This window comes from Prosopis cineraria, unplaced genomic scaffold (assembly GCF_029017545.1).
Source record: "Prosopis cineraria cultivar Desert tree isolate PC_DT_omini unplaced genomic scaffold, ASM2901754v1 PC4, whole genome shotgun sequence".
Classification (NCBI taxonomy): Eukaryota; Viridiplantae; Streptophyta; class Magnoliopsida; order Fabales; family Fabaceae; genus Prosopis; species Prosopis cineraria.
Genome location: NW_026555335.1, coordinates 7,276,082 through 7,348,170, shown reverse-complemented (window position 1 = coordinate 7,348,170; position 72,089 = coordinate 7,276,082). Strand labels below are relative to the sequence as shown.

The window sequence follows — 72,089 nt, the reverse complement described above, 5'->3', positions numbered from 1 at the left end:
GCGCAATTTTCTTTCATTTGAGTGATATTTTTCAAATAAAAAAAATCACGTTAGGTAACATAAGATTATCAATATAAAAAACGGCATCAACGGGAAGCAGCATTTTCTCTTCAAAAAAATCAATCAACATCTTAAGTTACATTAGACTCCGCTAAATCAAATCGAGTCGAATTGGACCCCAATCAAGAATAATTCTTTCAAAAATATTTTTATATTTTCACGAGAACTCAAATATAAGCCATCATATTTCAACGGAATATGACCTTTTTTGGCCAAAACCATGTTGGCAAGAAGCAATATATATATATATATATATATTATGGAAAGTGAGCAAACCTTGTTGTGAGAGACAAGGTACAATACTTTTGTAATCCCTGCGCCTTAGAAGAAATTACAAACAATGTTTAGTAGGTAAAAAAAATATATTTTCTATAAAGAATATGGAAAATACTAAAAAAATCTATCTCATTTTTTTAGATATATTCTCCATCTTCTTTCTAAAAAATATTTTTCCGTATATGGAAACATATACTAAAATTTTAACTACAAGTTGGTACAAAAAAAAAAAAAAGTGATGCTATCATCCCATTACCTACCCAGGAAAATGTACAAAAAAGACTCAGTGTTACATATAGCATCAACCCATCGTCTCAGTTATATTTTTGTCAAAATAAGATGTGTAGCTTCTATGGAAATTCAACGGATCTTCTTAATATTTCTCAGACTTTTACTTTTGACGACTTGGACTATTTGCATAACCCAACCGCACGCGGTTGACTTAAATGTAAATTTTGATATCGTTTTCAAAAAATTGTGATCTGATAATTCAATATTAATGATTGGATGCTAAGTAATGTTTAAACTGATCAGTTGACAGGTAATACTCCATCTGATTCTGAACTTAATAATTTTGAGACTTACTATTTTAGTTCAAATTTTGAAAAAAGAGCTTCTATCAAGTGCATCATTCTAACTATATTTGTTATTAAATTGGGAAAAGTGATTAAAAATAATCGAATACAAAAGTAAAAGTTGAAACGTTAAACTGAAGATAATTGTGAGAAAATTCAAATTATATATATATATATATATAGTCAAGGTAAGTCCAAGGTTAAAGTATGGCTTCAAACTTATACAAAGATACTCACATCAATAAGGATTTTGCTTTAATAATAAGATTTGAACTCATAATATTATGAAACAAGGCTAAAAATAAAGAAAGAGTGTGGAAGGTTATAATTGAAGTCAACAATTAGACATGAACAGGAGTTAGATTTAATAAAAAAAGCTAGTCTCTCACAATATAATAAATAAAGATTTGAATTCTCAATTGAAAAGATGCTCATATCTAATACTAAATCATATTTCAAATAGCATTATTTTCAATAAGATAATACTTCCAGAGTGGCTGGAAAAATCGTGAACAACTAGGACAAGCAATGAAAGTGATTAAACAGAGTCATTTTAGTCGAGTTGAGCATATGGTTATATATATTGCGTAAGCAATGATACAATCTATCACATCTATTCTCGACGTGGGGCTATATATATATATATGTATGTATGTATATATGTAACAGATGTTTGACCCATGTTTTGTGTGCGATAACACTTCAACTAAAGCTCCATTGTAATTTTTTAAATTTTTAAATCGTGGCATGTTTATAGTCAAAGCACTCAGCTGATACAATGTCGTCGATAATGACTCCATTGAACAAGCTATTTCAGTAACCCTAATAAATTATCTTGTCTTGCCACCTAAGAAAACGTGCTTCTTAACATTTTAAACCAAGTTTAAAATTTTTAGGCACAACTAGATCATATGCATCGAGACGAAGTCTAAACTAACTGTCTTGTTCACAATTTATAAATAATACAATTTATAGGCATCTTTTTTTTTTTTTTCATTTGTCTTGATATTTAAATTTACTGTTTTTTTAGTGACTAGCTTAATCTTAGAAAAAGACAACCAGCTCTTAATAGAATCACTCCAGAACTTAGAGTTGTTGAGAGAGGTTAAAATGGTACGGTTCATTCTTATGAGTTTTGAAACCATGTTTATTGAATTAATAACTGGATGTATATTATTTTAATAGTAATAAAAAATAAGTAATTGGCAAGTAATAAAGACAATTTAACAACTGTAAACAGTATAATAAAAGGTATTTCAATTAAAATTTTGCAAGCTATGCATAGATTAAATTTCAAGATTTTAAATTATGGAAGCTAAATTAGAAACCAAGTGAAACAGTAAACACTGAAAATATAACTTCCTGTATAAATTGTCATAACAACATAGTTGTACATTGTATGGAGTCTAAAACAAGTCTTATATTATTTGTAACTTATAAATAACGTGATTATTATACATGTGTATATATATATATATGATATTATATTGATGCTGATGATGCTGATATTTAGTTGGCCAAAAAAAATTGTTATAATATTTAATACTTTCTCGAATAATGAAACGCGTGGAATGCATTTGCAGCAGTAACCAAGACTACTTTATGACCAACCCGCAATTAATTAACAAGGCAAATCCCAATTATAAGCATGCTAATGTGTGGTTTGGTTTCGATTAGGATAACACAAAAGATAAAAACACTTCTAATTAAGGACGTCAAGCCCTAACCCGCTCTCGAATCACATCCTGAAAACCCCCAAATTAATTAAGCTAATTAAAACGGATTAGCATTGATATTAATATTAATTGTGATATCATATCATAGATATGTGCGTATAACCAGGAATGAGGAAAACGTAGCTAATTGGAAATCAAAATAAACTTGTATATAAATTTGCTTGAAGTGGAAATGGAACACAAGCATGCACGTTGTTTATTGCGGATCGGGATTATATAGTGTGCATTTTGAGGTAAATGACCGAAGCAACTTGAGTCTCTAAACGGACCACTCATGTTCAAACTCGTGGCTATCAAGGACTGCTTCTCTTCCAAGCTTTTTTTTCCGTTACAATTTTAACTTGTTTGGTTTATCTATTAATAATTTCTTTTTTATAAAAAAAATCATTATTACGGGTAGATATTTTTTTATTAAAAAAATATCTGGCTATCTTCTGCCATAATAATAATAATGATAATAATAATCTTCGGTCAGCGAATGGTTGCGTGGTTATAATTAACAAACTTTTAAGAAGGGAAATATTATATCCAGCGACCCAGATTTGATAGAATTTGTAATGAAGAACTGAGTCATGATCACTCACGCTATTTCCAAGCACTCTGAATTACCATCTAAAAAAAAAAAAGCATTGAGAAAAGAGTAATTATTATTTGATTTTTAGTTTCTCTAATTAGAAGAAACTTTAATTTAAGATGCAAGTTTAAGGGCATGTAATTGTTTTCTATCTGTAAAAGTTGTTTGCTTTTTTAAAAAAAAAAAATTTAAAATCATTTAGATAAGTGTTTTATATTTAATTATTTGCACAACTGTAGAACATCTTATAGTTATATTTGTTTTATTTTTCTTATTTTCAACATATATTACATTTAATTATTAAAAATTACAATTTGATTGACCATTACTAATAAACCACTATCATTTGTCATCAACAATTATTATTAGTCAATTTATAATTCTAAAATTATTTTTAAATTAAGACAACTAAATGGATTTTCTTTTTCTATTTTAAAAAAATTTTAAAATTAGTTTACAAAATATTTTTTTAAAAAAAAGTGATAACAAAACCAAACAACCTCTAAATTTCTTACCGCAATGCTTTCCAGCTGCATATAGTATTTTCAATGACTACATAATTAAGCTTCAGAACTCATAAGCCTTTTAAAATTTTACTATGAAGTTTTATGTCTCTTGTAGTCTTATTACAAATTGCTTCACAATTATCAGTATTAGAAAATTGCATCTAAACTACATTATTTAATCATCGATATAAAATTTACTGTATAAAATTTCAAGCAGATCATGCTTCTCGTTAGTCGTGAGCGGTGTAACTTTTTTTTCTTTCAAACTTTGCATAATGCACGAGACTCACATTTAGTCACCGGCACTAAAATTTAGACTTTTTTATTGTAAGAAATTTTTGCCCTCCCAAGACCCAAAAAAAAAAAGGTATGTAATTTGGTTTTATAGGGATGACTAGATATTTGAAAAGTGATTTGTGAGAAAATTTGTGAAATGTATGTATAGATGTTTGGATGTGATTTGGTGTGAGAAAAATAATTGTGATTAAGAAGAAGCCTTAACATGGGGGGAGACACTGCTACGTCGTTTTCGTGAGAAAGCCTCACGCAACTGCAAAGTGAAAATGAAATTAATAGACTCTCCATGCGTTCTAGCTAGCTAGCCAATTAATTAATTGTTCTTACTGCTTTTTTATATTTTTGGACCATTTTCATGAATATATATATTCATCACTGGTCCTCTCCAATTAATATACTCCTTTCTGTTGAGGTAGCCTGTAAAATTAACAATGCATACTCATCGTTTTCAAATCTCATAAATACACGACGCGAGCAAATATTTATGTGTAAGCTCCTAGTTGTGTTTTGGTTTTTTTTTTTTTCCCTTATGATTCAATGCACACGGTTTATATCAAATTATCAATATTTTAAAAATCAATCCTAATGATAAACTTAAAAGGTTAGCAGGTGACGATTATTGTGATTCAACCAACTAGAATGATGATTAGATGGGTGACATATAATTATAAAATATAGTATTTGTATGCACATACATAAATAAAACATTAAAATACTGATATATAATATCATTCCCAATTCATAGTTATTCAGTCATGACGGATTAAATTTTAACTCTCTCATTTTTGTTCACACGCACATCTTTTTATTTACCTTATTTGTTCTTTTAAAGAAAGTGAGTTTTCAATTTTACTTACACTTTCATTTATATAATGCCAATAAAAAAATTATGCACTTATATTTTATTATAATAATTTAGAAGTAACTTGACATTAATATTTTTAAATTAAATAAAAATATTCTTAAACTAATAGTAAAAAGTAAAAAATGGTTCTGCCATTATTCTTGGGAACACAGGCCAACTAATATAATGGGTTAAATTGGTTGAACAAAACTGTTTTCTTCATCAAGCAACCGTGCTATCATGAGGCTGGGTGGGGTGCTCATCATTGTGATGAAATTTGGACTATTTAGATTTTGATCTAGATGGTCCAAATTTAAAAAATTATTATATATTTTTATTTGTATATGTATTAAAATAGAAATTCATAAAAAAATATAAAATTATTTTAATAAATTTTGTATTTTTAATATGATCTAGATATAATTTAAAAAGTCTAATTTAATATTAAAATTTTTATAATTACTACATATTAACTATCCAAATGTATTTTGCACAGTTTAGATTTAATCTGATGTTAATCTGGCCTGTGTAGAGTATATCTGGATAGTCAATATATATCAATTATATAAATTTTAACATTAAATTGGATCTCCTAAATTAAATATAAATCATATTAAAAATAAAAAATTTATTAAAATTATTTTATAATTTTTATTTTAATAAATATAATATATAATAATGCTTTAAATTTAGACTATGCAGATCAAAATTTGGATGGTCCAAATCTCATCACTGTGATGAGCACTCAAATCCATTCCTTCCATCATCCGTCCAAGCTGGCCTGGGTCTCAAAACATTTGATTTATATAATAAATTTTAACGTATATAAATATATATATTCACATACAGAGAGATTACATGCTGAAAAAAGAAGATTGGATATCATGAACAAATGACAAATATTTAAATTGTATTGTTAACAAGTCATACAATATGACTTATCTCAGATTCTAAGTAATGCACGAGAATTGGTGTCTAATATAATTACCAAAAATATATAATATATCGATGATGGACAAAACCACCGTACACTTGCCATCCCATGTATACTTACTGGTTCCACCTTCTTCTTTTTTATGTGATAGTAATCATGAATAGAGTATTAAATATTTTTAGCTAAACTCTTCCACTAGATTTTACTTCACTAACAATAGATGATAATATTTGTGCATGGTTTGGATACATATACATGCCTGCGTGTGAGTGAGTGCGTCTATATAATATGGATTCCAATAATTTTCATGAATTATATTAGCTGATCAGCTTTAATGTTTCAGTCACCACTAACAAAATAGGAGATCTGTGACGTGGAAAATTCCTTGAATATTAATCTTTCTGTTAGTGAGTTTTGTTGATTCAATTTTGCTTATTATGAATTTTATTGTGACTGAGAGAACCGTCGGTATATTTATACGTTTTTTTTTATTTTCCTCCCTCTCTGCTGCAGCCCATCAGCTTTTTTCAACGATCAATTATCACGTAGAGTTAGTTAGTGCAATAATGTCAACTTTTTAATAATATTCAAGGAATTTTTTCCACCGACCTTTTGTGCTCCATCCAATGTGTATAACCAACTTTTACGTACTAATAAAATTTTATTATTTAATTAAATTTATATAAAAATACAATAATTTTTAATTTTATTTTTAATAATATTATAATGATAGTAGAAAAAATATACAATTAATGATCAATTTTATTTTTTGATACAAGGATAAAATTGTTTAATTACTAAAAAATATCATTATCACCTCTTGTATTTAGGGACAAAATAAGCGTTTAAAAAATACTTTATATATAAGGACAGAGAGAGTATATGTCTGTATTACAAACAACTGTATATAAGTATATCAGGTTATTTTATCCTTAACGTATTCTTCTTTCATGAAAAAATATAATATATTTTTTAAGATGTAATTAATCTGTTTTTCCTTCTAAAATGCCCTTATTAAATGAGTTATTTTATATTTATTTTTAAGTAAAAATATCCTGTTAAATAAACATAAATATAAAAATATAGTGTTAATTAATCAAAAAATAGCTAGCTAACTAATTTATTTAAAGTGAGATTTGATTAAAAATATTTTATATTTTTTAACATAATAAGCAAACAAGTAAATACAGATTTGTTATTTATATAAGATAATTACAAAAAGATGAGGAGGGGGGAAAAATCAAAGTAACCAAAGTTGCGAGTGATGACAAAGTGAGCGTCATCACTATGTTGTCTGTGAATGAGAAAGAAGTTCCGTCCAAGTTAGATGAGGAACTACCACATCACCACGTTTTACTATCTCCAATTAAAGTCATCAGTGCCTAGCATAGCATGGACCCCTCTTATTATTCCATCCGCGTTTCTTCACATTCAAGCCACTTTTTTTAATTATTGATTGGGTGTTTACTTACGCCCCCATAACCCCTACTTGCTCTCTTCCTAGCCTTTGGTTTTGAGATAGCTTGGATTGCTCTTTCTGTTTCTCCTTTGCTCCCTGCATTCCATTTGGCTGTTGTTCCCTTCTTTTTGGCTTGGTTTGTTCTTGTCTTGACTGATTTCATGCCTGTTTAATATTAGTTTCTTCCTTTGTCTTTCTATTTTTGAATTCAAATAATTATACTCCTCCTTTTAAAAATATAAGACATTTTTTAAGGAGTTGAATGTTAAAAAATGTAAAATATTTTTAGTCTTTTGATGTGTAATTATTGTCTTTTTGCCAAAAATACCCCTGTTGATAGTGAGTTTATATTTATTATGAGATGTTTAATAGAGGTAAATATGAAAAGATAAGATTAGTTTGAAAGTAGGTAACTACTTTATTAGAGGTAAGATTCGATTAAAAATGTTTATATTTTTGAACAGAGAGTATATGACACTCTTTTTATTAATCTAAATTATAAGATATTTTTGAGATAGATTGAACGTCTTAAAATATAAGATCATTTGATAAAAGTAAAATTTCATTAATGATACTTTTTTAATATTACCTTTTACATATATTTTATCTTTAATATTCTTTTATAAATGACGTGTTAAATGAAGAGCATTTTAAAAGTTTATAATATTTTTGTTTTCAAAAAGTCATATTATAAAATATATTTAATGAGTTTTATTAATATATGTTATTTTATTTAAAATTATTTCATAAATTCAAACGCAAGGAGTACTAGCTTCCTTGGTTTAATATTATGAGACATTTTTTTAAAGTATCATTTTAAAAAAAATATAAGGCATTGTAAGCTTTTTAATATATAATTAATAAGGTTTTTTAACTTGTCAGGCTGTCGTTGGTGATAAAAGTCTCACATAGCAGGAGTTTAGATTAATTTAGGCAAGAGGTAATAATACCTTTAGGTTTCCTAAGATATTGAGTGCTGGAATAAAAAATATCTTTAAAAATACCATTAATTAAAGCTGTGATTAAGAAGGTTTTTAAATTGAAAAGCCATATTAATTAAAGATAAACATGAAAAGAATGTGCAATTTTAATAATAGTTAACTAACTCATTGGAGTGTAATTAGGTTAAAATTGCTTTATAATCACCAACAAAAGTCGATTTAGTTAATAAGAATTTGACGTATAACTTATAAGTTTGTGAATCTAGATAATCTTATTGCCGATATGAGAACCTTGTTGAGTGATCTATAAGTACTTTGATAAGTACTCTTTATGCTTGAAGGCATACCCTAACCCTTAATCAGTCCCTGAGACCCAACTAATCACCTAAACTATTATATATATGTATACATATAAAGAAAAAGTTTTTTATAATCCTGAACGGAGGGAGCATCTGGTATCCTATCAGGTCACGATTGAGTATTGTTCATTAGACTTAAATAAGGACAATTCTTTTAATGTAATTTCTTTTTTATTCATTAGATTTGAACTCTTAACTTTTTCTTAAGAAGTATCAAATCTTTTCTACTTACTAGACTCAACTACTATTTACAGTGGATGTCAGTTAATTCAGGACTCACCCAAAAAGGAAAAACAACAGGTAAGCAAGATAACAAATTATATTTAATACCAGACTTATTTTTCTTTGTTATTTTTGTCTCTCATCATCTATCTTATATCTATCTATTTCTCTTATCTCTCTCTATATATAATTTCATACAAGACAGGAATTCTCAATAGTCATGTTTCTCAATATTACCTATTCAAAATTACATGGAGTTGGTTATAAATTTTAAAAACTATATACATTAAAATGAAATTTTATTGGAATTGTGAGAAAATATTGGTCTTTTTTTTTCTGAAGAAGATTTGGGAATAAATTTATTTGGTGTAAAAGTTTGTTTTGTATACGAACGCTGTTATGCTTAAAGGAAATATAAAGATTGTACCCAAAAAAAGAAAAGAAATATAAAGATGATGGTGGAAAACAAAAATTTAAGATTGAATTATGGAATTTCGTTAGCCTTAATTGAATTATAAAAAATTAAGTTAAAGTATACATTTATTCCTTTAAATTTATATAACATTTTATTTTAATTCTTTAACTTTATAAAGTATATTTTTCATCCTTTAACCTTAATACTATTAGTTTTATCCCAATAAATTTTATATTAAACTTTTAAATATTGATAAAACATTCTTAAATATTAACATATTAAGTTTAATTTTTTTTAAAATAACACTGATTGACACAATAATAATTATTTAAAACTAATGATGTTAAAATTAAAAGATTAAAAAAATAATTTACAAAATTAAAGAATAAATTAAAATTTTATATAAAATTAAAAATATACTTTAATCAAAAAATTATATATCTGGCAATGGCGTGGTGCCATTATGGAGATGGAGGGCCGCCTGGTTTATGCTTTATTGTTGTTTCAATATTTGCATTGCAGCTGTCAGTGCATAGTAACAATGCTTCTCATCGTGCTTTGTTTTTTCTTTTTCTTTAATTTGTAATATTTTTATATTCATTCACTTTCAAAGGAAAAAGACGGCATATCCTATGATACTTAAAAGATAATTAACATGTTTACATAGATAGATATATAATCACTTATTAATCGTCGTTGGCTTTAAATCAATTATTTTTTAAAATCTATAGTGTTGATTTTATATATTAGTAATAACAAATTAAATAACCAGCAATGGATAACTCGGGTGGAAGGAATATACTTAATTTGATGTCAGCCTCGTACGAGATATTTGCACCAACAAAAATTTGCATATGATTACCCAATTCCTTGGGGGAAAAAAAATCAACCCTTTGATCAGTAATTAATTTGTGGGGTTAAACATTGTGATGCCACTAACAACATGTGCAATATAACGTTCAAATCCTGGACGTGCATGTATATTTTAAAGTTGAGGTTCGTTATTATAATATTCTATCACAATAATATTCCCTCCTATTTTATTTATAAGTTATTTTTAACAAATTTTATTAGAATATCAATGAAAATCTTAAAATTTATTAATTTTGTTTCAAAAGAATTACAACAATGAAGTTTTAAATTTTACTCATAATTAAATAAAAACAATCAAATTTACATCACATCATCTCTTATAATTTATGAGATTAAAAATAGGTAATTCTAAAAAGAATATAATTAATACCTCATAGAGTATCTTGAGATTGTAAATTTCTTATGGATGACACCTTATTAGCAAGTATAGAAGGGAGCAGGATCTAAGTGGATAATTTAAAATTAAAGATTAGACAGAGCATGAGAGTCACGTTATTTATGTTGCATCCAATTAAAAATACTTCTTCCATATCAAATTATAAGATAATTTAAAATAAAATTATATATATCAATAAAATATAACGATAACACTTTACAAGTTCACTTTTTAAAATAAAATTATAAAATTTAAAAAATATTCCTACACACTGAATCATCATTACTATATTTTTCTTTGTTTTTATTTATAAGCAAAATTACAAGTTTTAGGAAGCATTTATCACTTTTTTTTAAATTGTCCCTCATAAAGTTAATATTTATTTTTTCTAGACAAATTTATTTATTTAATTACAAGAATAATTTAGTCTAATTTTTAAATTTTGAGACGTAATTATTACACTTAATCAATTTTTTTAAAATGTGTGAATTGATTATTTTCTTTTACATTTAAAAATAAATGGAATACATTGCTCCTTCATTTAGAGAAAAAAGCTTATCACGCAGTTTAAAAAAATTAATTAATTATAATAATTATGTTTGATAATAAAAATGAACTAAAATGCACTCTATGCATTAACATAAATATATATTAATTATTTATTATTAATATAAATTATGAGGGGTGATTTTAAAACAATGTAATAAATAGTCATTGAAATGTGTGATTTTATTTAAAAAAAATTCAAGTGAAAAATTATAATTTTTCTAACAATAAAAAAACTGAGGGAGTATAATATCATTTCAATTTTATTTACTTTGAGATAATATTAAAATAATATTATTAATAAAATTTTATTTTATAAAAATATCTTATATTTTAAAATAATAAAATATTTCTAAAATTATTTTATAAGTTGGGGATATTGGGCAAATTGAGATTACTTATCCAGATTAGAGTAAATGACAAGAGAGAGAAACAAGGGGAAGTATATCGCTTTGAAACATGCTCAATTAAGCGAGTGACGAGAACACGTGGCAGCAGCAGAACAGATCTCCGACCTGGACCACATAGGTGGGGTTAACTTAAAGGCACGCCTACAAAGATTCCGCGCCGCCATACAATTTCTCCGAAGCAATTCCTGTTCCATCACGATTCGTCTCGCCTTTCCCTTTTCCCCTGTATGCAATCCACCACCACCTGCAATTACGGAATTGCCCCCTCAATTATGGGCTCCATTGAAAGCTTTTAACCCTCCATTTTTTTTAACATAACTTCTGTACGGACTCCATCATGGCTCCTGACGCCAGTAGTGGTGGAAAATGCAAAGTTAAGGGACGAATATCCATGGAACCGTACAAGTTACAACGCCAAAGGGGCAAACAGCCCTTGGGTAATCAAAGACCAAAATTAGTATTTATATTTCGCCTTGTATGTGTGTGTGCGTGTGTTTTTTTCAGCCATTTATATATGATTATATGTTAAGAAAAATTAAATAAATTAGAGACATTTTCATACTGATTCTCAGTGGCACTCTCTTTTATGGCACCAATACTTTAACCTCATGAAATTATAATATTATTAATGAATTATATCGAAAATTAATATATCTTTTAAGTGTAACTTTTTCTGTTAACCGAGCATCTAGAAACACTTGGAAGGGGGATTTCTAATCCCATGGTCGAGGTCATATGATATGGGCAATGTTTCAAAAGTGGCATTATTGTTGCTCTTATTTTAACCGTTTCAATTGGGACTTGAAAATTCAGGCCAACAAGAATGGCATTGAAAACGACTTTTTTTTTTAAAAAAAAAGTGACGTCGCATCAATTATAACCCATCCTTTTTATTTTGTTCCCTTCGTTTTTCTTTTTTGCTTGTTCCATCATGCTTCATGCAATAAGGTACTCCCTAGCCACCTGGCTATGATATTGCTACATATTACTATAAGTCGGAAATTGGAACACAGAGAGAGAGAGAGAGAGAGAGAGAGAGAGAAGAATCATGGCTTCATTTAGTTGATAGTACTAGTAATTGTTACCCAAGTTTAAATGTCTTCGTCCAATAATTAATATTCCTTTCAAAACAGTATGCTGTAAATTGTAGGAAGAAAGTGACAATTGCTTAAACATTCGTGTAAAATAAGAGACTATTTAAATAGCGATGAAATTATTATTTAACATTAATTATCTAATCAGATATGAAGTGTCATTCTCCTTAGATTATATAATATGCGAAGGGCACTTCATTTGTTTCAAATTTAATTTAAAAGAATGAATCTTCTTAGAGAAAGTTCAAATTATAAAGATTCCCACACTCTCTAAAATAGAACAAAGGAAATAAAAGAAATGCCAATTTATGATTAATAAAACCCACAGATGATACTCCTGGTCCTGACAATCCACAGCTAGTTTAAACCTATATTCACCGCAGAACCTTTGTGTATGTGTCCAACAAATGAATCTATTATTACCTTTTCATCTCTCAAAAATTCCAAAGTAGCCCCTCTTTTTTTTTACATTGTATACTTTTCCCCTATACCCTCCCCTCCTTTATGATTTGCTCTAAAGTCTGAAAATGGGCGTAAACCGTAAACTGTAAAGTGGCAAAGTCAACAAGTCTTCCCTGCTCATCCTCTTCCCTCCCTATATGCATCCACGTGGCCTTTCTCTTTCAGCTAACCATTTTTTTTTGAAGAATTTAAAGACAAAAAAATCTTACACTTCGATCATAAATCTCAAATAATTAAAAATCTTTATTTTCAAAGATCTTAGAATTAACATTTTGAGTTGTACAGAAAAACCACATCACTTCAAAATCCAAGTTCTAATTAATTTTGTCTCCTAAGATATTTCAGAGAATTGTAAATTTTTTTTTTTTACTGAAAGAATAAGGCCAAGTCACGGAGGCATATGAGGCGTGAAGTGGATGAACCGTCAGGATTATTCGCCGTTGTTTTTTAGAGCCACGGTGAGAGGATCCCTTAGCACGTTTTACATATTGTCACTGAGCTGCTGCTGTAAAAAAAGCATGTTTTCAACATTCCAGAAATTGTCCGCCGAGTCCCCGCCACGACTCTGAACCCAATACTGGTGGTGCTGGTTGTTTGGCTCCACGGCTTGCATATCCAAGCTGGTGATGCTATCCGAGTAGCTCAAATCAACCGTTTGACAGTAATCCGGGTTAGGGTTACCCTTATTACCTACCGGAACTCCGCCGTAATAATAATCTGTCAGGTCCGAGATCGGCGACAGCTGAGTTGACCCGAACGACTCTGACGAAGCCGCCGTGCTGCTATTCTCTGTAGTGAAGTTACTTCCGGTGATCTGAGTGGCGCCCCCAAACTCGAAGTTGTTGTGATTGTATGCGGCGCTGGGAGTATTGGCGGCGGTGATGGTGGATATCGGCGGAGAAACGGAGGAGGCGGCGGCGGAAGCTTGAATACGCTCGACCAGCCTGGGCATCCAGAGGAAACGCATGGTGTCTTTGAATTGCTTGCTGTTCACGTCACATTTGAGCTGCTTCGCGTGCTTCTGGACTCTTGTCCTCCAGTAGTTCTTGATCTCGTTGTCAGTCCTTCCCGGCAAGTACTGGGCGATTTTCGACCATCTGATCAGAAAGCAAGCACCATCATGAACGGATCCAGATTGAAGCAAGTAAAGGAGAAGCAGAAATGATAAGATATTTTGAATTGTAACTTAATAAAACACATCACATGGATATTTAATCTGTGGATCACCTGTTTCCCCAGCGAGAATGAAGCTCGAGAATCAGGAGCTGTTCTTCGAGGGTTATGTTTCCACGTCGAACATCGGGTCGGAGATAGTTGAGCCATCTCAATCTGCAGCTCTTACCAGTTCGTTTGAGGCCTGAAAATCATAAAGCAAAAGCAGATCGATCACCTGATTTTCTCAGATTGGTAAAGTTAACAAAGAGAAACTATTAGTGGAAAAGGAAAGAGCATTGTTGGCTTTCCGACTCTTTTCTTTGCAGGAAACTTAAACACACACACTTTTATGTGATTGGGTAAAATTGAAAAGATAACACATAAGATCAGTATCATCCTCGAATTGATTGGAACAGATAGGGATTGAGAGAATGAATGCATAAGGTACCAGCAGAGCGAGCGAGGGAGTTCCAGCGACCTTCGCCATGAGTGGCAATGTAATTGATGAGGGTGAGGTCTTCGTCGACGGTCCAAGGGCCTCTCCGGAGGTCCAATTCGTCGTCGTTTTGGATGTTGCAGCTGCTTCCTCCTTTAATGCCGCCAGCTTCCGAAGTATCCATGTCCATATCCATCAGGCCTCACTGTTTGATTGGAATCGAGAGCCTCGATCCACCCAGAAAGGCAGCTTTATTCTGATCTTAGTTTGAGAGAGAGAGAGAGAGAGAGAGAGAGAGAGAGAGAGAGAGAGACGATGGATGATGGAGAGATTTGGATTGTTACAGGGGGAGGATACACGAAGCGCGGGCCTTTTTATAGATAGCGAGATATTGATTTTTGATGCGCGACACACGAAATAAGATATATAGATACTAGAGTGGTATTTCTATTTACTATTTAGTTTCACTTGGATCGGGGTTTAGGATCCCATCCTTTTAAGGCAAACTAAGTTTTTAACATTCTACTACTCCTCTAGTGAAAGAAACTTGTTTATGACTGATCAAGAGATGAGTTTTATTGCTAAACAAATTCAAATTAAAAGATTATCTTCAATTAGATCTAACCATATTTGAATTCGACTACATGAAATCATATATATATTATTTTGTAAAAGTTATAGTCATAATAAAATGAGAAACTAATTTAGATAATAAAATTAAAAAACGTATGTAAACAACAATAATTGGATTTATTAAAAAGAACTAGTTCTTTATAATATGATGAATTAAAATTTGAATCTTTATTAGGGATTGTAGGCACATACATTTTATATCTAATCTTGTCTTTGATGTCTTTGATTGGTTTAATTTCCTCAATTAGAAAAATACTAAGTGCACACAAAATTTAAAAAAAATTGGGGTGTGATGGGTAGTTAAACTATTTAAAGCTCAATCAATCAGAACAAATAAAAGAGTGAGAAGAAGAGGAATCTAGGCCCATTTGGTTTAACTGATTAATAAAGTTGAATTAACTTATTTTAAAGTCTTAAGTTCAAGTTTCATGATATATAACTGTGTTAAATAAAAATGTTAAATATATCCCTGTTCAAGTAGTGGTTAGTTGCCATGAGCAATAATGATCTTATAGAATGAGGAATTTGATTAGTTTGGATGGATAATGGTAATATTTCAAGATTCTTAGATACTGAATAAAAATAAAGAAGAAGAGGAAGAAGATCATGTTAAGAGGCCGACAAATGCTCGTCTAGTTGATAAAAAGTTAAACAATACAATAAATATCACCTGAAGAAACAAGGAGATTACCATATCCCATTGTTGATATGAGAATAGTGTTGATGATAATTTAAAAGTATATATTTGTAAATACTTTTTGTATTTAAGGGCACGTTTTGATTTTATAAGCCCAAGATTCAACTTACATAAACTTTATTATATAAAAAAGAAATCTTAGCATAAAAAAAAATCATGTTAAGACTCCCGTTTCAGGTTTGATAGTGTTTAAATATGATCTAAAATCTAAATATTGAACAGTTTTTTTAAAAACACATAATGAAGCTAACTATACTGCAAATAATGATTGATCTAAACTAATGAAAGAGTTTTGGCCATAAAACTAGACCGTTTTACTTTAAAAATTTGAGTGTCTTTTATAAATCGTTTTAATACATTTATGATTATAGTTTTAATTAGTGCAGATAAAAAAGTTATTTTCTGTTTCTATCAAGTGAAGCTGTTTCTTTATCGCCGGATATTGACACATTTAGCCCCAACTCTACTTTTGAGTAAGATATTTTGGGCAGCAGTAATAACAACAATAACAATAAATAAATAAAACAAAATAAAATGGGTTAATGATGAAGGGTTGGAAGAAAGAAAGAGGGAGTACGAAGTTTGACTTGAGGTCTGCTGGGTTGTGAGGTTGGATTGTGTGGGCGTGCCAAACAACGAATCTTATCGCTTCCTTGCATCAGGGCTCTACAGGTGGCATGAAACCCGGATAAGCCTTGGCCCGCCTCTGCCGGGTTAGTCAGGCTGTTTGGGGTAGCGCGTGAAAAGGAATAAAATCTTAGTGTCTGTTCAGTGTTCCAACTATTTCTTGGGAGGGACAACGTTACTTGAGAAAGAATAACTCTTTGAACAATGTTTAAATACCAGCTGTAGAGATATTTTAGATAATTAATAAAAAAAAAAACTACCTGTTGGAATTGGGCAAAACAATATTTATGTTATTAAAAATTATTCAAAAAAGCTTTTACTTTCTTTTGCCTTATCTTTATTAACAAATATCTATAATTATTTTACTGAAATTAAGTAGAGGTAATTAAATCATTAACTTTGTTTAAAAATAAAATAAACTTTTAATTTTATTTATATTTAAATAAAAAATTTATAATTTTACATTATATCAAATGAGTCTAAATAAGAATAATATAATTAATACTTCATCAAATATTTTGTATTTAGAGTCAAAAATTCAAGTTGGGTGGACTCAATTCAGGCAACGTATGAAAAAGTTCAGGTAATTAAATTTGACCTATATACCAAAATTATCATTTTCCATATTTTTTTAAAAAAGTTATTTTTTATTGTTATATAAAATATAAAATATGTTTTTTCAGAATACTTACAAAATGTAGAAGGCTTAACTTTTTAAAAAAACACTGTAGGTCTTAAAATTTAAAATAAATATCAGAGTATGTTTTAAATATTATTTTAAGTCATTTTATAGGTTGAGACTAATAAAAATATTCATATTTTAAATTTTTTAAGAAAGTATCTATCACCATGTACTCGTATATATAGTCTCTCGATATAAAGTAAGCTAGGAATGAAAGAATGAATTAATATTTAATTTATTTTTTTAAAAATTAAACTCTTATTTGGATATTTAGGTAAAGCCAAAACCCAACGAGGTTTGATCATAATTTTTTTATTATTATTTAGATTTGGCTCAAATTACTAATTCTATTTATAGTCATGACTAAAAAATTATTATAGAAGATGCCTTGTAACAGAAACATGTAAAGTACTTTACTTAGCTACAAATGTAATTTTTAAAATTTCATTTTGTAAAAAAATTATTTTATACTTTCATTTTACGTTACATTTTATATACCGTATTATTTTTATAATCTTTATATATAATTCTTATTATTTTAGATTTTTAATCTCTTTCAAAATGTTAAATTTATTTTTAACTTAATATTATTTAAAATAATTTATAATTGTTATATATTAAAATAATTACTTTTGACTCTAACATTAATTTATAAAAAATTTAGATGATAGTAGTTATTTCTTTTTTGAAAACTTGTGATAAAAAAATAATTTTTGAAAAATAAAATTATATTTCATATTTTTTAAAAAATATTTTAAAATTATTTTAGATTGGCCCAAACTCAGCTCAAACATTCAAGCATTAAGCTAGTTTGAAGTAACACACCGGGGTAAAACATCGACAAAGGTGATATCTGGCCTAACTCAACTCAGATGCACTCATACCCCGCATCACAAAACCTATTAAATTTTAGATAATATTCATTCATACAATGTTCTTACTATGATCTCTTTTAAAACATGATTTATTATTTTCTTTGTGCACTTGGTTATCTTGAGCAATTGTTTTCTTTTACACAGTTTTTGAAAGATGAGTTATTATTGATGATTGATGAGTAATATAACTATTATAAGTTATATATTTTGCATATATAAAAGTAGCAAAAGAAGAATATAAATCTTGTATGAGCTCAAAAAGCCTTTTCATTTTGTATTGGATTCACAACTAAGCTGAATCATCTTTTTCGTGTTTATTTTTTATCCATAAGATTCCAAAATTTTAAAGGAACATATTTTACCATTCATGTCAACCGGTATACAGATGTTGTGCCCGTGGCTAACTTTTAAATCTTCCTGATAAGAGCACATTGGATTTCAAATGTGGATTTTTAAAGAAACCGAAATTCCTTTTTGTTAGGTATTTAATTAATGACATGACTCAAAAGAGGAAGTTAATCTCTGTTGGAAACTTAGCATCTTATAATTCACACAAAGGGTTAATTAAGTTTCTAAATTTCAATAGTTGAATTTATATCTAGTTAATTGATCACGTCTAGATCTTACTACAAATTATCGTGATATTATCAAACTCATTCACTCACACTTAAAATTATTTTTGTTAATTATGCGTGAGTGTCATCACCCACAAGATTTCCAGTTCCACTGGAATTGGACCACCCTTATAAAATGACAGAAATTACAAAAGAAAGTGATTTCGTTTCACTCATATCTCTTCACTAACTAAATAGAAAAGAATATCATTTTTGGGCTGATTTGTTTTGTGCACTGTAGGGAGCTGAAATAAGCGAGAGAAGAATAATGGCGTCTTAAGAGACAACTTATGAAAATTAATTAATTAATTAATTAAAAGAGAATGATTCGCTCATGTGATCCACATGGAATGTATACCAATCTTCATTCTCTTTACATTTAATAAAAAACCGCTCTAATTCTATCTCTGCCCCTCAATCAAAATCTAACCGTTGCTGTCGTCTACTTAACGGAATATTTATTTGTTTTTCATGGAATGTTTTTCATTTAAAAATGATATTATTAGTTAGTGAACTCTAACTCTACTCTACGTCTTTATTAGTAACACAGGTCAATATTAAATTTTTGATTATATATATTATTCTATATAGTTAGGATAGTTATAATTATTATTATTATTATTATTATTATTATTATTATTATTATTATTATTATTATTCATTGATAGATCTTCTTTTAATACATATATCTCATATTGAAATTAATAAAACAAGTCATTATTTTCACAAATTATGATATGGTACCCTGTTAATGGAATTGCTCAATCCTCATCTTCTACTGCTTCTTTGCCATTCTGATCAATACAATGTGCTTCTTACTCTTGTGCAAACCCCTGCACTTGTTACTTCACAACCTCCTTTGGCACAAGTTAATCTTATGATTGCCTCTCCTTCCACTCATTCTCTTAATACATTTTTAACACTAGGTATATTTTACTTACTTTTTTCTAAATGCCTTTCGTCTACCTGGATCATTGATAGTAGTGTGACCAATCATATATGTTCTTTTATTGATCATTTCTTTGAATTAGTTTCTATTTCTCCTATTTCTGTTCAGTTACCTAATAATTTTGCTATTCAGGCTCATTATTCTGAAACCATTTATCTTTCCTTAGATTTTTATCTCAGCAATGTTTTGTTTATTTCTTAGATTGACTATCATTTAATTTTTTTTCAAAACTTACTTTTCACCTTCATTGTTTTTTAATCCTCAATGCCACTCATTGTTTTATTCAAGCACTAAGCTCTTAGAAGATGATTAGTATAGCTAAGGTGCATAGCAATCTCCATATTCGTTAAGATCATGTAAGTAGGTTTTTGTCTTCTTTAGTTTCTCTCGTTACTTCACATTCTAAGTCTGTACTTTCTTTTGACTTGTGGCATCATAAGTTAGAATATGCCTCATTTGTTGCTATTAATATTCTAGGTCAGAAATCATCTTCAATCACTTGTAAACGTACCTTACATAAAAGTTGTGATGTTTGTCATTTTGCCAAACAAAAAAAATTACAATTTCTTGTTAATGTTTCTCACACAACTCATCCTCTTGAACTTATATATATTGATATTTGGGATCCATTTAATATTGCCTCCATTCATGGCCATCATTATTTTCTGACTGTTGTTGATGATTACTCTTGGTTTACTTGGGTTTTTTTTATGAAATTAAAATTTGAAACTATAACTCATTTGGAATGCCTCATTTTATTTCTAGAAAATCAATTTACTCTTGCTGTAAAAATTATTTGCTCAGATAATGGTCCTGAATTCCTCATGTATTCTTTCTTTGATTCAAAAGGAATTTTTCATCATACAACTTGTGTTGAGACACCTAAACAAAATAGTGTTATGGAACATAAACACTTATACATTCTTAATGTTGCTTGAACTTTATTATTTTAAAGTCATTTGCCTTTAGCTTATTGGTCTTATGCCATTTTACATGATGTTCATATCATTAATCATCTTCCTACCCCTATTTTGCAACACCAAAGACTTTATAAACTTCTTTATTATGCATTTTCTGATTTTTCTAATTTTTGTGTCCTTGGTTCTCTTTGTTTTGCTTCCATTTTTATTTCTCATCGCACTAAATTTGATCATCGAGCTAAGAACTTGTTTTCCTTCATTTCCATCTCGGCACCAAAGGTTTGGTATGTTTTAATTTGTATTATTTTTGCAATATTTTCAATAGTTGACATGTCATTTTCTATGAGACCTAATTTTTCTCTTTCTCCATATTCTGCTTCTTCTTCTTCTTCTATTGATTTTCCCTTGCCACAATCTACACCTCCCTTTGATTATCCAAATTCTTTTATCATTCAATCCTCCTTTACTTTTGCGGTTTATGTTACTCTAGATGCTTCAACTCCTATTTCTCTTACTTCTTGAAATCATTCTTTTGCTGATATACCTTTTTCATTACCTTTGTGTTGCTCTTCTCGATCTCACAACCTCCTTCCTACTTGCATGATTATCATTGTTCATTCCTTACCTTAACACCATCTCCTTTCATTAGTCCAAGTATATGTTATCTGCTATCTTTTTTCCTTTTTTATAATCATCTTTCTCCTTCCTACAAATACTTTGTTCTCTCAATTTTTGCTTCCTTTGAGCTTGTGACGTGTGATTAGGTAGTGAACCATCTTGAATGGAGGGAAGATATGTAAGTTGAAATTTTTTCTCTCAAACAAAATACTATATGGATCTTAACTAAATTCCTTATAGGAAAACATCCCATTAGTTGTAAATGGGTGTTTAAAAATAAGTTTAAGGCTAATGGTTCTCTTGACAAATATAAAGCCCATTTGATCACTAAAGGTTATACATAAATCAAGGGGATTGACTACTTTAATACTTTTTCACTTGTAGCTAAAGTAACTACAGTTAGTTTAGTTTTAGCCACCTACCAACTTTTGGCTCTTGGAGCAATTAGATGTCAATAATGCCTTTCTTTATAGTGATTTGGATGAGGAGGTCTATACGGTTGTTCCTCTTGGCTGTTAATTCTCTATCACCTAATACTGTTTGCAATCTTCAAAAGTTTCTTTATGATTTGAAGCATGCTAGTTGCTAATAGTTTTCTAAGCTTACAATTACTCTTACTTCTTATGGTTTCTCTAGTCTATTTGTTAAGAAGGTTGGTTCTTCATTTGCAGTGTCATTGATTTATGTTGATGACATTATCTTGGCTGGTAATGATTCTAATGCAATTTCCAATTAAAAGTCTTATTGATCAATCTTTTGGAATCAAGATTTAAGTTAACTTTGCTATTTTATTGGTTTGGAAATAGCTTGAACATTCTCTATTATATCCATCTGCTAACAGAGATTTGCTTTAGACATTATATTCTTTTTGATTGTGATTATCTTGCTTGTAAACCATCTTCTACCCCTATAGACATGTCTGCCAAATTCCTTAAAGATGATAGTACTCTCATTGATGATCCATTTGCTTATTAATATCTTATTGGTTGTCTATCTGACAACAACTCAACTCGATATTGCTTTTGTTGTCTAGCTATGATCGCAATTTATGTTTGATTCACACAATACTCATCTACAAGCTACTCATTGTTTTCTTTGTTATCTTAAGTCCTCTCCAGGCAAGGGCTTATTTTTTCTTGTTAACTCTGATCTCAAATTAAAGGCTTTATCTAACTCTAATTGAGTTAGTTATGTTGATTCTTGTTGCTCAATTACTAGCTTTTGTGTTTTTCTTGACAAAGCTTTGGTTTCTTGAGACTTGTGAGCTACAATGGTTACTATTTTGTTACAAGAACTTCATATCTCTCATCTTTCTCCTATACTAGTTTTCTGTGATAATCATTTTGCTCTTCATATTGCCTTTAGTCTTACTTTTTGTGAGTGTGCTAAGCATATTGAGCTAGATTGTCAACTTATTTGTGATAAGCTTTAGGTTGGCATCATCCATTTGCTTCTTCTTTGCTCAAAGGATCAAATTGCTAACATCTACACCAAGCTTCTTGGAGCTAGTCCCTTCAATAATCTCCTATCTAAGTTGGGCATATGTGACATACATTTTTTAGCTTGTGAGGGTAACATAGGGCAACATTAGATTTTTGATTATATATATTATTCTATATAATTAGGGTACTTATAGCTAATTTATTTTCTATTATTATTTTATTCATTGATATATCTTTATTTTTTTCTTTGATAGATATTGATAGATATTTTTTCTTATATAAATATATCTTGTATTGAAATTAATAAAATAAGTAGAGCGGGGAATAAGGGCTAGGCTTGAAGGCCCTATTTAAATAAGAGTTTGAGCTTTAAAAATAATTTTTTTAAAGTAGTTGAGCTTGAGAGCTTAGCTTTGATAAGCCCTGTAAAAAAGGATTCAGGCCTGGACGGCCCTTCAAGCCATGTTATATTATTATTATTATTATTATTATTATTATTATTTGTTGAACATGTGTTTGAAGCCAATGACCTGCTCACTTGATTCTACACGTATTATATTATCATTAATATTAATTTATTCTAAAATTAATTTAATATAATTTAATAAATATCAGTGTATGGTATAAAATTTATAAAATTTTTTATTTTTCTTTAATTATTATATTTGTGTATTTATAAAAAATGAACTATTTTTTAACCAAGATTTAAATTTTATTACTAGAATTCTAAATATGTGTTGTTTAATTTCTAAAAAATTATGAGATTTTGATTTTTTAATTTCAAAATATTTTAATTAATTTATAATATTTAATTTTATTTTAATTTTTTTATTTTTTAAAAAAGAGCTTGCGGGCCCAACCTTGAGCCCTTCACATAAGGGTCGAATTTAAAAAATGAGGCTCAAAATAAAAAATTAGGCTTTAGAGCTTAGGCCCTTAAAGGTCAGGCTCGCCCGTGTTCCCACCTCTAAAAACAAGTTACTATTTTCACAAATTGTATTAATTAGAATAATTAAATAAAAGTAAAAGGTTTATGGCTACCATCAAAACCTTATACAACCACCATATATTAAGCCCTCCTCTCTCTGAAAAAAGGCAAAATTAATTCATTGGTTTATATATTTTTAACTCAATTATAATCCAGTTCTGAAGCTATATTAGTTCAATGCAACTCACTTTTTATAATTTTGATATAACTAAAATTTAGTTTCAAAATTTTAGGTCAGTGCAACTTAGTAGTTATAATGTTAGTAATTTAAAACATTAGTCCTTAAGTTTTAAAAAATAACTAGAGTCTACATAATTTTATTTTGTAAAATATAAGGATCAATATTTTAAAAGATCAAAACCACATAACTAATGAGTTGTACTAAATCAAAATTTAGGAACTGAATTTTAACTGAGTCAAATTTAAAAGAGTTAAGTTGCATTAAGTCAAATTCAGAAATTCAGTTTTAAATAAGTCAAAATCATAAAGATTGGCCAAATGACTAATTTTCCTTACTAAAAAATATTTCTTAATTGGGATGCTTGTTAAGTTGAACTCATGATAGTTTTTAAGGAATCGAATACACAACTTTGGGTAAGGGAAAAAAAATCTAATCCTTGTCAATATATTTTAAAAATTTGTGAATTAATTATCCTAATATATACATATACATATAGTATCTTAAAATATTGCATAACTCAAATTTAATATTTTTTAACTTTGTATTCTCCAAATTAACAAATAAATAAACCTCTAAATTAACAAAGAAATTTTCCCCTCATCTTTATATTATTCTCTTGCCAAGTAGCTCTTTTTATAGAACATAGATGGGACAAATGATATCTTTCAAATAAGCATTTTGGTTGTATGTTGGTTTTGGTCTGTCATATTTTTAATTTTACACCCCTCACATTGGAACGTACAAAGTATTAAATTTGTATGGCGTAGGATTTTAAAGGAAGTCTATTAGTTGGCCAAAAATATTATACAGAAGGACATAAAAAATTTAAGTAACTTCATCAATATTAAAAATCTGATTGATATATAAAAATTAAAAGTTATTTATAAATTTATGAAAAACTAGTTCGAGCTATTAGTAGTTAAAAATAATTTATAAATCTTGAATGAATATTTATAAATAATAATATTTAAATTATTAAATATTAAAATATTTAATATGTTAAAAATATTTATTAAATTTTATTTTAACATGATTTTCAGATGCCCAACACTTTTGAAAAAAGACTTCACAGTAACCAACATTTCTAAAAAAAAAAATAATTTAGGGGCAAATTATCATTAAAGGAATTGATTAAAGTCTTACCCGTCACTATAGATGGGTCTTATATACTTGTCACGTCAATAAAAAAATGATAAAATTAATATGTAGCTAATAGAAGAGTTTTTTGCTTCTCGGAAAAATGGTTCAAGAGAAAATTGCCCTAGTTATCGCTACCAGATGTCCTGTGCTCTTCAGAAAAATGTTTAGGAGTCAAAATAAACCTTAACCCTTAAAACATTAGTCCTTAAGCTTTAAAAAATAATTCTGGTCCTTATAATTTTATGTTGTAAAATATAAGAATCAATATTTTAGATAATCAAAACTATAGAATTGAGCTACACTAAATTAAAGTTCAAAAATCAAGTTTCAATTGAGTCAACATTTTAAGAGCTAAGTCACCCTGAGTCAAAATTTATAAATTAACTTTTAAGTGAGTGAAAATTATAATGATTAATTTTCCTTATTACTAAAAATATATCTATATTGAGAGGCCTATTAAGTTGAACTCATGACAGTTTTTAAGGAATCGAATACACGCCTATGGGTAAAGAAAACAAATATTCTAATCCATGATATATCTTAAAAATAATAATGAATTAATCATCCTAATATGTACATATACATATAGACACATGGTATCTGAATATATAAACCCCCACCACACACACACACAACCACCTCATGATAGATATACTCTCTCTCTCTCTCTCTCTCTATATATATATATATATATATTAAGCACACACACACACACGTTTGGGGAAAGGAACGATACTATATATCCCAATATATGATTCCCCCAGTGCCTTTCTCCATAACAACAACAATATACTAATTAATTTTTTCAAAAAAGGGATAAATATTGCAAAGCCAACAAGCTAAAAACGGCACAAATTAGTACTTAGTCACTATTGTTATTATAAAATATACTCACTAATATTTTTTTCCTGTACATCTACATTTGACACCCCCCCCCCCCAAATACCCACACACATATGAAGGACATATCGTCACATGACACCGACCAAAAAGAAAAGAAAAGAAATCGAAAATTTTAAGTGTTGTCTCTTTTGCATTGCATCTGAGACAAGTACGTTAGAGATAATATAAAACCATAATAAATTAAAATTTCAATTAATGACACTCACAAAAACGTTAATTTTAACAAGCTCGATTCATTATCGGTACTTAATTATGAAAATGTGTATCTAAGAATTAAGATCCCATCATTGATTAATCAGTACAAAATCCAGGAGAGTTTTATTATGATATGCAATGATTGGCATGCATGTCCTCATTTATTAGGGAATAAGAGATATGCTACTTATCTTTTTAAATGTTTTCTTTTGCAGAATTATGCAGTGTTTAGATACGTGGTCAGGGGAAAAGCCTAATTATTTAAGTTAGGAGGACGGTGCGTGATGCTGTACACTTGGATGAGTATATATGATGAAATGATTAACAGAAGCTGCTTGCATCTTGCAAAGCATGGAGCCAACAAAGAAATATATAGTATTAAAGTGCTAATTGCCACAATTTAAATTAATGAAGAGAAAGCAACTAGTACGAACCCTCTTTATAAATCCATGCTTTTCATGTGGTGTATATGAAATCTATATATGCAGCATGCTTAGCGAATCAAAAGATAATTTATTTAGCTTTCACTCTTGGCCATATATGTAGATAATATATGTTATATTAATTATAATCTAGGTGCTTAGAAGATTCAAAAATCAAGGCAGCTTCCATGATTCTTCCATCTAATTTATTGCACTGCTTTAATTTTTGTGTGTGTGTGTGTGTCTGTGGATGGTTTCCCTAGTTTATTTATGAAAAAGTAATTAAATTATTTTGAGTTAAATTTGAATCTTTAATCAAATGTAGTAGTTCAAATTTGTGTGTTCATTAGGAATAATAACTGTTTTAAATAATAAATTTAGATTACTTAAAGCAACTTAGCAATCAAATTTTTTAAGAGCCAATATCTTTGACAACTCCATTCCACAACACACTTCACTCGATTTCTTGTCAATCAAAACCTTTATGGGTAGCTTTTTTTGTCACAATGGCCTCTCAACAATAGCACTAATATCCAAACATAAATTTAAAGAAAGAGCTTATTTCAAAAAAAATAATATACCAGGGGAAATAATCTTTTACACATACATACCATACTTCATTTGTGAAGATTCTTGACATGAAACTTCATTTGTTTTTGAACTTTAAATAAGAAGATATTTTTTTCTTTAATTAGTAATATTATTAAGAGTACACTGTAGTGTGTGCATATTCAAAATTTTACTCCTGAAAGTGTGCTTGAGGTATAATTGAATTCAAAAGTACTAATTATGAAAACATGTATCTTTCTGTCCACCGAGGTAAGATTGCTTTTCTGAGGCACTCAATTATATTGTTTGTTTTGAAGTGAACAAACAATATGGATAACCCATTATCAACCTAAATCATGAATGCTAATTATGCTTGATGATATTGTATGTTAAGAGCTTTATTATCTGTGGCAGTTTATATATTATTATTATTATTATTATTATTATTATTATTATTATTATTATTAAATTAAATAGAGACGCAACAGACAGCAAGAGGGGCAATGATTTTGTCTTGTTCACAAAGTGGAGTTATATATTAATTTGTGCAATTTGCAATAATTAATGATTATGGGACAGAACAATTATAAATAACTCTTCTCATTTGTAAAACCAACTTTAGGTTATATATAAAAACAAAGGCAAATTGGGACATGCACATGTCTAGAGAGGGATCCCAATCTCTATTAAAATTATGTGAAAGAGGTGGCATTTCAGTTTGTAAGAAATGTTATCTCTCTAACTTTTTAAGTTAAATTACATTGAGAGAGGTGATGTTTGTCAAATTAAATGCCCTCGCTTTTATATCAATCTTGTAGCATTCCATTAATTAATGAAATACCACTTGAGACTTATTATAGTATTGAATTTTATAGCATTTTATAATCATCACGAAATTAAAAATTTAAATGCCACAAAATCCAAATTCTGTAGTAGTGGGATGCAGCTGTGTGAAAGGGATTTTGCAGCCATATGCAAATGAAGGGTTGTGAGAGATTCTAGAAGAATTATTTAATTAGTTCTTAGCAACTACCCACATAAAGTAAAATGATCTAATCCCCACATAATGCACCATAATTAAAGTATATGGATTAGTTTCCACTAAAATAAATCATTGAATCATACCATTTTTAAGTGATCATCATAGAGATGGGAATAGATTTTTTTTAAAAAAAAAGGAGAAATGGGTCTTATCACAACTCACAAGTACTTAATAAGATTATTCGGCCAAGCTCCGCTCTAGTAAAGATATGTATATTTAGTAAATTAGAATTCAAAGATAAATTAAACTATATACGTTCGTTGTCTTATAGGAGAGATCACAACCTATATATCAATTATAAATAAATTAAAAGCTGTTATTGATAAGAGCCTTTTATATTAAACACATGATAGATTCTTATTAATGATACCTTTTAGATTTTTTTATTTTTTTGAATATCAAAGGCTGTTTTAATTGATAAAGAATAATAAAATTTTAATTTTTCTCTTGAATTGTATTACCCATAAATAATGATAATAATATCGCTCAACAAAAAAAAAAATGAGGGCATCATCATGTGTGTTAAAAATAAAAATTTTAATTTTACCCCTTCTTAAATTGTATTTAAAAAATAAAAATATTTTTTCATATCATGTGCCATATGTATTGCATTTATTTGACATGACAATATTATAACTATATTAATAAAATAATACTTCCTTTGTTAAAAAATGTAAGGTATTTTAAATCGAATCTCACTCCCAATAAAGTAGTTACCTACTTTTTATATTTACTCCTATTAAATACCCTACAATAAATAGAAAGTCACTATCAATATGGGAATTTTTTTAAAAAAAGACAATGATTACACATCAAAAAACTAAAAATACCTTACATTTTTGAACATTCAACTCTGCAAAAAATGTCTTCTATTTTTTAATGGAGCGAGTAATTAATGAATAGTAGAGATTTTGAAAAACAAAACTAGATGTTATGGGATTAATTTTAAACATTTAAAAATGAGGGATGTCATATACAACTATCTCAAAGTTTAAAAAGTTTTTATATATTTTTGCTTTTTGATTAATTAAATCAAATGTCACATACTTCATCCATTCCATTTTTTAAAATTATTTGATGTTTTGTGTTTTAAGATGAATAATGATTCATTAATAAATCTGATTTTAAAATTATTTATCATTATTTCAATCTTTGAATATTTTCCTTTCAATCGATTTCTTATTAAATGAATGATATTTATGGATTTTTTTATAAATTAAAATTTAAATTATATTTAGTTAATTTTATTATTATTCATAATTTAAAAAAAAGGTCTTATAAAATGGGGCAGAGTCCAGGGTGTGTAATAAATCATAATGATTTTTTTGATAAAAATATTTATAGATGAATGACTTGAATTTATTTATGTTATATTTTTTTTATGATCAAAAATCTAGATGAATTGAATTTTGAGAGCTCACCAGGATTAACATATACTTTTAAGTTCAAAAAGTACTTTTAAAAGTACTTAAAAATTATTTATCAACAAAATTCTCAAATTAGCAGTAGAATTTGATTCTGCACCTCCGTAATTATAGGCCAAAAGCTGGACCAACTGTTATGTTATGTTTCTCTCCTACTTTCTTCACATAAATTCTGTCCCAGAAGAGCCTCAAGCTGCCTCCTCATTCTTAATTTCATATTAAAAATAACTGACTAATGGTCGGCTCTTGTCTTCAAAATTAGAAGTAAGAAAAATTGATGCCGCCATCACTCCTACGACAAGTGTGCCTTTTGGCTTTACATATGTTTACATTTTGCTCATCTAAATATACATTCAACAAAATAATCGGTTTAAATTTTTATTTATATTATTTATATATTTAGAAGTTGGAGTTTCGCTGATGAGTGATGTGGTGACAGGAACAGGATATTATTGTGAATAATGTATAGGCAACTTTGTAATTTTTTTGAATAAATTTATAAAATAATTAATTCATAAAAGCCTGATCTAGCTTTGATGAACTTTAATTTCAGATGCACTCTACTCTATTCATTGTAAAATTAATTTAGATACACGAGTAGTGTAATGTAGCGGTAGACACTCCCTCCGTTTTTTTTTTTAGTCACAAAACATATTTTCACAGAGACGAAAAAAAAAATCGAATATAACCTCAATTTTTTTTAAAACGTATCTATCAATTAAAGATAATCTTTTGGCAAAAAAAAAAAGATAATCTTGTTTGAAATATAGTCTAACATTAAATGTAAACACCTCTTCAAGTGAGAATTCAAACCTTAATTCACATTCATGTTGTGAGAAACTAGCTTTTTTCATTAGATTAGATTCCTATTAGTAAGATTAAAAAAGTGTCCTTGGTGCTCTTCAAATAATCACCTTTGATCACTTCAATTCTTAGATTAAATAAGAGGAAAATAGGAACTAGAACATTTAATATATTCTTGAAATATGAAAAATGTAAAATGACAATTTAGCCGACAAACTAACTATAGGTTCAGAAGCATTTGAGATTTTCAATACATTTTTAGTGTATTTTTACCCTTAAGCATTTAAAGTTGTGACAATCTTCTCCTTGTCATTAACTTTTACTGTTTATTGTAAAATAATAAAATCATCCCAAAAATTGGAAAAAACGTCCAAGATAATCAAAGAAAAGGTCCCAAAAAGGTAGAATTGGAATTTCATAAAATATTACTAAAAATATAAGGCATACATTCTGAAATTCGAATAATAACACAGTTGAATTGGATCGGAATTAGTTGTTATCAGTTGAATTGGAATTAATCGTTAGATGGAATCTAATGGCAGAAGATCATCTCCGAAATTCAAGCCACTTATTACAAATAATTGATCTCGTGCCAAGAACACACCCATTAATTACACGCCTTATTTCCTCTAGAAGAAGGGAAAATTGCAATGAGTAAGCACACAAATGATTATGTTGAATAATTGTTTGAAAAATGAAAAATGATGAATATGTCAAACTGAGTGAAAGGGAAAAATTCGTCACAAGCACGCATATATAGTACAGAGCTAGCATGAATTGCTTGAACTAAGTTTTCAAGCACTCTCTCCGAAATTTTAATATTTAAACGTGGAAGCTAGTCGAATGTCTGTTTTGATAGTAATTAAATGTAAGCCTTTAACCTTTTGAATCTCTCTGTTTCTATTTTTGTTTTTCTCTAAACTATACATATAGAGAGGGATTTTTGTATAGTATATAAGTTATATATGTTGATAATACTCAAATGTACTTTCTCCTTTAAAAAATATAAGGTATCTTTTAATAATATTGATAAATAAATTATTTTATATTTATTTTTAAATAAAATATAAGTAAAGGTAAATATAAAAAGATAATATTAATTTGAAGACAATTAATTAATTTACTATGACAATATTCTAGTAAAAATACTTTACGTCTTTTAATAAAAGGAATAAATGATTAAAAGGAAGGTATTTTTGAAAAATCAGCACGTGTTTTTTTAGAATAAACTAATTTTCTTATTTCTTGTTAATTAGTTATAATTAGCTCTTGCATTTAGGAGCAGAAGGAATAATAAATAAAGTAAAATAAACCAAAGAACGTGTTGCTTAATATATAAGAAACTATGCTTGATTAACTAATAATTTTAAGCTCGAGTCTTACATATATTAAAAAAATTTTGGGAAAGGTTTGCTAGTCTTGTGATCCTACTCTACACCGTTCGAATTAATTATTGTCCAACGTGGCATTAATCAAATGCCAGGTGGCTAGGCACAAAAAAATATTTAAATCTTCTTAAATTGAGATATTGGGGATTTAGGTGATTTTTTAGTACTTTTACTCATTTTATTATTTTTTATAAAATATAAAATATTTTCTTTCTTTCTTAAAAAGAAAACTTTACAAAAATTCACTAATCTCAACTTTAGATAATTTAAATTAAAAAAAAAGGCAAAATGCAATTCAAAATTTCATGGTGAGTGAATGCGATCCGTGTCAGTGAGGAGTCTTCTGGACCAAACGACATTGAACATAGAATTCTAGTTTTCTTAGTTAATTGGTCTTTTTGTCAAAAGATATGGCCGTGGTTTGAGGATTCAAGGCGTTGACGTTTTTGTGTTTGAATTTCAACGTTTAATTGTTCTCCATCAATTGCAGCAATCTCTCTCTCTGTGTACACATTAATTTAATCAACTAGATTTGGAAAAAAAAAAAATTGAAGTGTCATTCTCATAGGTTGAAGTATACGAGTAAAACATAATCTGAACCGTCTTGGACCCGAATTGCTTACATTTAATATGTTAATCGTTTCCAACTTTTCTTCTCCCCTGTTGTGACCTTATTTGGAAAAAAGTAATATTCCGGCAACCATATGAACAAAGGAACACAATGAAAATATGTACGTATGATGATGCAGCAAATTGCACAAAAAAGAATCGAAAATTATATTCATAAAAATTATTATGTAAATTGAGCAAAATTTATACGTACATTAGTCGTGACTAACATGGAAAAAATAAGAAAAAATACTGAAATAATTAACATTAAGGTTAAATAAATTAGTTTAAAAAACCACCAACAGTTGGATCTAGTAGAAAGGGTTAGTTCCTCATAACGTAATGAATCAGAGTTTAAATTCTCATTGAAAAGATCACCCACATTTAATGTTTGACTGTACCTCAAATAATATTATTTTTAATAGAATAATTCCTATAAGCAATCATAAAATAAATAAGTTAGTTTTTTTTCCTAAATAAATAAGCTAGCTTTAAAAAAATTTTTGCTTTTGATACAATGCTATTGTTGTAATTACATAAACAAAATTAAAATAATCCAAAACTCTAGTTTGAAAGGAAAATAGTTTTTATAGAAAATTAATTCGTCTCTCTCTCACATGCATGCTCACATTCACAGAATTTTGCCCAAACATGACAGCGATTAAATCATGAACATTCGACAATGGACGCTAGAGGGTGGAGCATCCAAGATCTTCATCCTTTTTTTTTAATTGTTCGGAATATTTTCTTTAAAAAAAGAATTTAATTAATTTCGAATCATATCTGGATAGAACAGTGAATATCAAATAAAAAAATGCTCATCATGAGATTAATAAATGGATCGAGATATCTGAAAGTTAAAATCAAGCATTCAAGCCATTGCTAATTCTTCGGAATCATGTCTATATCACTAATATGTTTAACACAAAATTTGAGAATCTTGAACTTCATGTATTTTATTGTTAATCGGTATCTCATTAATTAAAAATTTAAAGTACAGTGAACTCCCACAAATATACCCACAAGTATACCCCTACCTAGCTGTGGCGTGAAACAGCTTTAATTCTCTTCAATAATTCAACAAACTCTAAACGAAATTAAGAATGAACAATTACAAATCAGTTAATTACAAAATAAATAAATTGACTGGTTAAATAAAAATTCAGGTGAACATTAGTTATATTCTGGATTTTTAGTATATATGCACATACTCGAACATTGCATTATCACGATATCAATACCCAACAATATAATTATATTTGAGAATAGCTCAAACGATATAAATAGAGCGTGGGTTGTGGGTAATTAATAAGCAATAACCAGGATACAAGTCGTACATAATCGAAATATAAAAAGGAAAAACCTATAAAAGAAAATATAGAAACATAAAAAAAACGATTATACACGAGTGATTTGTTATTGTCAAATAATTTTGATAAAATGATAACAGTCATCAAGGAAGTAAAATATATATATCTGGTTTTAAAAATGAACACAATGTACTGGTTCAACTCATGATACACCTCCCTAAAGTTTTATACCTAACATATGTAATTAATTATATTATTACTCCGCATATATGCTTCGTTTCTTGCTTGACAACTACTAATTGAAGCTGAAAGTTAGTATTAGCTGTGTGTCATGAAATGGTTAGGTCCAAGACTGTGAGGAGTCGCCAAGAAAGTTATTCTTGTTCGTGTTGAGATAGGATTGCTAATTCATTGAACTTCAAGTTAATTATGACGATTATGATATGGCATATATAATAATTCCTTTCATTCCATAAAAAAAAAAAAAATCCTTTCATATTACTTCTCAACTGGTGGTTTAAACATATAAAAAAGTAAACTGAAAATTAACTCCCATTGTTAGGTGAAGACTAATTAAAATAGTAATTCGTGCCTCAACGCTTTCTCACATAATTTTGTTCAGTCCCTCTCGCATTCCATCTTAAAATTAATTGGCATATACCAACCTGTATAATGTAATTAACACCTTGAACCAGGTATACATTTATGTTGGTGTTTGATATCCTTTATTTTTCCCCCAATCTTTCCCCAAATTATGGCAAACCCAAAGAGTACTGGTTGCAATATATATATATATATATATAATTCAATGGGAAAATAAGCCACATCATATCCCTATACTTTAATCATGTTTTGTTTTTAGTGCATATAATTTATTTTTATTATTTCTCATCCCTTCCATTTGATCCTGAAAAAATAGTCACAAGGATCACAATCAGGCCTAAATGGTGTTTATTTTGCTGACATAGACCTGTTGGTGGCACCGGCGGCAGACGTGAACAGCGAACTTCAAATTACTTAAGTCGTACCCGAAAGGACACTGTCCTTAAGAACTATTCCGGCACACCAAGATGACGGACCGATAGTTTCTTAAGATTAAACAAGCACTTCCAGCGGTGGAGTAAGGGAACAGAACAACAAAGACTAAAAGTAAGCACAGACGAACAGAAGGCAGAGGGAGGAGAGAATTGCCTCGAAAACTCAAGAGGCTGGTACCCTATTCTGTCCGCACCTATGGCTATATGTAGCTCGAGGAAGGAGACATGGACGTTGGCTCATAATCATCGGATTAAAGCTTCGGTTACACTCTCATAAATTACATTTAAGCACTTGTCTAGGCGTTACGCAGACGTAAATTTCAGTTAAGCCTTTGTCTGGAAACGTCGGCAGACAAAATGTTTAAAATATAAACTTCACAAAATCGATTTATTTAGAGACATTGGCAGATAAAACATTAACTCACAAAATCGATTTTCAGAAGAGGTTTAATACTGAAAAACTGCCAAGGCTTCAAGTTTAAAATCAAAGGTTTTTGGGTAAGCTAAAAATAATCACTTATTTAATTATTTTTGTAAAAATAACCCAGTAAAAAGAATCCATTGCCTCTTGAACTCGCACACAAGGGGGCAATTGGCTGATTTTCAACTACGATTGTCCTGAATTAGCTTGTCTCATGTATGCAAGGGCACTTCTCTTCTAAGCCCATTTTACTAATTCACTTCATTCCTTAGTATATATACACTAAGAGATTCTTTCTTTTAGTCAATGTGGGACTTTGACACACACACTTTTGACACACATACAACAATAAAATAGGATACCTCACTAGCCTACTTCATTTCTTAGTATATATACACTAGAAGATTCCTTCTTTTAGTTAATGTGGGACTTTGATACACACATACTTTTGACACACATACAACAAGACCAAACTACTACTTCCAAAAATCATAACATTATGTTAACCAAGCACGTTAACACATTATGTAACCGTTCGTGTTAAGTCCATGGCAGTAAAATAAATGATGTTTGGACAAGCAAATAAATTATATATAGATATTAAAACCAAAACGCTTTTGATTAGAGTACACTTCCCATGTTAATTAATATATTAGCATGCAAACTCTGACTTGCGGAGCAACATTTTTTCGAAATTGAAGAGTAGCTTCTTTTCCTGTGTGTTGGCTTGTCGACTATCCTGGAATGTATAAACAAAGCTAGCTAAGTGTTTCTAGATTCTCCCATAAAACAATTACCACTCGAGGAAGCACGCTACGCCTTTTTTAAGGATAAAAGACACTCATCTAACTGCTTTCGTCCATATGGTCTGATATGCCTTTAAATATGCCTCAAAATTGCTATCTAGTCATCCCTATGTACTTTTTTTATGTTTCCTTCTTCTTCTTGTTTTTTTTTTCAAAAAAAATAGCTAGCTTAATGAAGTAAACATATTTAATTAACCATAAAAAGCAGTGTGAACAGTTTTCAGTTTCTACATTCTCCGGAAAATTAGTGAACTTTTCATTTCTCTTCTCAAAGAGCGATATGGAGAATATCTAATATTATTCCACCATCCACGACAAGACACGATCACATATAAAAGTGACAGCAATAATGATAAATTAATATATAGATTTTTCTAATATGTATCTTCTGAGAAACTCGCGCGAAGCACCAAGCAAGTGTATAAATCTGATGTAAAGTAATTTAAAAGAGAGGGTGCTATTATATTACACAAGAGCTCAAAAGTGCTTTTCCCATATACACTTGTAAACAAAGGAACAGATTCCAAACATGGCTTTAATAATGGTAAAACTGATAATTGATTAATTGAAGACAGCAATGAGGTGGAAGAAGGAGAAGAAAACGCCGCCAAAGCTAAGCATTTCAGAAAAAGACGAACACCATCACTGTCTTGTCCCATGGACGCACGCCTAGATAGCTAAGCTTTAAGCTCTTAATATTATAATGTTAAAAACAAAAAAGCAATATCTTAATATTAATAAAGCCTAAGCGTGACTCTGTGTCCCCCTCATTTAGTCATTTCATTAATTATATTTCCATCTTCAGTAAACACACGTAACCTTTTTCATTGGTTTTCACTTTCCAATCGATGCATACACTGGTACATTTTATTGCATTATTTCCTATGCGAACCCAAACGTTATTATCCAATAGCCACCGAGTTTCCAAGAAACAACAGTACAAACCATTTTTCACCATCTAAATCTGAAGGATCTAGATTAATTAAAAGCATGTGAATCGCTTGATTTGCTTCTAGTGGGGTCAGGTCTGATGATGACGGGGCAAGGTCAGTTCTTGACACGTGGATGTGACCTGTTAGGGTTTTGGACTTGGGGGGGTTAGGTCACCATAAATATATTGCGTCAACTTCAAAACCCTTTTAGTGAAAATGATGAAACCCCACTTTTGGGTTGGAGACTTTTGATTAGAGGACACATTGACAATGGGGATCAGGATTGGAGTTTGAGTGGTTGGTCTTTAACTGGATAGTTGGATACGGTTCTATTAACCAAATCTAGCTTAATATTGACTCGTATAAACTCATAAAATCTTTATCTCCTTTATGTACCTGCGACTTCCAAGTGTTGAAAGTGCGAATTTTGTGGGTGGATCCACGTAGACAGAGACTACGAGTACGTGTACGCACTCTGTTCCTGATATACTTGTAGGTTGGGCCAAAAGATGAAAGAATCGGAACAGCGAGATACGATTGTTGAGTAGTTTATATCATAATGATTTATGCTCTCATGTAGGAAATGCATCAAATTAAACATGAATAGTGTTGAATTCGTGACAAGAAATATCACAAGATTTCATGGATTATTGAGTTGGCCAGGCATTGTGACCCGGTTGTAAACATAAAAAACTTTCCTGTGATTTTTATGAAGTGGGTCAAAGAACTACTAATCTGTCACCACGCACCCAATCCAGAAGCCACAGACTTAATTTGTGACATTTGCATTTAATTCAGCGTCTGAACAAATTATAAATATGTATGTCACTATGATCCCTACACATCAATTTCATGGCAATTACACTCTTTAAGCTTTAATTTTTTTTCAAATAACTCATTTTATTTAGGATTATTTATAATAATGGCTATGCATTTTTATTATTTAAATGTGTTTCCATTTTATTCCAACATCTCATTGTCCGTATGAATCCATCATACAGCAAGCACAACATTCCCACAATATCACAAATTAGAAATATGATCGATCCGATCCGGTGCCTTTGTTGAAGGGACGAAGGGAAGCCAGTTTCGGGCGTGGTTTCTAATGCTTGTGTGAGAGAGAGTGTGTTGTTGTAGAAATATTATTTTTGATAGTTCTCATCATATAATTTTTTTCCCTCTTTAAGTGTTAATTCAATTGTTTTGCTAAAAAAAAAGTGTTAATTCAATTGTAACAATTGACATGTTTGGCCGAAAAAACATTTTACATGCACACTGCTGTTTACGTGGATTATTATATCCTTAATTAGAAAGTGTAAGTAAATTCACAGTGGCAGTTTAACATCTTGATTCTAATTAATATCTATCAAATAATGAGTATTTCGATAGAGACAAAAGGGTGAAAATGTGGGTAAAAACCCAATTTCCGTCTCACTTAGGAGTTTTACGTCTCTGAAGCACCCAAAAAAAAAAATCCTGTACACAGCCCATACAAATAGAGAAAAAAATAGACATGATGATATAAGGATCTAATTACAGACGATTCTGAAGGTGTGTATGGAGATTATTGTTTGGGAGAAGGCAGTCCCTTAAATGATTTTAAATTTTTCTAGAGATTATTCTCATGGTTGCTAGCTATGGGAATATTTTGGGAGGAAAAAAAAAAAATCCAATTGCAGATTGTGTATATTGTTAAATTAATTATAGTAAACATTACATATAATTAGCAAATTAAGATACAGCTGTAGTTCACGACTTTTCATTAGCTTTTCCCTTCCCTTTCATCAAGCACTGAGTTGTCCATTCACTATCTTATTCTCTCGTGAGTCTTCTGGTTAATTTCACTACGTCTTCATACCACTTTAGCAATGTGGCTTTTAATTTGATAACAAGGTTTGAGAAACACGAAAAGATAATGGGGTTTCGACCCTATCGAAATTTGACAACAAAAGATTAGGGTCATGAAGATGACAAAGATGAACACGAATTATTGGTTATATATATATATATATATATATTATATTTTGCAACAAATTAAAGCAAGTGATATGAGAAAGCGATGTGTCATAATATCAGGTTTAAAATATTTCATGGTGAGAAATGAAACTCAGATTTTAAGAAAAAGCTAAATTGCTTTTCCTTTGTCCAGATTCAATGGTACCTGGCTCTATGATGTCTCTTTAAAACCAATTAAGTCCACCATGTAAAACGACTCGTCTTTTTGGAACTTTTCCAGTTTTTCCACTAATGAGTATTTTCATTTCTTCTCTTGGCTTCCCTTGCTTTCTTTATGCTCATCTATTCCTCCATTTTGTGCCATCATTACCCACCTTTTTTTCTCTGTTTTTGGCTTATTTAATTTAGATTTTTCCAACTACAACTATGAAGAAATAGCTACACTATGATTAGTCTCATCTATCTTTTTTCTTAAATAAATAAACTGTGTGTGATTGAAGAGGATTGGAATTTTCACTATTATAAAAAAGACTCACAAGAGAGCGTCTTTTTCATAATACTTATAATTAAAATGCTATAATTAAAATGCATAGATGGAACTTACAGCTCTTTTATGTTTCTAGATAGAAGCACTTTCACAGGGCGCCATTGTTAATGGGCATTATCACCCAGAAGGCCTTTCACAGGTCTCTTCTTTTGTTCTCTTTTTCAGGAGGGGGAGAAAAAAAAGAATCACTTACTAAATCGCTTTCTCATACAGCATTTGCCATGAATACATATTTGGCTTTTTACAGGGGTATCAGTTGATAGATAAATGATATAGAAAGTCAAGGCAATAGCAAGCTTATAATTATCAACTTGTTTGTTGGACTTTCTATATTAGTTCGTTAAGGAACCCATTTAGAAAGGATTTTTTACATTAGTTTCCTAGTCAACCAATGTAAAACATGATTAAAATTTTTTAAAAATTAAAAAATTAATTACTTTCTACATCGGTTATAATTATCATCGATGTAAAAAGTACTTTTTACATTAATTCCTTAAAAGTTTTTTAAGTTTCTGCATCATCTTCGTCCTTTTGCATAAACATTATTTTTTATAATTTCTCACTCATAGATGCAATTTTTTGCTCAATCTTCACCATTTTCCTTGCCTAAAATCACAGATCTTCAATGGTATTGATCCTCCTCGCCTATTATCATCCTCTTCTCGAAACCCTATATCATCCATTTCTTCAAAAACTCTCTTCCTTTTTCTTTGTCTTCTCCATTTTGAGACGTAGTAGTATTGCTCTCTTCAACTAGTTGCTCATGATCTTGGTGAAAGCATTGATTTCAAGCACTTTTTGAGACTCAAATTAGTAAGATAAACTTGTTTAATTTTATTTCTACTCTCTAATCTCTTCTTTGAGCTAATTTTCATAGAGTTTATGGTTAGGGTTTTTGTTTTTTGGGATATCCAACTATTGGATCTGAATTTTATGATGATTTTATATGTTAAATAGGTATTATTTAGATTGCTTTGGTAATGGGAGCTTAAATCCGAAATCCTAGATTAAGTGAATGAATTTTTATGATGATTTGAGGTTGCAAAGGTTAAATAAGTGGTATGTAAGTATAATAATGATTATGATGATTAAATTTAAGAGTTTAGATGGATTTAACAGTGTTGGCTAACAAAAAATCATAATTATGATTTCAATATATATTACTTTCAAATTTTTATACGAATTTAACAATATATTTTTTATATATACTCTTTGGTTTTATTTTTGTTTTTCTTTCATTTTCAAGACTTGAAAACTTCATCATCTTCAAATCAATTACATGTATGGTTTGGTGCTCATGAATATATGCAGTGACAAACTTGTTGTTCTTGAAATCACCAGCTTAGTGAAGTTTTCTTGAAATCCACTATTTTATATTAGTTTAAAACTATTTAGTTTAATTTTTTTACGAATATATTAGTCACTAACTTAATGAGATCTTACTCATATATAGGGTGATAAGAATATATTAATTGTTCATGAAAGCATGCATGTAAGTTCAAGGATCCTATGTGAATTGGGCCAAGTAAGTGAGTCTAACACTTTATAAATTTATTCAATCATTTCTTATCAATTGATTATGATATGTTCTTATACAGAGTTATAGACAAATAATAAAGACTAACTTGTGTGGCCTTTATGGAGAGTTTGTATGTTTGGATAGTTCTAGACAATTTTAATAAGTTTGTTGGCTTTAGACAAGTTTTGTAACATCTTATAGTTAGTTGATTGTGACAATTTTAATTGCTGCAAATTGTAAATGAATTACATTGGATAGTAGATAGTTTTAAATAATTAAAATGAATTGTGTTGTCAAGATAAAATTTTATATAAATTGTGCTGTCTGGTTAGTCATTTTTATGTATAGAGATAAAGTAGTGTATAGAAATATATATTATACACATATAAAAAATCACTTTTTATATAGGTTATAACCATAACTGATGTAAAAATTTTCTACATCAATTGCAACAATAACTGATATAGAAAACTCACTTTTTACATCAATTATGATTACAATTGATATAAAAAAATATCAATTATGGTTACAGTTGATGTAAAAAATCAAATGTCTACATTGTTTATGATTACAACCAATGTAAAAAGTGAGTTATTAATTTATTTTTAAAAAAATAAATGAGTTTTCACATCAATTTTAGATACATTTGTTGTAAAATCGATGTAAAAAGATCCTAACTAGAACAATATCCCTATGTGAACTGATATAAAAAGTATTTTTTAACCACTGTAAAAAAATATTTTTTGCTATAATGTGCATTTGATGATGAGCACTGTGTGCACATCAACCATACGGTCAATTTGGGCTTTTTATTTTATCTCAAAATGATCTTTATTGTTAATTTTAAATAGATTTTAAGTATTTTTAACATTGAATTTAAAAAATAAAAAAATAAAAAATTAATATTAAATTTAGACTGTTTTCGCTGCTCATCAGCATATAAGCACCAAATTACTTGTCTCTCATGATGAGATATGGACCATTCAAATTTAGAATTTTTTATTAAATTTAATATTTTTAACAAAAACCTGTTCATTATCAATTTGGTTGGTGCATATTTTGTTTGGACTAACTAATTTAATATTAATTTTTTTTAATTTGATAAATTAATTATATTATAATTTAGGTGATTTAATTCAATAATAAATTTTTCATAATTTTTATAAAATGACTATCTAGATGCATTTTGAACAGTATAGATTTAATATTAAATTTTTAATAATTTACATAAATTTTAATTTTAATAAATACAATATTAAAAATAAAAAAAATTATTTAAAATGAACTACAGAAATCATTTTGAGATAAAATGGAAGGCCAAGATCAACTAAATGGCTGTGAGCATGTGGTGACGAGCGCCGAATGCAAATGCTTCCTATGTAGGCACTCTAGATTGCTATGATATGTATGTATTTTTTTATAAAAAGATAACCTTTTAATCTATTTATGAAAGGATTTTTATTTTTTTTCCTTCTTGCTGCACGTGTCTTTGATTTAATATGTTCTTCCATTCAACCTTATTATTCATTATTGTTTTAGAATTTGAACTGAAAATCCAAATAATTAAGCGTGAGTCACATTTGATTGCATATAGTGCCTCCAATATTTAATTCATGTAAGTATGCCTTGCTGGCGTACATGTTTTCATAATGAGCACCCAATTAAATTAATTAGCAGAAATTTAACATGAACTTGGTGTGACATTCTAGAAGCATACTTTACATAAATTAATATATTAAATCTCGATTGTCTAGTTGTCCATATATTTTATATGCCAATAAAATGATTTAAAATTAAGGATAAAAATAAGTCAGTCCTTAACAGTGTTGTCTACTTCAAACATAGCCTAGCCTATATTTTAAATAGACCTAGGCGTCTCAGGCTTTACACACAAATTATTGTGCAATATTATATATATATATATATATATATATGTATGTATCGGTTTTTTATTATTTCAATTAGATTGAACTTATATATTAATTTTAATATTGTTATTTTATTATTGTATTGTAGTTACGTTGGTAAGTCATCTTAATTATTATACGTTGGAATTAATAAATCATGTTATATAAATACAAATTTTAACAGTTTCAAAATATATTTAAAATATTTAAAACTAATATCTAAATCTATTTTAAAAGCTTACTTTTAATAGGCTTTTAAGCCAAGCTAAACTTTAGATAAGTTTGGATCTAAGCCGTAAAAAAAGTTTTATATAAGTTTTAGATCAGGGTCAAATCTATTTAGCCAAAGCCTTACTTGATCTAACTTATTTTTACTCTTTTGGAAGACTAATCTCAATCTGTTTGTTTAAACGGACCCTAGTTGTAATAGTCATTTTATTACATGCGATTAGCTCTCAGCTAACAAGTCTGTGTATCATTTCAAGAGGTGACTAATGAGAAGGTATTCTTTTAAATATAAAATATATTTATTCTTTATACACACATGATAGAGAAGATTTGTCTGATTAATATTAATTATTAATTAATTTAGTATATATAGATGAAATCATTTTACCTTAACCAACAGGTTAAGCTAATATTGAGGGTAAGGACGTGACTAAATTAATTAAGAACTTAATTAGATCACCGGTTGCAACGCAGATGTGGAGTTAAAACTTGGATTGATCAGTTTTTTAAATCACAGAAATAATTGTACAACGTATCATACTCATAAATAAAGAGAAGAAGTAAATATGCATAATTTTACTTCTGTGTTAATTACTCTCTCCGGTATTTAATATATAAGATAAAGTTTGAAAACATTTTTCCCTTAATAAAAGATAAAGTTAGAATAATTAATATTTTTCCAGTTTTACTCCTTGTTTATTTATTTTTTTGTTAGTTATTATACAACAATTTATTATGGTTATTAATTGTAAAGAAGAATAAAATTGGAAAGTTACATTTTTTTTAATAATTTGAAGGAAATAACTACTATTTCTAATTAACAAAAAAAACTATTATCTTTTTACTAAGAGCAAAGTTGGTTACTATTACCTACGAGAACACAAAAGAAATCTCATATGAAGATAGATCATAAATATATAAACTTAAAAGTATTTAACCAGATGGCTTAAACTATTTTGAGAGAGCATATTATTTTTGAACATACTTAATATAAAAAAAATCTAACATGATATCAAGAGCTATTCAGTTAGGGGACAAAAAAAAGAGAAAAAAAAATGAAAGAATGAAATATGAAAAAAAACAAGAGATTAAAAAAAAGAAAGACAAAAGGAGAAGAATAAGAATAAATTGAATAAACCTGAGACCTCTGAGACTTAAAAAAGTATAAACCTAGAAAAGAAGAAGAACAAAAATGAAAAAAGAGAGGAAATATTAAAATATGAAAGAAGTCTCACATCTAAAGATTAAAATATATATCATAAAATATATAAGCTTAGAAAATATTTAACCAAATGGCTTAAGTTATTTTGATAAAGTATACTATTCTTAAGTATATTTAATAAAAGAAATCTAACATTACCTTTTATTAAGAATTGAAGGGAGTGTATATATTAATAAATGTATGATTGCTTAATGTTAAAACATATTGTTGTTATATAATTCACGCCTCAAGAATTCTTTCAAAGTGAAGGGAAAAAAATAAACCCAAAAAATAGAAATTCATTGAGGTTATAATGGAATTAAAGAAAGAAAAAGAAATGAGGAACATTAAGAACCTTGCTCAGAATTTGGACTTGTAGAGTTTGAACTCAACAAGCAAACCCCTCCAAAAGTAGAAGGCCAACAATTAAGCATTACATGCGAGACCATATATATATATATATATATATATAATGATAGACTCTTTTTTTGTGGAAAACATGAGGTTTGGTTAAAGCCCAACAGCATTATTCCTTAAGTCGAATCAAAAACTTGATTATTGCCATCACTTCTCTCTTATATTATTAGATTATATTTACAAAGTCGACAAACCTTCCCACCTTGTTTCTTTGTTTCTGATTACTTATTGATGACCAAAGACTATTCATCTGAAGGCTTCTTCCCTCAGAGTTTTTTTTTTAAAAAAAAAACATTGACACAATATTAATTAACATATCTATAAAAATTCTACAGCGAATTGCAAATTAAGAGCAAGACAACTTGCTTTTTCATACACGTAATATATGGAATATAATCTCACTAATTTAGTGTGTGTGTGTGTATGTATTTTGCATGGGTAGCATTAGTATGTATAATTTTAACATGTTACAAATCGTGTTTGCTAAAAGTTGATCTTCATCATGCGTTGAATATAATATTTTTATGAATGAAGCTTATGTGGTTCATAATTTGTTTTGTATGCAAATTAATGCTATCTTTTGCAAGATAGCAAATCTGTCTGAGGGTTTATTTTTAAACTCTAAAAGACAATTCACATCAAACTATTTTATAAATCCAATTTTAAAAGTTATTTTTTAAATAAAACAAAAAAATTCTTTGATTATATTAGTTTAAAACCACTGCTTACCAGCTGTTAATTATTATTGACAGATGGTGGTATTCAACAGTGTTTGATGATGGTCTATGCTAATTGGTGATGAGTGGTGGTTAACAAACAGCATCTAAATTAAAGGTGATTAACCAGCTGATGCAGAAATCAATGGTAGTGATAAGTGGACAACAGCCGATAATGGCCAATGGCCAATAGTGACAGCCGATAATGGTAACCATTTGTGGTAACTAGTGGTGGTGATGATGGATGGAAGTAATTTCTAGTGTTAGTTAAATGCAGCATGTTTTTTAAATTAAAAAAAAGAAACAACTCTAATGTTTCTATTTTCTTGTTTTTAAAAATAAAATATATAAAATAATTTTGAAGGCATTTTGATACAAACTCATGCAGACAAGTTTTTTCAAATTTTTTTATTTTAAAAAATGAAAAATAGTTTACATACCCTAGCTAATTAAGTCCCATCTCCGCAGGCGCAGTTTTCACACCATTTGGTATATGAAAAGGCCTATTAATTATATGAAGCCTTTAGAACATGTGCACTTTGCTTTAAGAGTGCTTGTCAACAAAGCAAGCCCTTGAAGTTAAAATATTACATCCCAAGGAAATTAAATATGTTAGTTGAATTAAAAAACGCATCGATCCTTCACCACTCCATATAAAAAAGGTTATGGCATTGGCAAAGAAGCTGACAAAAGAACAGTTTTCGGCCTTATCTGGCGTTTCATCTTGTTTATAAGCTGTGTTCGGTTTTATCTTTTTATGTTTCAAAGCAGCCCTATGCACTTGGGCAAAAAGAAAAAAGAAAAAAGAAAGAAAGAAAAAGCAGCCTTACGCACGTTTGAGCCAATGAACCTAGAGACATGCTTTTCCATTAAATTACTTTATAGTTCGCACTTCACCTAAAGTATTGATAGATTATAAGATAGAGAAAGAGGAGCGTGTGTCTCATTTTCCTAGAACCTAATATATATATATATATGTATATATATATAACGCTTCATTATATATATGCTGGATAAAATGAGCCACAATGGCTAGGATAATTTTACTGTACATAAAGACAACTGATCAGGTCGCTGTCATTCATTCAATCATTCAGTTATGTTCTTAGTAAGGCGTTGATTTTTATTTCTATATATATATATATATTATTATTATTATTATCCAAACGTACCGACCTAATTGTGAGCCAGCTAGATGAACAACATGATTATTACTGAACTGATTTATGTTTTAACTCATGGTTATTATCTCAGAGCTCATCGAGTGAGAGAAGTTTTTGTCTTCTTAAACATTGATATCTTAACTTGGAGGCCCAGCTTCTTCAGTATTTTTGGACAACAAGTCGAGGCCCAATCCAGTTTAATATTGTAATTTGATAGAATTGGTACTTTCCGACATGTGTCATTCATCATTTGAAGATTTAACAATGCGTAAACACTTACTTACGTCTCCGATTTGAATCAGCTCATAGAAATATAAATAGATTTGTTTGCATGCAATTTCAATGGTGCTTCAAACCTGCTGTTCATTAGCATTCACGCACTCTAGGCCTCCTCTCTTTCTTCAAAAATATGTACTTGATCTATTTTAATTGAAGAAGATATACAAACTGCACGTAATATTTTAATTTCTTCTTTATATGTGTTTGTGTATATATATAGAGCAGAGAGTGTGCTGGCTAGGAAAATCGAAGAAATTAATTAAGCATGTCATCTAGAGAAAGTGAGCAGTTTAGCACAGAGATTGTGAAGAAAGGGCTTGACAACACTGGTCCTGATGCTGGTTCTGTTTCCTTCTCGGTTAGAGTGAGACCAAGGCTTCCAGATTTTCTCAGTTCTGTGAACATCAAGTATGTCAGGCTTGGCTACGGCTATCTCATAGGCCACCGATCTTATTTCTTCTTCCTCGTTCCCCTTCTTTCTCTCTCAGTAGCTTCTCGCTTGGGCACGAACCAGTTCTTCACTTGGAACAATAATGCCTTGTGGGATTTCACTACTCATTATCATGTCCTCTTTGTTTTACCACTCTTTTGCCTCATTTATTTTTATTCTAATTCCACTTCCCGTTTTACCTACCTGCTTGATTTTGCTTGCTTTTGCCCTCCCAATGAATTCAAGGTATGTACACATGCATGTGTTCTTAATAAAGCTCTTGCAGTATTCTTCAAAGCCACTCGTTGTGTAACGAATATATTATTAATGCAGATATCGAAGGTTGAGTTCATAGAGCTTGCTAGAAAGTCTGGGAATTTCAACGACGCGGCCATAGAGTTTCAGGAAAGAGCCTTAGAGAAATCTGGAATCGGCGACGAGACTTACATGCCAAGGTCAGTGTTCCGTCCTGGCTACGGAACCTCTCTCAACGAAGCTCGACAAGAAGTGTCCATGGTCATGTTCGGAGCAGTCAAGGATCTTCTGGAATCCACGAAGGTGAAGCCCAGCAACATCAGAATCTTGGTCGTCAACTGTGGAATTCTCAACACGACCCCCTCACTTTCCTCCATGATCATCAACCACTTCAAGCTCCGCCACGACATCCACAGCTTCAACCTAGGTGGTATGGGTTGCTCCGCCGGAATCATCGCCGTCGATCTAGCAAGAGACCTTCTACACGCTTACCCTGGATCTTATGCCCTAGTTGTCAGCACCGAGTCTGTGAACTACGCTTGGTATGGAGGTAACGATATCGACATGCTTCTTCCCAATTGCTTCTTTAGAATGGGAGCTTCTGCTATTATGCTCTCTAATTTTCTCCTAGATCGATGGCGTGCCAAGTATGAACTCAAACAGGTGTGTGTGTGTGGGGTTTGATGGATCTGAATTATTAACAGCTTGTGACAGATGTTTAATGCACTGTGTGTGTGTGTGTGTGTCTGTGTGTCTGTGTGTCTGTGCGTGTGTGGGGCAGCTGGTTCGAACTCACAAGGGCATGGAGAACAAGAGCTTCAAGAGCATACGAATGAGGGAAGACAGTACAGGAAGGAGAGGGCTTTCAGTAAGCAAAGACGCCATTGAAGTAGGAGGTCATGCATTGAAAGCCAACATGACGACTCTAGGTCCTCTGGTTCTTCCCGTGTCCGAGCAGGTTAACTTCTTCACGAATCTCATGTCCAAGAGGAAGAAGACGAAGCCATATATTCCGGACTACAAGCTGGCCTTCGAGCACCTGTGTCTGTCGGCAACGAGCAAGAAGGTTCTGGATGAGATCCAGAACAACCTGGGCCTCACGGAGGATTACATGGAGGCGTCGAGGAAGACTTTGGAGAGGTTTGGGAACACTTCTAGCAGCAGCATCTGGTATGAGTTGGCTCATCTTGAAGCTAACTTGAAGGTCAAGAAAGGTGATAGGGTTTGCCAGATTGCGTATGGGTCTGGTTTTAAGTGCAATAGTGTTGTTTGGAAGGCTCTAAGGACTTCGGGGAAGCCCAAGAAAGGTCCTTGGATTGATGGTTAGTGCTCTTTGGGGACGAATAATATGTGTGTGTGTGTGTTGGTGCCACAAAGGAAGCTAAGGTTGACTAATTATAGCTTGTATGTCTTATTTTTAATTCTAGGATCATGTGTGTGCCTTTTTTTTTTTTTTTAATATTGATCTAGTTTCTATAGTCATTACTTCAATGTTGTTATTAGATGTTTAATTTAATTTTGTTGAACCCTAAGATTAAGCTGTTAAGGGCTTTAATTTTATTATAATAATTAGTTTAAGATTAAACTTTTCACGACTCACCACTCAAAACCAGATAGAATCTACATGTGTTATAAAATATTTCCTCTAACCCTTATAAGTCACTTTAAATGCCACATCTCGTCAAAATTAGGGAAGAGTGATTAACTCATTAGATATATTTTAAAAATTTAAAATAAAAGACTTTCTAACCTTTTCCTTATTAAAAAAATATGAATTTAGAAAAATAAAAAGATTTTTTTTTTTTGGAAAATGTTGCATTCTCTCCCATGCAAAGCAAAAGTTTGAAAGAAAAGACAGGAACCACACAGCATTTAGGCAGCCATACACGGACACTAAATTAAAATTAATTTTTTTAGTATTTTGTAATGGGGGTAAGATTAAACATGTTAATTAATAATCCTTTATGTGACTTACTAAAAAAAAATCTTATAGGAGACACCTTATAATAAAAAAGGATAAATAAATAAATTACTTTATGAACTTTAGATTCAATAGCACCATAGATTACAAATTCATTTAATGTACAAATTATTTTCTTAATTTTTGAAAACAATGAAACATGGCTCCTTGCCATTAAAAAAAGTTAACTTTAAATGTTAGTTAACTAGAAAATGGTAGAAAAGGATCTCAAAAATTACAGAAAATGACCTAAATTTTTTTGGTACTTTTTGTAAGTTTTTGGATCATTTATTTTAATTTTTTGGTTCATTTCTATAATTTTTTAGGTCACTTCTATTATTTTTTAATTAATTAATAGTTAAAGTTAATTTTTATTAATGACAAGGGCAAGATTGCATCATTTTCAAAAGTTGAGGAAACAATTTGCATAAAAAATAAGTCTAAGGTCTATGTAATTACTTGATTTAAAATTCAAAGGGTAATTTGCTCATTTATCCTGATAAAAACTTGAGAGGGTTGTATTTGTTTAATTATACAAAAAAGCTTAGGTGAGTTAGGTCCTCGTAGAGCTTACTAAAGCCAGGATATGTCTTCATGCTCAAAGAGCACTTATAAATATACTTACAAATCACTTACCAATAAGGTTTTTATATTACTAATGAAATTTAATCTTACAGCCTTATATATTGTGAATCAAATTGTTACTAATCGAATTAATCTTTGTAAGTAGACTTGAGAGAGTTTTAATTAACTTTAACTTCATGAAATTGATGTATGAAATGACAATGGTTATCAATTACTTTGATAATGAGGGGAAATAAAAGTTTATCTAAAAATAACTGAAAAATTATCATGAGAAGGGACACCTTAAATATATAAAATTAATTGACTAAATATATAAGCTTCCCTCTCTTTTTTACAAATCAAATTAAGGGTTTGAACTTTGTATATATAGCTAAAAAAATAATGTTAAAAGCAATGTATCAATGTTAGAATTAATTTATTTGGCCAAAAAAATGTTATTAAAATTAGAAGGCTGGTAAAAATATCAATAGAAAAACTTAAATACATAGTTTTAGATGCTTAATATATTTTTATCTAATTAAGTCAATATAAGTAAATTTTAATATATTAATAATATAATATTATAGAATAAATAATTTATAAATAATGCACGAGTTTTGTTTTAATTAAAAACAAGCACTTTAAATATAGATTGTACCAAAGAGCCAAGCCGGTCAAAACCTGTTGGCCTTGTTTGGTAGAAAGCATTAGAAAGGTAGGATTGTGATTAGGATTAAATAAACCCAACTTATTATGTTTGATGTGCATCATTAGTGAAGCCAATGCCAAACCCAGTCCCCATGTTATGTGGGATTACACAAAGCCACCTACCCCCTGATACTACAAAAACAATACTGGGATTGATTTTTTAGACCAAATTGCCCTCGTTCAGAGTCAACAATCTGACAATAATCTAAAGAGATCCCATCGTTGTTGTGGTTGAAGGTATTGTGTCGTGGTTGCGTTCAATTCTAATTCAGGTGTTCACCATCCTTTCTTCTAGATTTGAGTTTCAATTCTTCATCATCTCCATTGTTCGCTTCTAGATCTGAGTTTTTGGGTTCTTTATCGTTGCTGTGGTTGGACTCCTACACCAACACTGTTGCCATTTCCGCTCTCGACCTCATCAATCATCATCGTGGTCAAACTACTGCCCCAACACTATTACTGTTTCTACTCGCGACCTCGTCAATTATCGCTGTGTTCAGACTATTGCCCTAATACTATTGTTGTTTCCGCTTGCGACCTTGTTAGTCATCGCCATGGTCGGACTACTGCCCCAATATTATTTTTGTTTTCGCTCACGACCTCATCAGTCGTCACTATGGTCGAACCACTGCCCAACATTGTTGCTGTTGTCGCTCATGACCTCATCAGTCGTTGCCATGGTTGGACTATTGCCCCAACATTATTGCCGTTATTGCTCGCGACCTCATCAATTGTTGCCTTGGTCAGTGCCGTTATTGCTCGCGACCTCATCAATTGTTGCCTTGGTTGAACTACTGCCCCAACACTGTTATCGTTACTGCTCGCAACCTTGTCAGTCGTCACCTCGTCAGTTGCTCACGACCTTTGGGTTCTTCATCGTCAGTCGTCACCAACATCATCGTGGGCTTGGATTTGTTGCCATCGCCTTCATTCTTGCCGTATTACCGATTGATTCTCTAACTCCTAGATCTTTAATTTATGCTTCTTAAATTTATGGTTGTTTTTTGGGTTTTCTTCAGACAAGTGAAGCACAATGAAGATGGAAAGGTGGAAAGAAAAAGATGAAGGTATTTAAGTCTTTTTTACAATTTTTAATCCCAATCTCATTTTTTTTAATCTCATGTCATACCAAACATGATTTTTAAAAGTCAATGTCACTCCTAATCTCACTTCTAATCCTAATTCCATTCTCAATCCTTTAAAATGCAATACCTTATGCCAAACAGGGCCTTTGAGATGTACTAGTTAGGTAATTTCCACTTCTTGCAAAATTACTATATGTTTGTTTTTCTTCTATCATATCAATTCTTTCTTGTCTCTGTTCATCCCAAAAATCAATACTAGAAGTAATGTGATTGCAAAGCAAGGAGGGAAAAAGAGGAAGAGAGAGAAAGATAGGGAGGAGCATAAAAATGGGTAAAATTTAAAATTTATTTTACTATTTACCAGTAAAGTATCTAACTATCTGTGCATCTTATACTACAGTTTTACAAATAGAAGTTAATGTCGTAGAAAGATCTTTCTTGAAAGAATAACTTGCAATAAACACCTTCATATCATCATATACATAATGGGGCCATGAAATTATTGTTTTAAATATTAAATATGCATATATATATATATATATATATTAGAGTAAAATAAATGGTAAAAACTAAACGCATACTATTAAATCGGTACAATAGGAAGCATATTAACAAAAATTCATAATTAATTAGATTAAATTATTGAAGACTTTCCTATAAATAACATTAGAAGTTATATTTGTAGAGCAACCATTTTCATCAAGAACTAATATTTGTAAATCCCCCATGCTTCGAACATGAGAAACAATAATGTATAACTATCTATGGGTGAAAATAGCATAAGGTAGGTACAAACTAACATGATATAGGCTCTAACCTTGGCTCTTATCAATGATTATTGCAAAGACCAACATGAGAAGAAACTGGCTCCTAATGTAATAGCTCTTTAGTGAATCAAGATTCTTAGGAGATTTCAGTCCCTTGTTTTGTATAATAGTGAACAATAATGTTTAGGCTTTGCCCCATTTTCTACCAAAAATAAAAAGAAACTGTCTCCTTCTCTTAGTAAATGGTAACTTGAAATTAGATGGACACATAACAACATGCAATATACATATTTTCACCCCTATAGTTGACCTAAACATTTCTTGAGCCTTAATAATTTGTTTTTTAGTTCATGTAATTATGAGACATGTACCGTTGCACAACCTTATAGACTTATCAATGTTCTACATTAAAATAATTAAGGCACCAACTTTAAGCCTTATTTCACTATTTAGTAGGCTTAACTTTGTAAGAATTTAGAAAATTTATAGAGTGTAAGTCATCGAGTGAATTCATGTCGCCATCATCTTTCACAACACTATCATAGCTCAAGTGCACAACTTCTTTTCCAGGTAGTTGGGACAAAATGTACACTTTTACTTATTTAACCACAGCCAACATAAGAGCTAATATAGCCCTATCTCTAAAATATAAAGAATTATAAATATTGTTAAGGAAACCTAGGAACGTCAGATTAATAATGAACTTTATTAGATTATCTAAACATCTAATAAGAAATCAATTGAGATCTTAATATCTACAAATTCTTCATTAACTCCAACAGCAATCTCATTATCAATTGAGATAATCCTATTAGTAAAATTATGAAAAACACTGACATATATTCATTATTTATTATTAGAAGTATCGTGTATCTTATTAGTGTAAAGAGTTGACAATTGTCTCATGTAGGAAGAGTTAATGGTAGCAAAAAGCAGTGTATTCTCTTGACCTACCTAGAATAACATAAAGGATTTACTTGAAATCCCTACTAAACACAACAACTTCTCCTCCAAAGGAAAACCACCAATTAATAGGTTACTTAACTTTAAAATATCCTTAAGCATCTGTTAAGAGTTTCAAAACAAAACTTAGGTGTCCTTGCAGCTTTATCACATATATTCAATAAGGTGTGAACAAATAATTCAACCAAATTATTCCCCTGTTTCATGTTGCATATAGTGTCTTTAGTCACAGAAAGATGAATATAAAATTGTGAGTGAGATGTCTATCCTCCTGAGAGTAATAGAAAAACTATCTTGCTAGATATTACATTGATAACTATTTTACCTTTAGATCTTAACAAAGCAAAAGCTGTCCTCCGATTCAAACACATGTTTTCCCAATATTGTCATATCCATACAGAAAAAAATACCTCCTTTATCAAATTCAACAACATTAATAATTTTATCATAAATTGTCTCTTGCTCAAATGTTAGGATTTGAAGCAACCTTGTCAAAGCAACATACATTACAACCTTATCATAATTTAATTCAATTCTTATTAATTCCCACTTGCATCAAAACCTGACATGTTAGTTAAATGCGTATGTTCATAATCTTTGAGACTTTTTTTTAGATTATAATATTTTCTTGATTTTAATTGAAGCTAGTAGTATAGGTTGCACCTATGAGTCCAACTTTACTAAATAATGGCAAGCTGGGTTGCATAATCGAGAGCGTTACTAGATATAGGCCAGTTTTGACCTGTACTATTTAACTCGAGCTCGCCATGAGTTAGCCCTCTTATCTATGAGCTAACCCACTTATAATTTTTTATTTTAAAATTTTTTGTCCAATTATTCATAACTCCCTATTTCAATTTTCCTCATTTTGTTCCAATTGTCCTTCTAGCTTACCACTATTAATGCAAGGATGAGTTCACGATATCACGAGGCTATCTGTTTTCTACTACTATAGACATATGTTTTTGTTTTTTAGAATAAAAGTGTAAAATGATAGAATTTATTTATTACACACTTTTCTATGCTAATTAGGATCATTAATTATGTGCTATTAGCTTAAAGTATACATATATTGCATTGGAATTGAAATTTTACTTAAGTGTCTAGGTTTTGTGCACTATAAGTATTTTGGTTCAAAAAATAAACTTTTAAGAAAATGTATGAGAAAAATTGAGAAAATATATTTCAAGTGCACAAGAAGAGTAATCAAATTAGATTTTATAAATTTATTTTAGTTTAAAAGTAATTAAATTAAAGTCAATACTTTCTATTAACTTTCTCAAGTGTGTTTATTTGACCTAATTTTGAGTTTACATTTGTATGAAAATTTTGTATAATTTTACGCATCCATTACTTAGACATTTTTTAAAGAATTCTCCCTCCTAAATATGAATTCAAAGTTGCATTTTAATTAGATTTTATGATGTCAGCTTTTATTAAATTGAATTATATGTATTTTGTGACAAAGGTAAAATGTGCAAATGTGTACCAACTGGGCAACCATGTCAAGGAGGAAGAGTTGAACATATGTGGCATGCAAGTGCTGTTATTTAAGGGAGTACATCTAATTAAATTGTGAATGAAGCATCGCATTAAGTTGAGACACTTTGAAATCATCTATAAGCTAATAAAAACATGCCACATTGCAAGCTTTTTCCATGTAACTTGAATCTACTTGCATTTTTATTTTAATTATTTTAAGAGCTGAATGGGAACGTATTATGTATGTCATTTCACTCATAATTGAGATCAAAAACTCACATTTACTTCATCCTCTCATGTTCTCTCACTCGCTCTTCCATTGTTCTTTATCTTTCACCCTCTCATTCTCTATAATCTCTCACTCAAATTACCACGAAACACACACCAATCTTCTTCTCTTCATTATTTCATCTATCCCTTTCAATTCTTATCAACTTGTAAGGTTTCATGTCCTCATTTTAATGGTTAAAGAGTCTGGCTATCTCATGAAGATCGAGAAGACCATGGACATGAAGATGAAAGACTAGGCACCTTAGAGGAATCCTAGAGAAACGAAGATGAATGATGAATCATGAGCTCTTCATGGCCAAGCTTTTCTTATTTTCTAGCTTTTCTTTTTTAACTTGATGATTGGATACCTCGATTGAGGACTTGATTATCATGATTGTTTAATTATGATATGAATTGAGTTTTTATGTAAAGAAAAGATGCTTGTGACATTAAATTCACTCTTGATTGCCTTAGTGAATTGCTTGCTTTGATTTCATATAATCTTGTGAGGTTGATGCTTGGAACTTAAGTAGCTTTACATAATCTAGTAATTGCTCATTTTCTTGCATATGGCTATGGCACTTGAGAGGATAATTTAATTGTCTCACTTAGCTAATACTTGCACCAATTAAGAAAATAAACTAAGGATTATAATCTAAGATTTAGAAAATTAAACTTGCCATAGGTTAACAAGCTTGGGATACTTGTCTTAGGCTAATACCAAAATTTTAAGTAGATAAATTTTTTTATACATACCTAAACATTATTTAAATAAATAAATGTTAATTTGAATTTAAATACACACTCGATTATATGAAGATTAATTTTCAGAATCTTTGCCAAAACTTTTGGACATCATCAGGATAAAACAGATTTTAATTTAATGGATAAAGATTAATTTTTTGTATGTCTAAGAATTAATAATTTATCTCAAATCTAACTCCAAGCTTAAATACTCTATAATAATAATTATATAATAATTATTATTTTGAGCTAAACTCCAAGCTTGTCTCCGAGGATTATTATAACGGGTCGTTCGGGTTAACATAGATATCCGTCTTGGTTACCCGCTCGGTGCTCTCTCTGCTTCTTCTGAGTTGCCTTCCTGGATTTAGACTGAAAGTATTCTTTCAGCTCACGATTCAGCCTCAGGAATTCCACGAAAAAAAAAAAAAAAACTCTTCCCCATCGCGCAGTGAGTTGGGAAAAGATGGTGAAGGTGCGCATGAACACGGCCGATGTGGCCGCAGAGGTTAAATGTTTGCGGAGGTTGATCGGAATGCGATGTTCAAATGTTTATGATCTCTCTCCTAAGGTTTGTTCCTCGCTACCTCATGTCGTTCTAATTAATATTGAATTGAACTAGCTCAATCATGAAGTGATTCAAACTGTCCTTTATATATGTATATATTTATGATTGCAGACATACGTATTCAAGCTTATGAATAGCAGCGGAATTACGGAGTCTGGGGAGAGTGAGAAGGTGTTGTTATTGACGGAAAGTGGTGTCAGGTTGCACACTACTGTATACATGCGGTAAGGATAATTTCAATCAACGTATATGCTGTATTGGTTCGATGAAATGCGGGTGTTGCGGCTATAGCTCGAACTTTATTTTTTCCCCCTTTTGTAGCGACAAAAGCAACACTCCTTCTGGTTTTACTCTCAAACTGAGGAAGCATATTCGGACTAGAAGGCTTGAGGATGTACGGCAACTTGGATATGATCGGGTATAGGTTTTCAAGCATGTTTCTTTTGTACACGCATGTTATTCTCTATACGTTTCCAGTATATCTCAATCTTTCATTCCCCCCCACCTCAAATATGTTTCAGATTATTCTCTTTCAATTTGGGATGGGTGAGAACGCATATTATATTATATTGGAGCTATTTGCCCAGGGGAACATCCTCCTTACAGATTCTAATTTTACTGTCTTGACTCTACTTAGATCACACAGGTAGGTGATTTGTTTTTACTTTCTTATTTTAATGTGCAATTAATTTACAATATAAGCACAATTAAGATCCGATGCAGGTAGTATTGGTGACACTAGTTTATGACTCGAGAGGGCATGGCTAAATTATTAAAAAATTGTTAATCGTTAATGTTAATATTAATTGTTAAAACTAAAAATGGTATTATGGATATATTTTATTATTTTACTGGTTTGGATGTGGTGAGATATTTATTTTTCTAGAGTTTATGCAGATTTTGATAGATGTTTCAGTGTTGTGCCTATTTTAGCAAATTGACTTTTTATGTTGAGTGTCAAGTCATACCTGGTTTTTGAAAAAAATGGGACAAAATGTATGTGTTTTACTTTCAAATTTCAATAAAATCTTGCACACACATTATTGGATATAATTTTTTCTACTGGCTTCTGAAGCATGCATTGTGTGATATTTGGCAGTCTTCTGTGATATCATAGCAGACAGGCTTTTGATCATGACCATATCATTGCACGGGTTTGATGACCGAGGGCAGTGATTAACACACCTAATATTTTTATCCAGTTTGACGCAGTTAGACATTGTTGAATATTTTTCTTAATTGTTATACTTTTTTAGAATCTGAAGTTGCACTGGAGGTGAAAGAAAGATAGCTAGTCAGCAACTATGTATCTAAAGAGGGATTGATAAGTTCGTTTGTTTATGTTCTTTTCTTTTTTTGCTACGTTTATTCCCTTTTGGATGCTCTTGGATAACTTCTTATCCCTCCTTGTTGTACATCTCTTTAAACTCTTAAATCTTAAGGAAACGTGACTATGTCTATTATGGAAATTTTTCTTTTCTTTTCTTCTTCTTCTTCTTCTTCTTCTTCTTCTTTTTTGTGGATGCATGAATGGAAGCTATTGAACTGCTGATGTAATTTACTTTTACTCATTTATATTCTTTGGCCTGAGTCATTTGATTATTTGATTAAACTTTTGAAATCTTGGAAGTATTCTATGATTAGCGGGGTGACGGCTATTTATCAATTACAGGGATGATGATAAAGGAGTTGCAATCATGTCACGCCATCGTTATCCTACTGAAATTTGTCGAGTTTTTGAGCGAACTACTGCTGCAAAGTTGCAGACAGCACTGATGTCTTCTAAGGATGTTGATAATGATGAGGTAATTACAGTCAATGGACTTGGGAATGATATTGCTAATGTAGCAAATGAGAAACAGGGGAAACGCAAGGGTGGGAAGTCACCTATGACATTGAAAGTTATACTTGGGGAGGCATTAGGCTATGGACCTGCCCTTTCTGAACATATTATATTGGATGCTGGCCTAATCCCCAGTACCAAGGTTCCAAAAGATAGCAAGTGGGATGCTGCTACCATTCAGGCTCTGCTTGATGCTGTGGTAAAGTTTGAAGACTGGATGCAAGAGATTATTTCAGGTGATAGAATTCCTGAAGGATACATTTTGATGCAAAACAAAAATCTGGGGAAGGATTCTTCACCATCAGAAGGAGGAAGTTTAAGCCAGGTTACTGTCCTAGATCTACACTTTAGTAGTTATATTGGCTTGAGTGCTTGACTAGAATATCCTATTTGTGTTTATGCTTGATACTATGATGAAACAACAGGGGGATGGTCATTCACGTTGTTCTTTTACCATAGAATCTTATTCATATTTCATCACATACCTGTCTCTTTCCCTGCAGCTGTATGATGAGTTCTGTCCACTCTTACTGAACCAATTTAAGTCGAGGGATCACACAAAATTTGAGACATTTGATGCGGCTTTAGATGAGTTCTATAGCAAAATTGAGAGTCAAAGGGCTGAACAACAGCAAAAATCCAAAGAAAACTCAGCTTTTCAGAAACTTGATAAAATACGTCAGGATCAGGTTGGTGCCCAGGGTAAAGGACTTATAGATGTTATCATGACTTGAATACACACACACACACACACATCAACAGGAAGATGCATGTATTATATTCTTTATTATCAAGTTATTGCACGGCTCTTAAATTTAGAATGCTAGTTTATATAATATATATACTTAAAATTTGGCACTTTAAATTTGTCATAGAGTTCAGGCTGCAACCGGGATCTAATTTCTACTCTTCAAATTTGTATGGACTTCAACTTCCTTGTTTTGTGCACGCTTAAATGCATTTACAAAGTATCTCTGCTTGAGCTATGTGATATAGTTGTTCTTGTTTTCTTTTTTCTTTTTTCTTTTCACTGTTACACTCAACAGAAAGTGATTTGGTAGTTTGACCTGAGTAAAGTAGCATGAACGAATGAAGTATTTCCCATGGGGGATGTGCGCATTATTATTAGGTTACTTCTAGGGAAGCAAAGATATATTAAATAAATGAGCATCTGTTGAAGTCATAAAAAACTTGGATCAAATTCCAAAGCAGTCAAATTGGTTTAACTGGATGGCTGCCACTGTTTTGCACTGAACTAGATATATGTCGAATCCCAGAATGATTATAATTATCGCAGATATAATTATATGAAGAGTTGAGTTTTTGGAGAGTTTAGTTTTTCCAATTTTATGGCTGAACAGTTGTATATGATGCGCCCATGTTGTAAGACCTTCCATATGGGTAAACATGCATATTTCGTTTATCTTTCTAAACTTTTCTTGATACCATGAACAGGAAAAATGTCTTGTTATTTCAATTGCAGAATAGAGATCAATCTTAAACATTAACTGGATGTTTGCTCGCACAATCTGTACAACTTCTGGACTATGCTGTCATTGTTTGATTGATTAATTTTTATTCTGGCGAAAATGAAGAGAGGTTTTGGGGGGGGGGGAGATTGAGTGATGATGCAAAAAAGTGAAGTCAATCTACCTTAGCTTTTGTTAGTAATAATTCTTCCGTTTTGTATGAATGGTTAATAATGGTGGTTACTAGGATCTAAAAGTGCATGCACACACACTGACATTCACTCCTTTAGAATTTGTAGGAAGGTACTAGTTAGTGAACATTTTGTTTTTGCTCCATATTCTTGATCTCTGAACATAAATCTCTGGGATTGGTTCTGGCATGATGTCAAGATTGATGTAACTCATTTATGTGACGCAGGAAAACAGAGTGCATAATTTGAGGAAAGAAGTTGATCACTCTATAAAAATGGCTGAGTTGATAGAATATAACTTGGATGATGTTGATGCTGCTATAATGGCTGTTCGTGTAGCTCTTGCAAAGGGTATGAACTGGGATGATCTTGCCCGGATGGTCAAGGAAGAAAAGAAAGCTGGAAACCCAGTGGCTGGTCTCATTGACAAGCTCCATCTTGAGAGAAACTGCATGACTTTGCTGTTGAGCAACAATCTTGATGAAATGGATGATGATGAGAAGACATTGCCAGTGGATAAGGTTTAAGTTTACTATTTGCTTTTGTTCTTTCTTTATGTGACATAAGACATGTATAAAGTGTCATGTTCTATGTATCTTGTCTATTTTCTGTCTTTGTATGAATTTAATTAATTAATTAATTTTAAAGTGTAGGTGGTCAGGCATAACGAAGCCTGAATATAGTTGAGTTTCTAAAATCATTGACCATTATTTAGTATTTTTAACAGCATGAAATGACAAGACAACGAAACATTTAACTGGATGATCATCTCATTGATATGTTTTTCATCAGCTTTTCTCTTATAGGCTCATGTTAGTCAAGACCTCAGTGTAGTTAGGTGTTTCACTAACTTTATACAAAATTGTGATTCCACTTTTGATTGCTATTGGAATACCACCGAATCAATCTTTTAAGACCGGAGGATTTGAGTTTGTAACCCACTTGGAGTGAAAATCAATTATAGATGTTTGGGATATTAATTAAATCTTTCTTGGACATTCTCTAAATAGTTTGAGATGTTATAGTCTATAGCATGGCATTTGAGCCTCTAATGGCCAAGTGGTTTGAATTTTGAAGTTGAATTCTAGGCTTACTCATTCTTCTAATTGAATTAAATTTCAGTACAAGTGATGGTGCATTTGTGCTTTGTTCATAATTATAAGCCCAAAAGGCATTCTCGAGGGAGTATTGTAGAGATGTTAATTAGATCGTTCTTGGGCCTTCTCCTCACTGCTGAAGCTATGGACTGGAATGGACCTCAGCAGTCACTAATAATCTTGTTTTATAAATAATTGTGAAACTTCAACATTTTTTCTCTAATGTTTACCATAACATGGTTTTTTTTCTTTTTAGCATACCATAACATGTTTTTATTTCTAGGTTGAAGTTGATTTAGCCCTCTCGGCTCATGCCAATGCTCGAAGGTGGTATGAACTGAAGAAAAAGCAGGAAAGTAAACAGGAAAAGACCATGACTGCACATGAAAAGGCCTTTAAAGCTGCAGAAAGAAAGACTCGTCTACAGCTTTCTCAGGTAGTTAGACATATTACTTACAGCTCCTCTGCTTAGTGATCCTTGTGAATGGGAAGAAACAAGGTCTAGTATGGCTGGGTTAACTTAACAGCAACTTCTCAGAGTTTTATTGGGTTCAATACAAGCTTATTGTGTTAGATCTGTTGAGATAAAGTGCCTTATCATCATTGCTATTATAATGAAAGAAAGTAACATCATTACAAAATGAAAGGGGCTCAAAAGAGGAGGATGAGATATCCTCCTAAATAGGAAACAAGATACCAAAATGGTGGCAGAAAAGTATAGGCGCTTAAACAAGCAAGAAGACTGCCCAAAACCTCATGCATATTGTTTTCTTATGGCAGGCCATGTGCATGACAAATCTCTAACCTGAAGGGTTATTTTAGTTGTGTCAGGACGGGCAAGTTTAAATGCATACTGACTATAAAATTAGCCTATTACCACTGCTAAGAAATTTTCTTGGCATGCCTCTCTTTCTTAACCTTTTATTCATTTAATTCATTCATTTTCTTATCATAATTCTATTTTCAGGAAAAAACAGTTGCCACAATTTCTCATATCCGTAAAGTCCACTGGTTTGAGAAATTTAATTGGTTCATTAGCAGTGAGAACTATTTAGTTATTAGTGGACGCGATGCCCAACAGAATGAGATGATAGTCAAGCGATATATGTCTAAAGGAGATCTGTGAGTATTTCTTGTTTCATGACATGCCTTTTGATCTTTTTGAAGTCCCAAGCTTACACGTGGAATTGATTGAAAAAGAAGTTATCTTGAAAAATAGTAACGGCAATTAGGTTAAAGCCATCTTGTGAACAATATTTCAATGTTTTCATGCCTCCCATGTCCTGATCGTTCAAAGCATATATATTGTATATTTCTGAAAAATTATTGCATTCATCAATAATTTCTCTGCACACGAATCTAGAGAATTTGTCCAGTTTCAAATTGTAAAACTGCTTTAGGATTTGAAAAATGCACAACGTTCTTTTCACAGATGTGATGGGCTTCTCTACCTACTTTTCTGTAGAGAGCTGTCTCCACTTATGGCCAGCAAAATATGCTGGTTTATTCTATTGCACCTACTGCATCGCCTTTCCTCTCCCTTTTCTCACTAGATTTCTTGTGTTCCATGTATATCACACATACTCTTTTGTGCTATTGTACTTTATTTTCGGAAGTCCCTTGAACTTTGTAATCAAATTATGTTACTAATTGATTTCTCATCATGAAACTAAATTATCTACTATAAGATGCATTTTAAGTGCATAGAACATGCATAATGAAAATAATTGTGCAATATTTTGATATCTATGAATTTATTCTTAAGTATGATGTGATATCTGATTTTGTTGATTTCATTTTGTAATAGTTATGTGCATGCTGATCTGCATGGAGCTTCCAGTACCGTTATCAAGAATCACAAGCCTGGGCAACCAGTTCCACCTCTAACTCTGAACCAAGCTGGATGTTTCACGGTATGTTATCATTAACCTATGCTATATTTTGAATGAATTTACTTAATTTGATTTATTGTGTACTCATGACTTGAATCGAGCATTAGCCCCCTCCTACCTTGATATTGTGTTTATGATACAGGTCTGCCATAGCCAAGCATGGGATTCAAAAATTGTTACTAGTGCCTGGTGGGTTTACCCTCATCAAGTCAGTAAAACTGCCCCTACCGGTGAATATCTAACAGTTGGGAGTTTCATGATTCGGGGGAAGAAAAATTTTCTTCCACCACACCCTCTTGTTATGGGTTTCGGCCTGCTGTTTCGCTTAGATGAGAGTTCCTTGGGATCACATTTAAATGAAAGGAGGGTGAGAGGAGAGGAGGAAGCGATAGATGATGATGAAGAAACTGGCCCTCCCGAAGAAAAATCCGACTGTGAGTCTGACAATGATGTCAAGGATGGAATATCTGCTACGGAATTGGAAAGAAATGGTAACTTATCTGCAGGTTCACATAAACCACTGCCAGAAGATTGTACTGCTAAGTTATCTCAGAACTGTGGGGCCATCATCAATAGTGAAACTACAGCTTCGCACAATTTACCTGCAGAAGAAAAGGGTATGTTGAATAAGGCTGCTAGGGTGAATTCACCTGATAATGGTGGAAGTGACATTCCATCCGTCAATCCACTACTTGAGGAACTTCTTGATCGAACTCTAGGACTTGGGTCTGCTGCTAAATCAGGTAAAAGTTATGGAGTTGAAAGCTCCAAGGATGATTTAGGTGGTGAGCAACATCTTGAGGAAATCAAAGTTGAAGTGAGGGACAAGCCACATGTGTCAAAAGCTGAAAGGAGAAAGCATAAGAAAGAACAAAAACAAGGTTTTTCACATTCAAATGTTGAACATGGAAAGGGTGAATCAAAATTGACTGATATTTCTGCTATGCAACCCGCAAGAGAAGTCCAAAATTCAAAGACAGGTGGTCAAAAAGTCAGCCGTGGACAAAGGGGCAAACTCAAGAAAATTAAAGAGAAATATGCTGACCAAGATGAGGAAGAAAGGAGCATACGAATGGCTTTGTTAGCTGTATGTTCCAATAACTCTGATTTGCTCATTTTTGCCCTGGGTTGCTAAATAAAATAGATATATTTTCTATGCTATCTAGTCTTCTCCATAAGCACACATATATGCATGGATGTTTTTGTTTTTAAAGTGTACTGGATAAATATGGCAAACGTGCTAGCATGAGACCAGAACACTATTTTCGTCATCCCGTTATCTAATTTCTTGCACTGATTTATTGTGTATACTTGTAGTCTGCTGGAAAGTCGAGCAAGAACGGAGATACACAAGATAAAAATGCAGCATCAGACAGGGATAAAAAAGCTGGTGGTGGTAAGCCTTTATATTATTCAATGTAACAGTGGACATGTGGTGCGTAATATGAAATCTATCGGCATAGTCAACTGTTGTTTAATTAATTGAATTGAATTTCAATTCTTTAAAGGTCCTGCAGAAGCTCCAAAAATATGTTACAAATGTAAGAAGGCAGGACACCTATCTCGGGATTGTAAAGAGCAGCTGGACGATTCATTACATAATCCAGCAACTGGCGGAACTGAAGAGAATTTGATTATGAATGCTGGTGGTAACACTTCTGAAGTAGACAGGGTGGCAATGGAAGAGGATGATATTAATGAGATAGGTGAAGAAGAGAAGGAGAAGTTGAATGACGTGGATTACTTGACAGGAAATCCACTCCCTAATGACATTCTCTTGTATGCCGTGCCTGTCTGTGGACCATACACCGCAGTTCAGTCTTACAAATTTCGAGTGAAGATAATTCCTGGAGCAGCAAAGAAAGGAAAAGGTTTCTATTAATTTTTCCTTCTATTTATCACTCATATTTCTCAGTAATCATGTTAATTGTTGTGAATAGGGATATTTTTAACAAGCTTTCTAAGCTTTTAGCCCTTTTTTTTTTTCCCCTTTCCTTTCCTTTCTTTTGCATATTCTGACATTACAAGGCTTCTGCATGTTATGCTTAATTTTATATTCTGCTGCTGTACATGGTCCGAGATTATGAGTGAATCATCTTAAAATAACTTTTCTTCTTTTTTAAATAGCTGCAAAAACTGCAACGAATTTGTTCAGCCACATGCCAGAATCAACAAGCCGAGAAAAGGAATTGATGAAAGCCTGTACCGATCCGGAGCTTGTGGCCGCAATTATTGGTAATGTGAAGATAGCGGCTGCTGGCCTTACTCAATTGAAGCAGAAGCAAAAGAAAGGCAAGAAGAGCAACAAACAGGAAAGTTGACCAATCTTGTGCAAGATTTATGTCTTCAGCTGCTGACACATTTGTATGTTACGTATGTCACGAGAGAGAGAAAGTTTTGCCTGGAGATCTGTATTGTGAGCATTTCTATTTGATGCCCCTTGTATAGTTTATTCCACTGAAATATTGTAGATGTTATCAATGCATAAATTTAGTAGTCTTCTGCATCCCCACCAAATGTTGTTCGTTTTAATTTTTAACAAACCTGTGTTGATTCATTATTGATTTGGTATAATTATAACCTCTTCGGAATTGCTGAGAATCTAACACTAACAGTGTAGGGAAGGGGGAGAAATTCATGTACTCCTTCCGTTCAAAAATATAAGATATTATTTAAAGAGTTGAATATTAAAAAATATAAAGCATTTTTAATCTATTGAGGTATAATCATTGCTTTTTTTTTTTTCAAAAGTGCTCCTGTTGATAAATGACTTTATATTTATTATAGGGTGTTTAATAGGGGTAAATATGAAAAGATAGAGTTAGTTGAAAAGTAAGTAATTATTTTATTGAAGGGGTGAAATTTGATTAAAAATATCTTACATTTTTAACGGAGGAAATACTTATCTTTGTATATTTGAAGTGCCTCTTTTCAATTAAATTAGGATATGTGGATTTTTATAGATTATTTATTCTATAACAAACTTTTTTTATCAATATTATTGAGACATTAAAAATACTCATCTTAATTTGATTGAATAAAAATATACTCCCTTTGGACCAAAATAGAGGGTATTAATAACTAATTTGCAATTCTTAAAAAATGTTAGTTCAAATTTTAATTTCTAAAAAAAATGTACATCTTTTTAATTTTATCCTCATTAAATACTCTATATAAATATTTTAATAATGATAATTAAAATTTTAATATATCAATTTGTCAAAAAAAGTAATAATTGAAGGGTGTAGTGGAAAAAACAACTTAAAAATTACTCAATGTCTTATATTTTGAACTAGGCAAGGTTTCTAAAAAATACTTTATATTATATTAAGTATATAATATTACTTCTATCTCAAATTACAAAAAAAAAAACACTTTTGAAAAGATTTAACATTTTAAAATGACATTTTAGAAAAAATAAAAATTTATTAATGATACTTTTTAATATTATCTTTCTCATATACTATATCTCTTTAATATACTTTTACAATTGAAATATTAAATAAAAATTATTTTTAAAAGTTTACATTTTACTTTAAAAAAATAAAATTGTAAAACATATTTAATAAACTTTTTAAATATATATAAATTTATTTAAAAATATTTTATAATTTGGAATGAAACGAGCACTAAATATATAAGTCTTGCCCAACAGAAAGCTCTCATTTGCCTTGGCTAGAATCATGGTGACAGGAGAATTGGCCGAGGAGCGAGTGAACAGGTTAAAAACGCTGGTCTTCAGTAATTTTCCCTCGTCCGGCAAAAGAATTTAAAGGGAAAAAAGGTTTGACAGAGAATTGAATGGCAAAGCCTCACAATTCATAATTATAGTTGCGTATATTATGAAATTACAATACAATGACATCTTCTCACTTGATACAATAAATTCTAGTTACAACTTACAAAGCATAAGATAAAGAGTAAAAAGGAAAGGAAGTTCTTATTCTGATTCTGATTCGTCGGCTGGGGGTACTTCACTCAGATCCAATCCCTCTGCAGGCAGGTCTGAAGTAAGCGGCCCCAATATCCCATCACTGCTGAGAGTTAATCCACTCTGCAAATTAAGGGTCAAACACTTCTATCAAACATCAACAAATAACATCCTCCATCTCAACAAGTCAACATGCGCGACCAACGCATACTTTCTGGACAACATAGACTGTTTAAGTTCCAATGAAAATAGTTGTTTATTTTAGATTCACATGTAACATTTGATCTTAACTATTTTTTTTTAATGAATCAATTTCATCTATGCCTTGTTTGTCCAATATTTCTAGCCAATTAAAACTGATTGTAATATACATGTGCATATGCGTGCATATTATGCATAATGCATCCACAATATATGAGCGAATAATCAAGGTCAGGGAAGCATATCATATTTGAACTTGTTTCAAAAACAGCCATTCATAGCAAACTACAACATCCCTCCATTATATATATATATATATATACACACACTACTCCCTCCATTTCCATTTATAGAAGAAAAACTATATCACACAGTTTAAAAAAATCAGTTAACTATATTAATTATGTCTAAAAATAAAAGAGTTGGACTACAATACTTATTATCAATTATGTTAATCAAGCCTTCATTAATTGTTTCTCATGACTATGGATAATAAAATTATGAGGGGTAATTTAGGAAGTTTGCAATAAATACTTATTGAAAAATATGATTTTGCTAATGTAAAATAAAAAGTTTAGTGATAGTTTCTCTTATAAATAAAAATGGAGAGAGAGTGTGTATATGTATATATATATAATTCAAGGTAGGAAAACGAGTTAGATCTCTAATGTTTCTCTCTGATGCAAAACAGGTTGCGGTTGACTAAGTTATCAAGTTTGAAATGGCTTGCTACCTAAATGATTTTCATTTTAGGAGTTCTAATCATCTTCTTCAGCAGGAAGATATAATTTTATTTTATTTTTAATTCAGGTCATTTGATTTTAGTATGCTTTAGTTCCTTGCTACTGCTCCATTGCCACTGAGTGCAGAATCATTTATGTGAATAATCAATGAGTAAGTACCTCAGGCTGGAATCTAAGCATGTCTGCACGAGCCATAGCTTCAGCTTGGGCTATTCTCTGTCTAAATGTCTGAGCCATCTCCTCAGCCTATCAGAACATAATCAGAGCTATAAGTATAAATTCTATTTCAAAAACAATGATGCTAATTAGAAAGGTAGAAGTAGGAGATCTATAAATGCGAAACAATAAGATAAAAATACAAAATGGAACAGAAAGATAACTCTATTCTTTCCGCTTCCCCAAAGATATCAAACCTAAAGAGTGGATGATGACCCAAACAGAAGACTGATAACTAATAATTAGAAAAGAAAGAAGAAAGAATTAAAAATGAGCCATGCTAACAAAGCTATCAATATTCTACAATTGTTGTTTGCATTTGCACCATGTGACAGACTTGGGATTCGTATACCTTCTCAAAGACAAGCTTTGGGTTGCGAATCATGTCTCCAGGTGTGGGTTCTAACTTCTTTGTAGAAAGGCTTACTCGACCTCTCTCCCGATCATGACTTAAGATCATTACCTAAAGAAGAGTATATTAGAGAAAAGTGAAGTCCATACGATGGCTATAATACCAAGTAAATATTCATATAGCATACAATGGTTTACCTTGAGAGTATCACCAGGTTGAAGAACAGTTGAGATATCAGTTACACGATCATGACTGATCTGACTGACATGAAGTAGGCCATTGATTCCACCAATGTCAATGAAGGCACCATAAGGCTTTAGGCTTTGAACAGAGCCAGTGACCACTGATCCAATTCCTAGCTGTGCCTGGCTGTCAGCCATGGCCTTGCGGTTACTGAGAATAAGTCTAGACTGTTCCTCATCCACCTCCACAAACTTCAGAGGAAGCTCCTTCTCAAGAAGCTCTTCTGCAGTTGATTTCTGAAATGAAAATATACAAAAGAGAATCGTAAAATTTTAAATTCTCTTTACTAGTGAGCTCCATAGAAGTCAGAAATCAACATGGAAAAGAAAAAACAACAAAGCATTTACCCAGAATAATCTAGTTCAAAACATGCTTAAGCATACAAGTTCTACTTATAATATTGCTTGACTAACTTGCTGCATTGATGAGAATAGAGGACATTTCTGAACCTTACAAACTCATTCACCAATACTTGTCAACAAATATTACACCTTAGTTGTTCTAAATATTGTTGCATTGCATGCGCGGTAATGCTTTTGGTACTCATGTTTTTTGGTCCAACACACAACAGACCATCATACTTTGATTAGAATTCTCACCGCTCCTTTAATTTTAGGTCATAATTTGAATTGACAGATCATGAGTTTGAATCTGATACAAATCCTTAAATGCTAATATGGACTGAGAACTAACCGATGATATTTGTGAGAAAGGAACAAACCCTCTCAGGCCTTCAACCAAAGCCACAACTCCACCTTTGTTTGCACCGACAATCTGTCACTCAAAAGTGCATATGAGAGAATAAGGGAGGAGTATAGGTAAAAAGATGAACCAAGTTAACGTAATCATAGATCAGATCAGCCTATTTTAAGTGATAGAATTATACAAATAGGTTTTTCAGGCTTCCCTTAGGAAGTTTGATTTAATAGGGATAACAAGAAATAAATGCTCAAATTTTATGTTAAATTTTGACATGCAAGAGGCTGTTGGTATGCTAAAACCTACCTTACCCTTGACAACAACATCTTCTGCTTGAAGTTGCCTACAGCGTTCCCATGCAAGGTCATATTGGAGACTCCTTAAACTCAAGATCAAGCTGTCGTCAGCTTCATTTTCACCGATGATTACAAACTCTTCTGTCAAGCCAGGAACTATGCCTGCTTCTTGTACATGTTTAATTCTGTGGATGCATGCCTCTTGGAGAGGCAAGTATGCCGACGACTTTGCAGTAATGTCAACAAGAGCTCCATTAGCATCTACATTGAAAACAGTGCCTTTAACCTGAAAGATAAACCAGCACCATATAAAGCTATTTGAATTAGTAATTAACTTAAAAGTACATGTAGAAGATTGCTCAAACGTACTTAGCTACACGAAACTCTTTTTTTTTTTTTTATAATTATTGAACTGTCTTCAATAAGTTGAAAGGACATCGAAGGAAATTTTTTAAATCATGGTGGGAGCACCAATCATCCAAATAATCAGAAACAAACTAAAACTATCTGCCTTCAGCTTCAATTAAAATATTTTTGACATTCCAAGTAAATAAAAAGGAAAGATAATGCATGCAAAAGATGGAGGAACTGTTAACCATATTTTGATCATTCCTTCGAACTTTCAAGAAGCAGAATTAACTTTGCCCTGCTTCGTCCTTAAAATTCACACCATTACCGCCCTTGCGCTCAGTTTCCTGCTTCTAACAGATTCTAGATAAGTATGCGTCTAGATAAGCCAAACAGCCTACGCCCCACTCTCAGTTCCACACAATTCAGATACAATCATCTACTCAATGTCAAGGAGTCGCAGTGTTTTATGAATTCAATGAGTTCGAAAGAGCACCATAGAGACTGAGGGAAAGAAAGAATAAGAAATTTAATAAGCGCCGGCCTCTATGAACACTGACCTTGGTGCCAATTTCAGAATCGAAGTCATACTTATCAAGGGCGGCGTTGAACTCTTCGACGGTGAAGGAAACGCCTTCCATGGGGGCAGTTCGACAGCGCTCGTAGGCTTCTTCGAAGAGCTGTTTGAGCTTTTCCCTCTCTTTGGTCTGCGCATTAGAGATTGCGACGGAGGCGACGATGGGAAGGGGATTGCGCTTATGGGTAGTGGGGGAAGAGAGAGGCTTGGAAAGAGGTGACGAAGAGAGAGGAGAGCAGCAGCGGAGGCCGGCGAATTGCTGAGCCAGAGACATCGCCATGCCTGATGTCCCTCCTTCCGCACTTGCTTGCTTCGGATAGTGTCTGCTTCGTCACACAGATAAGGGTCCATCTATAGCATTCCCCTTCACTAACTACAAACGCCACTGTTTCCGCCAAAATAAACTAAATTCTATTTTTTGTCCTCCGCTTGCAAACTTGATCTCTAATATTTTACTCCTTTGGGCATACTATTATAAGGTATTAATATATTTATTTAATTTAACTATATTATATACACATTAATATGATTGTTTGATGTCCATAAAATACTCTAAGCTTTTAAAATATGGAAGAATGACAGCTAAATTCTAAGAAAATCAATTAATTTAAATTAAATTTTAATTAATTTCATAATATCAACAAAGTTCCTTGATCCTTTAGTGGTAATAAATTTTATAAGGATTTGCAAGATCAGCTCCCAATTTTGTAACTCTATGTGCGTTTGGTTTTTAATTTGACAAAAGTTTATTTGGTGAAAGTTCATTTGGTGAAAGTCAGTTTCATGAAAATCAATTGTTGTAACGAAATTTGTATTTGGATATATTTTTTCAAAAGTCAGTTTGATACATTAAAAGCTGTTTGGTTTGTGATAGTGAAATGTGCTTTTGAATGTACAATTACCAAAAAGGACATTGATTTATAATGATTTATAATTTTTATTATACAAATGTAATATATTTAAAATATTTAAAAAATGTAATAAAGATTATAAATAACATAAATTTTGATCTATAATGCTAAAAATTTGATCTCTAATTATTTGTATTTTTTAATTTGTAATTTTAAAAGATATAATAAAGATTTGTAATTTTTATTATACATTAATGCTAAAAATTAACATGATTAATTACTCAATTTATAATACTAAAAAAATTGATACCTAATTATTATTATTATTAAAATAATAATTATATTTTTAATGAATTAACTATTTTTTAAATAAAAAATAAGATATTAAACTTAGGATAGTATGGTCAAATAACATCCTACTTTTCAAATCCACTTTTCAAAAGTTTCAAATAGTTACGTTTCAGAAATCCACTTTCAGCTACTATTTGAATGTACTTTCAGAATGTGCTTTTCTGCAAAATATTCTACCCAAACAACTTTCAACTTTCTAAAAGTAAAATTTTGCTTTCTGAACGTAAAACGGAAGAAAACCAAACGGACCCCATTGTCATGTGTTTGTAACTTGTTTTCTAAATTTATGTTCATATTTAATG

The 72,089-nt window shown here is 30.8% G+C and overlaps 4 protein-coding genes across 4 annotated transcripts; 2 read left to right on the top strand and 2 right to left on the bottom strand.

Moving 5' to 3' along the window:
- Nucleotides 1-12,768: 12,768 nt before the first annotated feature.
- LOC129308049 (MYB-like transcription factor EOBI) lies at nucleotides 12,769-14,879 on the bottom strand. Its single transcript, XM_054949021.1, has 3 exons — nucleotides 14,563-14,879; nucleotides 14,187-14,316; nucleotides 12,769-14,056 (listed from the first exon to the last, which is right to left on the bottom strand). Exons 1-3 carry the CDS (start codon nucleotides 14,744-14,746, stop codon nucleotides 13,441-13,443), a joined length of 930 nt encoding a protein of 309 aa, XP_054804996.1. The 5' UTR covers nucleotides 14,747-14,879; the 3' UTR covers nucleotides 12,769-13,440.
- A 31,770-nt stretch (nucleotides 14,880-46,649) lies between these two features.
- Nucleotides 46,650-48,908, top strand: LOC129309878 (3-ketoacyl-CoA synthase 10-like). The gene is made up of 3 exons (XM_054951629.1): nucleotides 46,650-47,367; nucleotides 47,455-48,039; nucleotides 48,158-48,908. The coding sequence occupies exons 1-3, from the start codon at nucleotides 46,957-46,959 to the stop codon at nucleotides 48,701-48,703; spliced, it is 1,542 nt and encodes a 513-aa protein (XP_054807604.1). The 5' UTR covers nucleotides 46,650-46,956; the 3' UTR covers nucleotides 48,704-48,908.
- A 7,321-nt stretch (nucleotides 48,909-56,229) lies between these two features.
- On the top strand, nucleotides 56,230-65,570 carry LOC129309262 (uncharacterized). The gene is made up of 14 exons (XM_054950751.1): nucleotides 56,230-56,490; nucleotides 56,599-56,711; nucleotides 56,809-56,905; nucleotides 57,009-57,133; nucleotides 58,160-58,655; nucleotides 58,834-59,019; nucleotides 60,218-60,511; nucleotides 61,371-61,523; nucleotides 62,055-62,209; nucleotides 62,895-63,000; nucleotides 63,122-64,066; nucleotides 64,297-64,375; nucleotides 64,488-64,850; nucleotides 65,107-65,570. The coding sequence occupies exons 1-14, from the start codon at nucleotides 56,386-56,388 to the stop codon at nucleotides 65,298-65,300; spliced, it is 3,411 nt and encodes a 1,136-aa protein (XP_054806726.1). The 5' UTR covers nucleotides 56,230-56,385; the 3' UTR covers nucleotides 65,301-65,570.
- Nucleotides 65,571-66,776: 1,206 nt separating this feature from the next.
- Nucleotides 66,777-70,927, bottom strand: LOC129307947 (30S ribosomal protein S1, chloroplastic). The gene is made up of 7 exons (XM_054948899.1): nucleotides 70,569-70,927; nucleotides 69,671-69,946; nucleotides 69,359-69,439; nucleotides 68,620-68,901; nucleotides 68,423-68,533; nucleotides 68,014-68,100; nucleotides 66,777-67,033 (listed from the first exon to the last, which is right to left on the bottom strand). The coding sequence occupies exons 1-7, from the start codon at nucleotides 70,863-70,865 to the stop codon at nucleotides 66,920-66,922; spliced, it is 1,248 nt and encodes a 415-aa protein (XP_054804874.1). The 5' UTR covers nucleotides 70,866-70,927; the 3' UTR covers nucleotides 66,777-66,919.
- Nucleotides 70,928-72,089: the final 1,162 nt, after the last annotated feature.

Coding starts and splice junctions, on each gene's coding strand:
- LOC129308049 (XM_054949021.1), bottom strand. CDS start 14,746: ATGGATATGGACATGGATACTTCGGAAGCTGGCGGCATTAAAGGAGGA. Junction 14,317..14,562: donor CTCCCTCGCTCGCTCTGCTG/GTACCTTATGCA, acceptor TATGATTTTCAG/GCCTCAAACGAACTGGTAAG. Junction 14,057..14,186: donor CATTCTCGCTGGGGAAACAG/GTGATCCACAGA, acceptor CTTTCTGATCAG/ATGGTCGAAAATCGCCCAGT.
- LOC129309262 (XM_054950751.1), top strand. CDS start 56,386: ATGGTGAAGGTGCGCATGAACACGGCCGATGTGGCCGCAGAGGTTAAA. Junction 56,712..56,808: donor CACACTACTGTATACATGCG/GTAAGGATAATT, acceptor CCCCTTTTGTAG/CGACAAAAGCAACACTCCTT. Junction 60,512..61,370: donor AGACATTGCCAGTGGATAAG/GTTTAAGTTTAC, acceptor TTTTATTTCTAG/GTTGAAGTTGATTTAGCCCT.
- LOC129309878 (XM_054951629.1), top strand. CDS start 46,957: ATGTCATCTAGAGAAAGTGAGCAGTTTAGCACAGAGATTGTGAAGAAA. Junction 47,368..47,454: donor GCCCTCCCAATGAATTCAAG/GTATGTACACAT, acceptor TTATTAATGCAG/ATATCGAAGGTTGAGTTCAT. Junction 48,040..48,157: donor CCAAGTATGAACTCAAACAG/GTGTGTGTGTGT, acceptor TGTGTGGGGCAG/CTGGTTCGAACTCACAAGGG.
- LOC129307947 (XM_054948899.1), bottom strand. CDS start 70,865: ATGGCGATGTCTCTGGCTCAGCAATTCGCCGGCCTCCGCTGCTGCTCT. Junction 69,947..70,568: donor ATTCTGAAATTGGCACCAAG/GTCAGTGTTCAT, acceptor TTTATCTTTCAG/GTTAAAGGCACTGTTTTCAA. Junction 67,034..68,013: donor TGCTTAGATTCCAGCCTGAG/GTACTTACTCAT, acceptor CTTAATTTGCAG/AGTGGATTAACTCTCAGCAG.